This window comes from Rutidosis leptorrhynchoides, unplaced genomic scaffold (assembly GCF_046630445.1).
Source record: "Rutidosis leptorrhynchoides isolate AG116_Rl617_1_P2 unplaced genomic scaffold, CSIRO_AGI_Rlap_v1 contig61, whole genome shotgun sequence".
Lineage (NCBI taxonomy): Eukaryota > Viridiplantae > Streptophyta > Magnoliopsida > Asterales > Asteraceae > Rutidosis > Rutidosis leptorrhynchoides.
The window spans coordinates 36,409-108,497 of NW_027266830.1; the positions used below are offsets into that span (position 1 = coordinate 36,409).

At 34.2% G+C, this 72,089-nt stretch overlaps 5 protein-coding genes and 2 pseudogenes across 5 annotated transcripts in view; 5 read left to right on the forward strand and 2 right to left on the reverse strand.

Moving 5' to 3' along the window:
* The first annotated feature begins 16,531 nt into the window (after positions 1–16,531).
* LOC139884842 (potassium channel AKT2/3-like) lies at positions 16,532–21,229 on the forward strand. The gene is given in 10 exon segments (XM_071868816.1): positions 16,532–16,560; positions 17,702–17,918; positions 18,201–18,518; positions 18,921–19,160; positions 19,452–19,527; positions 19,530–19,768; positions 19,903–20,091; positions 20,407–20,482; positions 20,570–20,942; positions 20,944–21,229. Coding segments are annotated over 10 exon segments (2,043 nt in total).
* A 7,529-nt stretch (positions 21,230–28,758) lies between these two features.
* Positions 28,759–30,148, reverse strand: LOC139884843 (coumaroyl-CoA:anthocyanidin 3-O-glucoside-6''-O-coumaroyltransferase 1-like; annotated as a pseudogene).
* A 3,816-nt stretch (positions 30,149–33,964) lies between these two features.
* Positions 33,965–38,739, forward strand: LOC139884844 (TMV resistance protein N-like). The gene is made up of 5 exons (XM_071868817.1): positions 33,965–34,473; positions 34,769–35,867; positions 35,960–36,235; positions 36,348–37,719; positions 38,363–38,739. Exons 1-5 carry the CDS (start codon positions 33,965–33,967, stop codon positions 38,737–38,739), a joined length of 3,633 nt encoding a protein of 1,210 aa, XP_071724918.1.
* Positions 38,740–39,782: 1,043 nt separating this feature from the next.
* Positions 39,783–41,225, forward strand: LOC139884846 (disease resistance protein Roq1-like). Its single transcript, XM_071868818.1, has 2 exons — positions 39,783–39,937; positions 40,370–41,225. Exons 1-2 carry the CDS (start codon positions 39,783–39,785, stop codon positions 41,223–41,225), a joined length of 1,011 nt encoding a protein of 336 aa, XP_071724919.1.
* A 2,979-nt stretch (positions 41,226–44,204) lies between these two features.
* Positions 44,205–46,037, reverse strand: LOC139884847 (short chain aldehyde dehydrogenase 1-like; annotated as a pseudogene).
* A 7,729-nt stretch (positions 46,038–53,766) lies between these two features.
* On the forward strand, positions 53,767–54,500 carry LOC139884848 (toll/interleukin-1 receptor-like protein). Its single transcript, XM_071868819.1, has 2 exons — positions 53,767–54,299; positions 54,389–54,500. Exons 1-2 carry the CDS (start codon positions 53,767–53,769, stop codon positions 54,498–54,500), a joined length of 645 nt encoding a protein of 214 aa, XP_071724920.1.
* A 16,742-nt stretch (positions 54,501–71,242) lies between these two features.
* The window catches only part of LOC139884849 (disease resistance protein RUN1-like), a gene marked incomplete at its 3' end in the record, with an annotated part of 2,333 nt that continues 1,486 nt past the window's right edge, over positions 71,243–72,089 (forward strand). The window contains exons 1-2 of the mRNA XM_071868821.1: positions 71,243–71,724; positions 71,860–72,089. The exon at positions 71,860–72,089 is cut by the window's right edge and continues 875 nt beyond it. Of these exons, the coding sequence (XP_071724922.1) occupies positions 71,243–71,724; positions 71,860–72,089 (712 nt within the window). The remainder of the gene's footprint in view (positions 71,725–71,859) is intronic.

A 72,089-nucleotide genomic window follows, 5' to 3' on the forward strand; every position in this document is an offset into this window, starting at 1 on the left:
AAAATACCAATATTAGTAAAATTAAATAAACTACAAATTACTCAAAAACTTAAAGTTTTAAATGAAAGACTAGGCGTACCCACTAACTTACAAAAAGACGTAGAAAATTTATTAGAAGATGTATGTAGTGATAATCCTTTAGATCAGAATAAAAATAATAATCAAGAATTGATAGAAATAAAATTAAAAGATCCTAATCAAGAAGTCAATGTAGAAAATAAAATTCCATATCCTAAAATTGATGTAGAAGAGTTTACAAAAGAATGTGCTGAACTCCTAGAAAGAGGAATATTAGAAGAATCTACTAGTAGGCATGCTGCACCCGCATTCTATGTAGAAAATCATAATGAAATAAAACGAGGAAAAAGAAGAATGGTAATTAATTATACAAAAATGAATGAAGCAACAATAGGAGATGCTTACAAATTACCTAGGAAAGATTATATACTTCAAAAAATTAGAGGAAGTCATTGGTTTAGTACTTTAGACGCTAAATCAGGTTTTTGGCAGATAAGATTACATGATAATACTAAGCCATTAACAACATTTACTTGTCCTCCTCATAAACACTATCAATGGACAGTATTACCATTTGGTTTAAAACAAGCGCCAGGGATTTATCAACGATTTATGGACAAAAATTTAAAAGGGTTAGAAGATTTTTGTTTAGTATATATAGATGATATACTAATCTATACAAATAATACATTAGAAGATCATTATCAGAGATTAAAAATAGTCTTAGAAAGAGTCAAAGAAAGAGGATTAGTTCTAAGTAAAAAGAAAGCAATAATTGCCAAAAATGAAATAGACTATTTAGGATTAATTATATCAGGAAATGGAGAACTAAAACTACAAGATAACGTAATAGAAAAATTAAATAGTTTTCCTTCAAAAATGGAAGATAGAAAACATTTACAACGGTTCCTAGGTTCCCTGAACTATATTTCAGATCAAGGATTTTTCAAATCCCTAGCTAAAGAAAGAAGACTATTACAAAAGAAATTAAGTACAAAGGTCCAATGGACATGTAATATCAATGATTCAATACTTATAGACAAGCTGAAAAACGCTTGTAAAAATCTTCCGAAATTATACAATCCACAAAGTGATGACTATCTGATTGTGGAAACAGACGCCTCTCAAGAAACTTGGGCTGGCTGTATGAAAGCAAAAATCAATATACAGACTGAAAAGTCAAACAATAACAAAGAAGTCGAAAGACTGTGCAAATACATATCAGGAACTTTCTCAGAAACTGAGCAAAGATATCCAATACATGAAAAAGAGACACTTGCTTGTCTCAAAATATTAAGAAAATGGAGAATCGAACTTCTTAGCAAAGAATTCGAACTCCGTACTGACAGCAAATATCTTACAGGTTTTATCCATTACAAAATAAAGAGCAACTTTAATCAAGAAAAACTAATCAGGTGGCAGCTCGAATTGAGACAATTTCCAGCCATCACAAAATACATAAAATCAGAACAAAACGTCATTGCCGATACTCTAACAAGAGAATGGAAGCAATCATCAAAAGAATGATGAAAGTAATTTGGATTTATAATAAGGGGTTTCTGATTGAATTTGTTGGATTTGGTATACTTTATAGGCTTTTTGGGCTTCTTCTCTGGTTTTGAATGATTGATGTTGGATATTGGACTGACCAGTAACAAAAGGAGAAACTTTATACCAATGATCATATACTCCTTTCATTGGTCCATTGAATATAGCATAAAACTTTTTCTGGGATGATCTGGTAGTATCATAACGTACTGTTAATGGAGTAGTTGTAGTTGCTGATGATGATGGATCGGTAGTTTTCGTTTTTGATGATGATGGATCCACCACGCTTGTGCTGAGTGACTCTGATGTTTGAACATGGCCCCCTAACTGAGTAATTGCTGCTTCAAGTTGTTGTATTTCAGTTTGCTTGACCATTATCTCATTCTGCTTCTGGACTATTTCTTTTCTTTTGATTTCGATCTGGTCCATCATTATTTTGATGATTGCTTCCATTCTCTTGTTAGAGTATCGGCAATGACGTTTTGTTCTGATTTTATGTATTTTGTGATGGCTGGAAATTATCTAAGTTCGAGCTGCCACCTGATTAGTCTTCCTTGATTAAAGTTGCTCTTTATTTTGTAATGGATAAAACCTGTAAGATATTTGCTGTCAGTACGGAGTTCGAATTCTTTGCTAAGAAGTTCGATTCTCCATTTTCTTAATATTTTGAGACAAGCAAGTGCCTCTTTTTCATGTATTGGATATCTTTGCTCAGTTTCTGAGAAAGTTCCTAATATGTATTTACACAGTCTTTCGACTTCTTTGTTATTGTTTGACTTTTCAGTCTGTATATTGATTTTTGCTTTCATACAGCCAGCCCAAGTTTCTTGAGAGGCGTCTGTTTCCACAAACAGATAGTCATCACTTTGTGGATTGTATAATTTCGGAAGATTTTTACAAGCGTTTTTCAGCTTGTCTATAAGTATTGAATCATTGATATTCCATGTCCATGGGACCTTTGTACTTAATTTCTTTTGTAATAGTCTTCTTTCTTTAGCTAGGGATTTGAAAAATCCTTGATCTGAAATATAGTTCAGGGAACCTAGGAACCGCTGTAATTGTTTTCTATCTTCCATTTTTGAAGGAAAACCATTTAATTTTTCTATTACGTTATCTTGTAGTTTTAGTTCTCCATTTCCTGATATAATTAATCCTAAATAGTCTATTTCATTTTTGGCAATTATTGCTTTCTTTTTACTTAGAACTAATCCTCTTTCTTTGACTCTTTCTAAGACTATTTTTAATCTCTGATAATGATCTTCTAATGTATTATTTGTATAGATTAGTATATCATCTATATATACTAAACAAAAATCTTCTAACCCTTTTAAATTTTTGTCCATAAATCGTTGATAAATCCTTGGCGCTTGCTTTAAACCAAATGGTAATACTGTCCATTGATAGTGTTTATGAGGAGGACAAGTAAAGACTGTTAATGGCTTAGTATTATCATGTAAAGATGAAATAATGGCATCCACTAGCTAAAGCAAGATGTAGACACTCGTGTCTTCTTGCAATCAATATGTAAAATACGTCGGCCCTGATGTAAAACTTAAAGGGCATCAATAATGATAGAAATAGTGTAATATCTAAAGGCATTAAGTGGAATATAGTCCACATATTATGTGTATAAATATGTACCCTCTGGCTCACTTAGGACTTAGAGTTTATTGAGTGAAATAAAATTCTCCTTTGTTTGTTTGATAACAAACCAACGTTTTGATTTCCCGTTTATAGGAAGTCTGTTTTACTATCAAATACTCAAACATCATATAAAAATACTACAAGCAAACACTCAAGCATCAACGCAATCTATCATCAAGGAATCCAAATATCTTCAGCAAAAACATTAGCAAAGCAGAAGGATTTAGGTATGGATTCACCAACGAATAAACTTGATTTACATTTAATAGATTCACCAACTGATACACTTGATTTATCTTTAATTGAAAATTCTAGTACTACACAATTATTTGCTTTACAAAATGAAACTAATCAAAAAATAACTCAATTAGAAGAAATAATTTCCGATTGCAAATGGAAAATAGATATAAGGAAAGTTAAAGAGATAGAAATAATATTCAGAAGAATACTACCTTTTGATCTAGCAAAAGATATAGCAACTAGATATGAAACATATTTATTTTCATTATAGTTTAGTTCAGAAGATAAAATAAGAGAAGATCTAGATATATTAACTCACATAGATATACAATTAGAATATCTATACGAAACTAATATGTATTACGATACTGAAGCATTAGAAGCAGATTGGTCAGACCAATCTATTTAGATTATATCAAACATTTTGGACCTCTTCTCTAGTGGTAAATGACTTGTGCTGAATATTGGATTGTCCAGTGACAAAAGGAGAAACTTTGTGCCAATGGTCATAAACTCCTTTCATGGGTCCGTTAAATATTGCATAGTATTTTGTTTGTGATGACTTTGTAGTGTCGTACTGTAATGTCGGAGGAATGGCTGAGTCTGTTTTAGACAAAAATACTCTAAAGGCATGATAGAAGTTTATGAAGGCAATATACAACATTTACAAGAACAAATAAGAGCACATCATTAGATGAAAACAATACACTATGTCAATTGGCTTATAATTCAGTACGAACATAATAGAAAAATATTAAATAATAAATATAAATAATTACAAACTTTAAAAATTTTAAAAGTACAATTAGAAACTACATAATGGCCATAAAATCCGACATATTAAAAATAAAAAAAGATTTAAAAGAATTATATGAAAAACTAAATAACCTCGAAAATATGATTATCGAAAATAAAAAACTATTGAAGGATCGTTATCTATAATAAATGAATATATAAATCAACATAAATAAAAAAATAAATGATTCGAAATATTTTCTTAAAATTCTTCAAGATCTATTAGAAAATCAAAATGAAAAAATTTCTCAAGAGAGGGGAGATATTATAGAAAAATTAAATGAAGAATTAAGTAAATTTGAAAGATTAAATTCTAAAAAAAGAAAATCTATAATTCAATGTCCAAACATTCAACAAGAAATTATTATTACAAAACCTAAAAGAATAATCACTTTAGAGTCACCTCGTAGACTTATATAATAGAATCAGAAAATATATCAGACCAAATATCAGAAGTTAGACAACTTTTATCTCAATTAAAAATTATTGAAGAAGAAAAATTGTAACACCCGTATCTTATTCTAATTTAAATTTTATTTTTATTATCTCGAAATGACGAAATAATTTTTTCCCGCGTAGTATTGAGGAGGGAAATAGACGTTTAACATTTTATTTTATAATAATTGATTGTTGATATTTTTATCGGATATGATAACCGAAACGTGTGTTATAATTAAAGAGAGTCGACGGCGACATTTTCTTTTTCTTTACCTTTCTTTTTCTTACTTTACCTAACCTAATTAATCTAACCACCCTATTCTATTATTGCATTATTGTCTGCCAACATAAGTGTCCTACTCAATTGTCACTACATGATCATTTGTCAACAATATCACGTTATATATCTCCCTCCTTTCTCGCCATTGAATTCCAGAACAGAGACAACAACAACAAACATACAACCCATTCTCAATTCAAATTTTCTCTACAAACATAATAGTTCACAGTCCAAAATACAAGTCTAATCACAAAGTCCAGTTACAGCAAATTTTCCGAAAACATGCTAAACATTACAATCTGCCTAGATACTAACTTTTCCAGAAAATCACTAAATACATATATGCTATTCTATAGCCTATTCTAAACATTTTTCATCAAAGAGGATACCCGATCGGAAGCCGTTACCGAACTGAGTCACCACCGAGTTCGAAATGAGTCACGACCGAGTTATTCGTTTTCAGCCAAATTAAGCTTCAATTCGACATCCTCAATCTGTCTCAAAGCCAACCAAAACCAGAAACATTGGAATTCAGCCAAACTCGGTTGATAAGTTAAGCGGATCGAGGCAAGGACGATTTGACGAGTATACTGTGAGTGTTACTTTCTTTTTAATTACGAAGAATATGTTGATGCTTTATAAAATATATATATTATTATGCCATAATTTACGATTATCTTGATGTTCAAGTTTTATTTAAATATATGGCATAGATATGTATTAAAGATTTAAAAACTGGAGAGAACTTTTAAAGACCCTAAAAGCAAAGTTTTATTTGCTTCGTAACGAGGAATTCAAAAGCAAGTTTTGCTTTAGTTTATATATAACATATACAAATACGAACCCAATATAAATGTTTTCTTCGAGGGGGATTCGGTTGACTTTGTGGCGACCAATCCAAAGATAGTACTTGGTCCTTACGCGACCCCATGGTTACGGTCTGATTAGAGGGTACGACAGAATTATTTACACCCATGGTGACGGGTGTCGAGGTTTAGGATACTACAGTAGTTGAGCTAGCTCCTACTGTTAGTATTCTCGAGGGTTTTCACTGACAGGGTTCGACGAGGTTTAAAGATATTTTATGATGATTTCTGATGATAAATGATTTAGGATGTTTATGATATAAATATTTTTTCGTAATCAATGCTTCATTAAATATTTCAATATTAAACCTCACTAAACATTATAACTTACAGATTTCTACAAAATAAAATATTTTCTCCAGGCTAGACAGAATCAGGTTACGAGGCATGGCTAGGGCCCAGATTCCGTAGACGATAGAAGGTACCAACGGACCCCACATTAGATCCATGAGAGGGGTCGAAATGCGGGCGTCTCAAAAAGAAACTTATGAACATAAAAATTATAACATAGATGATGATAAAGAAGAAGTAGTATGTGGGTATGATTCATAAGATGATTTACGATTTAGAATGAAACTAAAAGAAATCCCAGAATCAACTTAAGGTCATGAAAGGATAAGAGAATTTTATCATAATGATTATATGAATAAAAAATGTTATAGTAGACAAAATGATAAATGGAAAAAAATTCCCTGATAAATATACACCATCAATTAAAACTAAAATAAGATATTTTATATCTAGATTGTGTTCAGAATAAAGAAGAAGGTTTAACACTTTGGATGAATAATACAAGATTATTAATTCAATTAGAAAAAATATTTAAAGATTTAAATTCTAATCTAGTTTGGACTTTTGTTACTTGCAAAGTAACAGGATCCGCAAAAAACTATTTACAAACTTTACCACAAGCACAAATAGATATTTTACTAAAAGATAAAATAACAAACTCATAAGTTTTCTTCACATTAGTAGATACTATAAATAGAGAATTTCAAGTAAAAGATGATGTAGACAAGAAAAAAGCAACTGAAACCGCTGAAGCAAAAAAAGCTTTATGGTATCTTAATAATATATAAATTTGCAATATGTGTGATATAAAATCCAATACATGTGAATTTAAAAAATACTATTATAAATTATTTGTAGAATCTAGAGAAGCACATAAACAAATATATTTAAATAAATTACCATGGCCACTAAATAAAACTATAAAAGATATATATGTGGCAGAAGTAGCAAATAATAGAATAGCTCATACATAAGGAGGAGCCATAGAAATAACTGAAAATTATATAGCTAAACAATGTTTGCAACGATCTATAAAAAACCAACTTAAACATCCTACTGGACAATTATGTTGTAAAAATAATCCTAAAATACCTGATAATTATGGATGTAACAAAGGAAAAAGAAAATTAATAAAGAAATACAGATGGAAGAAATTTCCGAGAAACAAATATAAAAAATACAACTATAGAAAAAATAACTTTAGAAAACGAAAGTTTTTTAAAAGAAAATTACCCTGTAAAAAAGAAAAGTGTTGTCCTGAAAATAAAAAGACATGTAGATATTGGTTATGTAACGAAGAAGGACATAATGCAAATAAATGCCCTAATTAAAAGAAAACTAAAAATAAAAAAAAAACTAAAAATATTAAATATAGCAATAGAAAAGAATCTACAACCAGTAGAAGATTCGGATTCTAAGATAGAAGAAATATATGAATTGTATCTAATAGTAGTCAGTCTTATCATTCGGGAGAAGATTATTCATCTTCAAATGAATAAAGCTAATCCAAATTGTACATTCATAGAAATAAAATACAAAGAAAAGTCCTATGATACATATATAGATACAAGCAAAACATCAGCTAGAATTCCATTTCAATGGAATAAACTACAAAAACCACTAGTGATATCAATTGCAGATGGAAGCAAATATCTTATATGGAAAGCATCATTTTTTAATAAAATAAAAATAAGAAATTATATATTTACAATACCATCAATGTATCTATAAGAATCAGGATTACCTATAATAATAGAAAATAATTTCCTAAAATTATATCAACCATTTTGTCAGTACTTGCATCATATAGAACTAACCGTACCATCTTATAAAAATCAGAAAAATACTGTTATAAAAATACCAATATTAGTAAGATTAAAAAAATTATAAATTACTCAAAAATTTAAGGGTATAAATGAAAGGATAGGTATACCTATAGAATTACAAAAAGAAGTAGAAAAATTATTAGAAGATGTATGTAGTGATAATCCATTAGATCAAATCAAAAATAAAAACGAAGAATTAATAGAAATAAGACTAAAAGATCCTAATCAAGAAGTAAATGTAGAAAATAAAATTTCATATTAAAAAATTGTTGTAGAAGAATTTACTTAAGAGTGTGATGAACTCTTAAAAAAAGGAATACTAGAAGAATCTACTTTTTATGTAGAGAATCATAATGAAATAAAACGGAAAAAGAGAAGAATTGTAATAAACTATACTAAAATGAATGAAGTAACAATAGGAGATGCTTACAAATTACCTAGGAAAGATTATATACTTCAAAAAATTAGAGAAAGTCGTTGGCTTAGTACTTTAGATGTAAAATCAGGATTTTGGCAGTTAAGATTACATAAAAATACTAAACCATTAACAACTTTTACATGTCCTCCTCATAAACATTACCAAAGGACAATACTATCATTTGGATTAAAACAAGCACCATGAATTTATCAAAGAAGTCGAAAGACTATGGAAATACATATCAGGAACTTTCTCAGAAACTGAACAAAGATATCCTATACATGAAAAAGAGACACTTGCTTGTCTAAAAATACTAAGAAAATGGAGAATCGAACTTCTCACCAAAAAATTCGAACTCCGTACTGACAGTAAATATCTTACATATTTTATCCACTATAAAATAAAAAGCAACTTCAATCAAGAAAGGCTAATCAGGTAGTAGGTAGAATTGAGACAATTCCCAACTATCGCAAAATACATAAAATCAGAACAAAACGTCATTGCAGATACTCTAACAAGAGAATGGAAGAAATTATCAAAGGAATGATAGAGCAAATAGCAGTCAAAAGGAAAGAAATCCAAGAGAGAAAGAATGAAATAATAGAGAAGGAAAAAGAAATAACTCAACTTGAAGCAACAATTATTCAATTAGGAGGAATTGTTCAAGCATCAGAATCACACATCAAAAATATCATGAAACCATCCTTAGTAAAATCAACAATTGGATATTTATCTAAGCCAAACTCGTCACCCATTTCACCAACACTACAGTATGACACTACTAAATCATGCCAAACAAAATTCTATGCAATATTTAATGGACCCATGAAAGGAATTTATGACCATTGGCACAAAGTTTCTGCTTTTGTCACTGGACAGTCCAATATTCAACATAAGTCATTTACAATCAGAGAAGAAGCACAAAAAATCTATGAAGAATAACAAATCCAACAAATCCAAACAGAAATTCCCTACTACAAATCCAAATTACTCTCTTCACCATCATCTTCAATTAGGCATTGAGGAAAAATGATCCGATAGGTAAAATTTTCAATTCTAGTATTCTTAATATCCCTACTAGAGAAGAAAAACACAAAGCCAAACAACCATCACTTTCATCATTCAATGAGTATTATTTAATGCTCAGCTATTGTTCAGAAATAGAAATGAGTCAACACTTTTACCTAACAATCAAATTAGATTCTAGTCCAAAAGCGTTATTTCTCCTTGATGCAAATCCTTTAACACTATATAAATTTCTTATTCATGGCTTAATAGATACTAACTATCTAAAAGGCACCAATCTACTCTCAGAATTTCTCTTAGGACCAACTCATGCTATAAGAAATGATATGTCCCGTACAGGAAAAGGTAGAGAAGGAAAAGATAGAAAAATATTCATAAAAATATATAGTTCTCTTCTAGTATTCACCAAAGATAAAATATTAGTTCCAAATTATGCACTCATGGTTCTCGGAATATCAAAAAGGAACTATCCACCAAGAGATGGACCATTTGGTTGAAAGCTATCAGAAAACGAGGTCGAAGAACTTAATGCCAAATATTTTGCTCGAATACTAAGAAACACCGAAAAAATTGATACCCATGAAAAATATTTTATTAACTACAGAAGTGAGAATATTTTTATATATTCAAAGTATAGTCAAGAAATAAATGCTGAAGGATTAAGAGCAGTTCAGATTTTCGTAGGACCATTCTCGGATTTCTCTGGACAACTAGAACACCTGTCTCATAGGACAAAAGAAATAATATACATTTTCTTACACAATAATAAAGACAACAACTCTATAGATGCCATCTCCATAATAATAGAAGACAAAAAAGAGAGAAGATAAAGAAGAAAAGAAGCCAAAGGAATCCAATAAAGAAGATGAAATAATGGCATCCACCAGCTAAAGTAAGATGTAGATATTTGTGTCTTCTTGCAATAAGTGTGTAGAAAACGTAAGCCCTGATGTAAATTTCTAAGGGCATCAATAATGTTACAAATAATGTAATTATACACATAATAAGTGGACTATATTCCACTTAATACCCCTAGATATTACATTATTTGTAACATTATTGATGCCCTTAGAAATTTACATCAGGGCTTACGTTTTCTACACACTTATTGCAAAAAGATACAAATGTCTACATCTTACTTTAGCTGGTGGATGCCATTATTTCATCTTCTTTATTGGATTTCTTTGGCTTCTTTTCTTCTTTGTCTTCTTTCTCTTTTTTGTCTTCCATTATTATAGAGATGGAATCTGTAGAGTTGTTGTCTTTATTACTATGTAAGAGAATGCATATTATTTCTTTTGTCCTATGAGGCAGGTGTTCTAGTTGTCCGAAAAAATTCGAGAATGGTCCTTCGAAAATCTGAACTGCTCATAATCCTTCGGCATTTATTTCTTGACTATACTTTGAATATATCAAAATATTCTCACTTCTATAGTTAATAAAATATTTTTCATGGGTATCAATTCTTCCGGTGTTTCTTAGTATTCCAGCAAAATATTTGGCATTAAGTTCTTCGACCTCATTTTCTAATAGCTTTTGACCAGTTGGTCCACTCTTGGTGGATAGTTCTTATTTCGAGAACTATGACTGCATAACTTGGAACTAATATTTTATCTTTGCTGAATACTGGAAGAGAACTATATATTTTTATGAATATTTCTCTGTCTTTTCCTTCTCTATCTTTTCCTATACGGGACATATAATTTCTTATAGCACGAGCTAGTCCTAAGAGAAATTCTGAGAGTAGATTGGTGCCTTTTAGATAGTTAGTATCTATTAAGTCATGAATAAGAAATTTATATAATGTTAAAGGGTTTGCATCAGGGAGAAATAACGCTTTTGGACTAGAATCTAATTTGATTGTTGGGTAAAAGTGTTAACTCATTTCTTTTTCTGAATAATGGCTGAGCATTGAATAATGCTCATTGAATGATGAAAGTGATGGTTGTTTGGCTTTGTATTTTTCTTCTCTAGTAGGGATATTAAGAATATTAGAATTGAGAATTTTACCTATTGAAATCATTTTTCCTTAATGCCTAATTAAAGATGATGGTGAAGAGAGTAATTTGGATTTGTAGTAGGGAGTTTCTATTTGGATTTGTTGGATTTGATATTCTTCATAGGCTTTTTGAGTCTCTTCTCTGGTTGTGAATGACTTTTGTTGAATATTGGACTGTCCGGTGATAAAAGCAGAAACTTTGTGCCAATGGTCATAAATTTCTTTCATGGGTCCATTAAATATTGCATAGAATTTTGTCTGGGAAGATTTAGTAGTGTTATACTGTAGTGTTGGTGGAATGGATGACGAGTTTGGATTAGACGAAGATCCAATTGTTGATGTTGCTGAGGATGGTTCCATGATATTTTTGTTGTGTGATTCTGATGCTTGAACATTTCCTTCTAATTGAATAATTGTTGTTTCAAGTTGAGTTATTTCTTTTTGCTTCCCTATTATTTCATTCTTTCTCTCTTGGATTTCTTTCCTTTTGACTGCTATTTGCTCTATCATTCCTTTGATAATTTCTTCCATTCTCTTGTTAGAGTATCTGCAATTATGTTTTGTTCTGATTTTATGTATTTTACGATAGCTGGGAATTGTCTCAATTCTACCTGCCACCTTATTAGCCTTCCTTGATTGAAATTGTTTTTTATTTTATAGTGGATAAAACCTATAAGATATTTACTGTCAGTACGGAGTTCGAATTCTTTGGTGAGAAGTTTGATTCTCCATTTTCTTATTATTTTGAGACAAGCAAGTGTCTCTTTTTCATGTATAGGATATCTTGGCTCAGTTTTTGAGAAAGTTCTTGATATGTATTTGCATAGTATTGATTTTTTGACTTTTCAGTCTGTATATTGATTTTTTCTTTCATGCATCCAGCCCAAGTTTTTTGGGAGGCGTCTGTTTTCACAATCAAATAGTCATCACTTTGTGGATTGTATAGTTTTGGAAGACGTTTACAAGCATTTTTTAGCTTGTCTATAAGTATTAAATCATCATTACTCCAAGTCCATAAGATCTTTATACTTAATTTCTTTTGTAATAATCTTCTTTCTTTCGCTAAGAACTTAAAAAATCCTCGATCTGAAATGTAATTTAAGGATCCTGAGAACCTTCATAATTGTTTCCTATCTTCTAGTTTTGAAGGAAAACTATTTAGTTTTTCTATTACATTATCTTGTAATTTTAATCTCCATTTTCTAATATATAGTCAGTCCTAAATAGTCTATTCATTTCTAGCAATTATTGCTTTCTTTTTACTTAGAACTAATTCTTTTTCTTTGACTCTTTCTAAAACTAGTTTCAATTTTTTATAATGATCTTCTAACGAATTATTTATTTAGATTCATATATCATCTATATATACTAAGCAAAATTCTTCTAATCCTTTTAAATTTTTATCCATAAATCTTTGATAAATTCCTGGTGATTGTTTTAATCCATATGGTAATACTTTCCATTGGTAATACTTATGAGGAGGACATGTAAAAGCTGTTAATGGTTTAATATTTTTATATAACCTTAACTGCCAAAATCCTACTAAACCACCGACTTCCTCTAATTTTTTGAAGTATATAATATTTCCTAGGTAATTTGTAAGCATCTTTAATTATTGCTTCATTCATTTTAGTACAGTTTATTACCATTCTTCTTTTTTCTCATTTTATTTCATTATGATTCTCTACATAAAAAATAGGTACACATGTCTACTAGTAGATTCTTCTAGTATTCATTTTTCTATATCATCAAAAAAAAAAAAGTATTCCTTTTTCTAAGAGTTCAAAACACTCTTTAGTAAATTCTTCTACATCAGTTTTTGAATATGGAATTTTATTTTCTACATTTACTTCTTGATTAGAATCTTTTAGTCTTATTTCTATTAATTCTTCATTATTATTTTTGATTTGATCTAATGGATTATCACTACATACATCTTCTAATAATTTTTCTACTTCTTTTTATAATTCTATAGGTATACCTATCCTTTCATTTATAACCTTAAGTTTTTTAGTAATATATAATTTATTTAATCTTACTAATATTGGTATTTTTATAACAGTATTTTTCTGATTTTCATAAGATGGTGCGGTTAGTTCTATATGATGCAAGTACTGACAAAATGGTTGATATAATTTTAAAAAATTATTTTCTATTATTATAGGTAATCCTGATTCTTGTTGATACATTGATGGTACTGTAAATATATAATTTCTTATTTTTATTTTATTAAAAAATGATGCTTTCCATATAAGATATTTGCTTCCATCAGCAATTGATATCACTAGTGGTTTTTGTAGTTTATTCCCTTGAAATGGAATTCTAGCTGAAGCAAAACATAAAGTTTCTCCTGTATCTATATATGCATCATAGGACTTTTCTTTGTATTTTATTTCTATGAATGTACAATTTGGATTCGGTTTATTCATTTGAAGATGAATAATCTTCTTCCGAATGATAAGACTGACTACTATTAGATACAATTCATATATTTCTTCTATCTTAGAATCCGAATCTTCTACTGGTTGTAGATTCTTTTCTATTGCTATATTTAATATTTTTAGTTTTTTTTTTTTCAGTTTTCTTTTAATTAGGGCATTTATTTGCATAATGTCCTTCTTCGTTACATAACCAACATCTACATGTCTTTTTATTTTCAGGACAATACTTTTCTTTTTTACAGGGTAATTTTCTTTTAAAAAACTTTCGTTTTCTAAAGTTATTTTTTCTATAGTTGTATTTTTTATATTTGTTTCTCAGAAATTTCTTCCATCTGTATTTTTTTATTAATTTTCTTTTTCCTTTGTTACATCCATAATTATCAGGTATTCTAGGATTATTTTTACAACATAATTGTCCAGTAGGATGTTTAAGTTGGTTTTTTATAGATCGTTGCAAACATTGTTGAGCTATATAATTTTGAGTTATGTCTATGGCTCCTCCTTAAGTATGAGCTATTCTATTATTTGCTACTTCTGCCATATATATATATTTTATAGTTTTATTTAGTGGCTATGCTAATTTATTTAAATATGTTTGTTTATGTGCTTCTCTAGATTCTACAGGTAATTTATAATAGTATTTTTTAAATTCACATGTATTGGATTCTATATCACACATATTGCAAATTTGTATATTATTAAGATGTCATAAAGCTTTTTCAGCTTCAGCGGTTTCAATTGCTTTTTTCTTGTCTACGTCATCTTTTTGCTAGAAATTCTCTAGTATCTACTAATGTGAAGAAAACTTATGAGTTTGTTGTTTTATCTTTTAGTAAAATATCTATTTGTGCTTTTGGTAAATTTTGTAAATAGTATTTTACGGATCCTGTTACTTTGCAAATTACAAAAGTCCAAACTAGATTAAGATTAAAATCTTGAAATATTTTTTCTAATTGAAATAATAATCCTGTATTATTCATCTAAAGAGTTAAGACTTCTTCTTTATTCTGAACACAGTCTAGATTTAAAATATCTATATTAGTTTTAATTAATGGTGTATATTCATCGAAGAAATTTTTCATTTATCATTTTGTCTAGTATAACCTTTTTCATTTATATAATCATTATGATAAAATTCTCTTATCCTTTTATGACCTGAAGTTGGTTCTGGGATTTCTTCTAGTTTCATTCGAAATCGTAAATCATCTTCTGAATCATACCCATATACTACTTCCTCTTTATCATCATCTATGTTATAATTTCCATGTTCATAAGTTTATTTTTCTTCTTCAATAATTTTTAATTGAGATTAAAGTTGTCTAACTTCTGATATTTGGTCAGATATATTTTCTAATTCCATTATATAAGTCTACAAGGTGACTCTAAAGTGATTATTCTTTTGGTTTTGTAATAATAATTTCTTGATGAATGTTTGGGTATGGGATTATAGATTTTTCTTTTTCAGAATTTAATTTTTCAAATTTATATAATTCTTCATTTAATTTTTCTATAATATCTCCCCTCTCCTGATTAATTGTTTCATATTGATTTTCTAATAGATCTTGAAGATTTTTAAGACAATTTTTCGAATCATTTATTTCTTGATGTATGTCTTTTGATTTATGTTGATTTATATATTCATTTATTATAGAATAATAGGAATAATAAATTGAAACTTAGCATATACAAAATTAAAATTTAATGTATCGCTACATTTCGGAATACCCTTATGTACAAAAAATTTAGATAGATCATTAATAATAGTATATAAATTTGGGATAATTACATTTTTCCTACCTCAAGTCCCAAATTTTTAACAAGTTATTACCTCGAAAAAGTCAACCGTCAAAATTCATACCTCTCCGTTAAGTTTCCTAACAAAATCATACTTCCGTCAAAAAATTACATACGTGGCAGCAAATATTCTGTTAAGTGTGCACAGTCAGCGCCACGTAATCGACATGTCACCTGCTTACTTACCAAAAATGACACGTCATCATCTTCAACCTTTGTCCAAAAAACCGGCCACCACTTTGGGCGGAGCCGCCGGTCGGTAGTCGCCAGATTTCAAAAAATTTCATATGGCAGGACTCGTTTTGACGAGGTGAACGTCTTCGTGGTGTTAGATTTTTCAAATTTCGACACCACCACGAAGTTCACCTCGTCGAAACGAGTCTTTCCATCCAAAAATTTTTAAAATCCGGAGACTATCGACCGGCGGCTCCGCCAAAAGTGGCGGTGTTGGTGGCCATGGGTGGGTAATCGCCGGATTTTAGAAATTTTTAGATGGACGAACTCGTTTCAACGAGCAGAACGTCTAAGTGGTGTCGGATTTTTCAAATTTTGAACCGTTTGGTGTAGATCTAAGCTTAAAGGTGCGGTGGCCGAACCTTTAAGCTTAGATCTACAACAAAGGTTTAGAAATTTGAAAAATCCGACACCACCAAGACGTTCACCTCGTCAATGCGAGTCCGACCATATGAAATTTTTTTGAATCCGGCGACTACCGACCAGCGGCTCCGCCCAAAGTGGTGGCCGGACCACCCTGGTGGTCCCCGGAATCTGCAAATTTTTTGGATAAAGGTTGAAGATGATGACGTGTCATTTTTGCTGAGTAAGCAGATGACATGTCGTTTATGTGGCGCTGACTGTGTACACTTAACAGAATATTTGCTGACACAGGTAATTTTTTGACGGAAGTATGATTTTGTTAGGAAACTTAACGGAGAGGTATGAATTTTGACGTTGACTTTTTTGAAGTATGAACTTGTTAAAAATTTGGGACTTATCGGTTTGGGGATGAAAACGACTTTTTAAAGATAATTTAATGGCAAAAGAAGACTATCCATTCACAATAACTTATGAAATAGGATATGCCTTATCAATCAATCACCATAATATACAATTTAAAGATAAAGATAACATTTATTTAGAAGATCTATTCGGCGTCATAGCAAAAGTAGAAACAATAAAAACAACACCAATAAGTTCGGTATCTAGAATAGATAATACAATGATAAAAGAACAAATATTTCGTAGGCCAATCATGAAATTAATTAGAGATAATATTAATTATATAACAGAAGAGGAATCATCACCTTCTAAAAACAATGATATACAAAAAGAATTATCAAAATTAAATAATCATCTACTTACATATGAATCTAAATTAGAAAAAACATTATAAGGACTAAACTTTAAATTTATAAAATTTATAAGGATTAAGATATATTATTAAGTAAAAACAAAACAAAAAAGATAAATGTGGGTCCCATTTGTAAAAATTAATTAAGAAAAAAGATACTCCGAGAGTTTTTGGAAACGGTATTACGTGTTCACCTTTTAAGGTTAACATGTATAAAAATAGTACACCCATGAATAAGATTTTTCTCAAATCATCGCCACATCTCGATAATACACCTATAATAACTAATGCCACTTGTCCGAGTGGTTATCCGCATGAGTTTTTATCCAGGAGTGTCGACCGAGACTGTATGAGTTTGGAGAGGACCGTCTCTATAAATGTAATTCAAAAGATAAATGCTTTAAACATAATAACATGGGATTGATCTATATTCAATTCAAAATCATCTCATCAGTTTCGAATCGTGTAGCATAATTATGATTAAATGTTATTCTCTCAGTCTGTCAATATATATTTTTTAAGCTATTGACATAAAGAATTAGATGAAAGGTAAAATTTAACAGATTTTAATCTAAATTAAACATAAAAATCATCTATTTTGATATAAAATGAAAAGTTTAAATAAACATGTATTTCTAGATGGTGGGAGTCAAAATCAGAGATCAATCGATTGATAGCATTGCCAAAATGCATGTATTTGATGAGTTTTATTTCTTTATTTTATAGGTACCTATCGACATGGTTTTTGATGGATGTGGCATCAACAATCCCATTTGAGACATTAGCATGGATGTTCACTGGCAAAATGAACGGAGGGCTTTCCTACTCCGCTTTAGGAATTCTCCGGTTTTGGCGTCTCCGTCGTGTTAAACAACTCTTCACCAGGCTTGAGAAGGACATCAGATTTAGCTACTTCTGGGTTAGATGTGCCAGATTATTATCTGTAAGTATATATCATATTGTTATTAGGAATGATAAAAAGTCATTGGGGCCAACTGAGAATGATCAAATCTATATTCAAATCGAACTGATTCGGTCGGCTTAATTCGTAAATGGTCGATTTCGATTTCGATTAATTCTCGGTTATCGGTCAGTTCGAGAGAAAAAACCGGGTCAGACAGCCAATCAATTGGAATATTCAATTTGTCGAACCGATTCGTGCCCAACCATTTGCTAAAACAATTCCAGCCGATTTTTTCACTGATTACATTGAAATATTTTGTAGGTGATATTATTTCTAGTCCATTGTGCTGGATGTTTCTACTACATGCTAGCTGATCGGTACCCTCATCAAGGAAAGACATGGATTGGATTGGCAATCCCAAATTTCAGAGAAACGAGCCTTTGGATTCGATATATTTCCGCAATGTATTGGTCGATAACCACCATGACAACCGTAGGCTACGGCGATCTCCATGCCGTTAACACTGCGGAGATGATCTTCTTAATATTTTACATGCTCTTCAACCTTGGTCTAACTGCCTACTTGATTGGTAACATGACCAATTTAGTCGTCGAAGGGACGAGACGTACCATGGAATTCGTAAGTTAAATTGTTTCTTTCTTCTAACTTCACTTGAACAATTGTCGTGTTAAGTTAAACTCATGAAAAATTTCTCTTCTAGCGATAAGTATTTCACGAAGAAAATTGAATCAAACCGAGCTGAATGGTTTGATTTGGTAATCAGTTGAGTTTTTATTATGAAAATTTTAAAAACTGCAGTTGATTTATCGGTTTGGGGATGAAAACGACTTTTTGTCAGTCCTGTCAAACAATTCTAGCAATGTGCATTTTAGTTTTTCGTAAATCGATCAAAATCGACAAAATTGAGTCGAATCAAAGCGGTTTGGCCGGTTTGTTGGGAATAATCGGACCTCATTTCATTAACCTAGCTTTAGAAATACATTTCATCTTACAGAATACTGATTTCTAATTGATGAACAGAGGAATAGCATTGAAGCTGCATCGAATTTCGTGTGTCGAAACAGGCTGCCTCCAAGGTTGAAGCAACAGATTCTAGCTTATATGTGTCTGAGGTTTAAGGCTGAGAGCTTAAACCAGCAAGGCCTAATCGAACAACTTCCCAAGTCGATCGGAAAAAGTATCTGTCAGCATCTATTCCTCCCAACTGTCGAAAAAGTTTACCTCTTCAAAGACGTTACCAGGGAAACACTTTTGCAATTGGTAAGCTTATTGTTATCTGATCAATGATCATTATTGACAATTAGTCCCCATATTTATACACGAAATCTATATTGGTCCTCATTCTTTGAAATTTCAAAATAAGTCTTTGTTGTAACTTGTAGTATAGAGACTAGAGTTATACAATGTATTGTATAGAAGAAAAATACCAAAAAGGGCCATTGAACTTATTAAATTATACGGATTAATACTGGGTTTATTGAAAATTTCAAGGACTAATTTTTTGTCCTAATTTGATTCATTGCCTAATTACACAATGTTATGGATGATTAGGTGGCAAATATGAAGGCGGAGTACTTACCACCTAAAGAGGATGTTATAATGCAGAATGAAGCGCCAGACGACGTTTATTTGTTGTATCGGGACAAGTAGAGATAATTGATTGCGAGATAGATAATGAGCATGTTGTGGGAACTCTACAATGTGGAGACATGTTTGGAGAAGTTGGCGCGCTTTGTTTCAGGCCTCAAAGCTATACGTTTCGGACAAAGATACTTTCTCAGCTTTTGAGGGTCAAAACTAGCAGTTTGATAGATGCGATGCAGACTAAACAAGAAGACAATATTGCCATCCTAAGAAATTTCCTAAAGGTAGAAGAATGGTCCTGTTTAGTTAGAAGAAATTTCTCTAGAATGGTGAAAAAAATGCTCTTAGAAGCAGTTTAAATTTTAGAAAATTTTTTTTCTTTCTTTCTAGCATTTGATGATTATACCTAAATCTGCAGCATCATAAAAAGATTAAGGATCTGAATATCGGGGAATTACTGGTAGAGGGTGGAGATGAAGAGGGGGATTCGAACTTGGCTTTCAATTTGCTGACTGTTGCGAGCACCGGAAATGCAGATTTTCTTGGAGAACTTCTAAGAGCTAGATTGGATCCTGATATTGGAGACTCTAAAGGAAGAACTCCATTGGTAAGTATTGCATCTGAAATCTAAACTTCATAATCAGCAAATGCTAATGTACGAATTGCTATAAAAACTTCCCTGGCTTCAACTATCTTCTGTATCTATAAATAAAGTTTTCTAGTTTGTCATATCTTGCTATTATGGTTGAGATCTTATCTTGAGCTGTAAATTTATTACTGAGGCCTATTATACAACATAATAATATAATCCTAGGACATTAATTTGAAGAACCGAACAATATTCCTAGGATTTTAATTTGAAGAACATAACAAAATCGTAGGACTTGAATAAATTGTTGTTTTCTATTGTGATCTGGATCAGCACGTAGCAGCATCGAAAGGGCACGAAGAGTGTGTGTTAGTACTCCTAAATCATGGCTGTAACATACATTTAAAAGGTAACTAATTTCAAATTAGTACGGTTTGCCCTATTTGAAATGTAATGAATACCCATGTTGATAATTATATATGGATTATATTTGCAGATATGAACGGAAACACGGCCTTGTGGGATGCTATATCGGCAAAGCACCATTCAATTTTCCGAATCCTATATCATTGTGCAGCAATTTCCGACCCTCACATTGCTGGTGACCTTCTATGCAATGCTGCAAAGAAAGGTGATTTAGATGTAATGAAAGAACTCCTTAAACATGGATTAAATATCGACACGAAAGATCGACATGGAAAGACTGCCATACAAGTAGCCATGGCAGAGAACCACGTCGTCATGGTGAACTTACTTGTCTTGAATGGTGCTGATGTGATTGATGAAAATACGTACAAATTCTCTTCGACAACTTTGAATGAAATGTTGCAAAATAGAGAGGTTGGACATCGGATTACGGTGCCTGACAATGAAGAGCTTTCGAGGGATATTGGAGGAGAGTGTGAACGAGTTAACAGTGGAAAAAAAATTCATTCGAACAAATTATGCACGAGTTAGCATTTACAGAGGACATCCTAATGGGTGCACAGAAGCTGGGAGGCTAATAAGGTTGCCAGATTCATTAGATGTGCTTAAGCGCGTCGCAGGTGAGAAGTTTGGGTTTGATGCGAGGAACACCATGGTGACAAATGAAGAAGGATCAGAAATTGACTCTATTGAAGTAATTAGAGATAATGACAAACTTTTCATATTTTAATTCCCCTTATTTTTTTTTTTGTACATTTCAATTACAGATACATCATTAAAAATGAAAAAGTAACTATATGTACCAAAAACAATATCTACTTTAATCAAGATAAATATTTGTCTACCTTGATAAGATGGATAATATAAAAGTGAAATGAATGTTTCAAGTGTATTGTTGGTGCAAACTGCCTGTGTGAAGAAAACCGTGTTACCCGATCCTGTTAGCACAGGTTTGCAGCAATTTGTGTAAGTTGGCTATTTTCGTCAAAATCATTATGCAGAATATTTGATTCCTTCCTACAGCACAAACCACGTGTGGAAACCAGTAAATTACAGAATCCTTATGGTGATATGATTTGGTTTGATTTAAATATGGATTTGATCTTCCTAATCCATGAAGAAGACTTGTTTAATTCCTAATCTAAAAAGGAATTAAATTAAAAGGAGGATTCTTATGCAGGACAATTCCTAATCTAAAAAGGAATAGATTTCAGAAAAAGAGAGTTATATTCCTATTCAGTAAAGAAGTCAATACAGTTTCTATTCTAAAGGGATTGACTTCCGATTTAATGAAGGAGAAGAAAACCTATTCCGATTAGGAATGTGATTGCCGTTTTGGTTAAGGAGTCTTATTCATAATGGGGCTGCATCAAGTATAAAAGGCAAAAGACATAATTGGCTAGATGATCCTTTCACGCTTCTTAAAGAGAGTTAAGAAGATCACTTAGTAGCTAGGCGAGTTACGAGAATAGTGGAGTGTTAGGCCCGCGTGCATCTGAAAAAGGGTCGCTTGAAGTCCATACCCGGTTGGTGTGGCGGTGTACATCTGAAAAAGGGTTGCGTCAAGTCCTTGTCAGGCGGATAAGGCGTGAAGTCCATACCCGGTTGGTGTGGCAGCGTATATCTGAAAAAGGGTTGCGTTAAGTCCTCTCCAGGCGGGAGCAGGCAACATTGTAAGTCCTAATAGGCGATTAGGCAGTTTAGGTAAGCAAAGAGTACACTTAGGAAAATAGGAGATAGGTTATAGATTTGCGAATTGTAACCACGATTATTGTCCTATTGTTTCAAGTATAGTGGAATGCTGTTTACTTCTGGGCGTGGCCTCGCAGAGTAGGGAAACCGAACTGCGTTAACAATTCCCTGTGTTATTTACTTTATCGTACTGTTTGTTATTCTGTGCTAACGTGAACCTGTTAGCACACCCGTTTATTCTGTGCTAAATTTCCGCTGCGAGCACAGTTGCGATTATCTGTCGAAACAGGTCGGACTACGTACTTTCAAGTGGTATCAGAGCGGGCTCAAGAAAAGCTTCTTGGGAAAAGATCTTGTGATATCCGACAATGGATGACAGAATTGAAGAGGGAGGTTCAACTATTCGCCCTCCTTTACTTACCGATTCCAATTATGACTATTGGAAACATCGGATGAAGTGGCATCTGAAAAGCCACGGTGAAGATATCTGGCGTGCCACACAGAACCTGTGGACACAGCCTACTGTCACTGTTAATGGTGTTGTAACACTGAAGAGCGAAGACCAGTGGAGCACAGCAGAATCAGCCAACTGTACAGCGAACAGCAAAGCTGTTAGCATAATCCAATGTGCTGTCCGTCCAAGTGTGTTCAAGATCATACAGAATCTTGAGACTGCAAAGGAATCATGGGATGCACTTCAACTCACCTATGAAGGGACGAAATCAGTTCGTCAATCAAAGCTGCACCTCATAGCAACCAGGTTTGAAACTCTAACTATGTCTGATAATGAATCAATTGCTGATTTTGAAAAGAGTCTGCGTTGCATTGCTAATGAATCTCTTGCTCTTGGCGAGGAAATTCCGGATTCTAAACTCGTGAGAAAGGTGATGATTTCTCTACCGGAAAAGTTCAGTTCAAAGATGGATGCAATAAGTGAATCTACTGACTTCGAGAATCTACGGTTTGATGATCTAATGGGAAAGCTCAGAACCCATGAGATGACTTTGGCTATGAGGAATAAAGATAAGTCTACATCGAAAACTAAATCTGTTGCGTTTAAAACTGAAGTGGAAGATGTATCTGCATGCTCAAGTGAGCAACTATCATTCCTCGAGCAGCTGGCATATTTAATGAAGAATATGGGGAACATAAATAAGGAGTCCAGCAAGGCAGAATTCAAGGATTTTTCTGCATCAAATTCCCAGAAGGATAACCGAAACTTCCGAGCAAAGAATGAGTCAAGAAGTGATCAAAGGTTTAAAAAGGGAGAATCCAGTAAAGGAAGAACCATGTTTGAGAAAGAAAAGACACAGTGCCATGCATGTCAAGGTTTTGGTCACATTGCTGCCGAGTGTGCTAACACTCTGAAAAAACAGAATAAAGCCTTCGTGTCAACATGGAGTGATGGAGAGTCATCTGAAGACAAGTCTGAATCCAGTGGTAGTGAAAGTGAGTTTCCAGCCTGTAAAGCTTTTACAGCTCTTGCATCTGTGAGCACAGCCCGTGAACCTGTGAACACAGAATCTGTGAGCACAGTAGAGAACTCAAGTTCAGAAGAAGATTCAGATAGTGACTACGATGGAGACATACATACTGCATACAAAGACCTTCTTGGAAAAATGACTGAATCTCTTAGAATCAGTGTCGGACTTGCTGACGAAGTAAAGAAACTGACAGCTGAAAAGAAGGAGTTCATTGAAGAGATTGGTAAGTTGAAAACTGAATTGTCAAAGTCTAAGAAGAAACTTGATGAAGCCAACTGTGTCCTAGGAAAGAAGCTTAATGATGTTGGGATTGGCGACAAATCATCAAAAATTGAAAAAGGAAGCTGCAGTTCTGGGCGTGCTAACAGGGTGACTAAACACAGAATTATATGTCACTATTGCAACAAACCCGGGCACATTCGTCCTAAGTGCTATGTCTTACAGAATGATATTCGAAACCTCGTTGCCTCAAAACAAAGAAGACATCCAAGGAAAAAGGTTGATATCATCAATCACTCTCAACATCGTATTTGGGTAAAGAAGGAATATTTGAGAAGCCTTATGTGCAAAGTCTCACCAAAAAGGGCAGCTGATCGGAATGATGAATCTGGAATTGGTCAACTTCTGTCTAATGATAACACACCTAGTGTGGGAGCATTAGGGTCGGAAGGTGTTAATAGTAACGAAAACACACCTAGTGTGGGGGCGTTGCCTGTTAGCACAGACACCGGGAACACTCGGGAATTCATACCTGCTGTCTCAAACCAGAATATGTATCCATCAACAAGAGCTCAAAAGAATCATTCGTCTAAAGAGATCCAAATTGGTGGCCTTAAGAAAGGTGTGTTGACTGTCTACCGTGACAACACCAGTGCTGTAAACTTATTGAAAAATCCAGTACAGCACTCCAACTTGAAACACTTCCAAGTTCGTCACAACTTTATTAAAGAACCTGTAGAAGAGAAGAAAGTGGCATTGGATTATATCTCAACCGAAAAGCAAATAAAGAAGCTAGATGCAAGTCGCTTTGAGTTCTTGAGAGGAGCTCTCGGACCTTGCTCCACGACATGAGAGTTGAGATAAGTGTTTCTCCACTGTATATACCATTTTAATTATTGTTTTGGTTATTCCTTTTTGAAAAAAAAGAAAAAAAGAAGAAAAAAAAAAAAGAAAAAAAAAAATTTAGTGTGCGTTCCTACTGTTAGGGAACAATGTTTGGACTGTGACAATGTTGAACATCCAAGGAGAAAGCCTACTGAGTTTATGAGAAGTCTCTGGTTTGCCTGTCGTTGTGGATCCTGTTAACACAGCGGATCCAGTTATTGCTGAAACCTAATGGCAACCCTCAAGCTGAGGGGGAGGCTCGTGCTAAGGGGGAGTTCCTTCATTCTCGTATTGAGGGGGAGCTCCATGATCAGAATGCTGCAGCTAAGGGGGGGCTTTCTGACTTTTATTTGAGACTCTCGTTCTATTCGCTCTTTGTGTAGTACCTTTGGCCAAGGTACAATTATTTTGATCATTCTACTAAATTGTTCTCTTCTTGAGGTGTTTTGGCGATTTATTGACAAAAAGGGGGAGATATTGGAAGGCGTTAATCTGATGGCCGATCGATACTGTGTTACCTGGAGTCTGTGAACACAGTTCTGCCATTGCACTTTACTAGTTTCCGTTTGATCACATGAAGTGAAGATTTGTTGTGCTGCTTACCACGGAAGGTTTTGTCAAAAATGCCAAAGGGGGAGATTGTTGGTGCAAACTGCCTGTGTGAAGAAAACCGTGTTACCCGATCCTGTTAGCACAGGTCTGCAGCAGTTTGTGTAAGTTGGCTATTTTCGTCAAAACCATTATGCAAAATATTTGATTCCTTCCTACAGCACAAACCACGTGTGGAAACCAGTAAATTACAGAATCCTTATGGTGATATGATTTGGTTTGATTTAAATATGGATTTGATCTTCCTAATCCATGAAGAAGACTTGTTTAATTCCTAATCTAAAAAGGAATTAAATTAAAAGGAGGATTCTTATGCAGGACAATTCCTAATCGAAAAAGGAATAGATTTCAGAAAAAGAGAGTTGTATTCCTATTCAGTAAAGAAGTCAATACAGTTTCTATTCTAAAGGGATTGACTTCCGATTTTAATGAAGGAGAAGAAGACCTATTCCGATTAGGAATGTGATTGCCGTTTTGGTTAAGGAGTCTTATTCATAATGGGGCTGCATCAAGTATAAAAGGCAGAAGACATAATTGGCTAGATGATCCTTTCACGCTTCTTATAGAGAGTTAAGAAGATCACTTAGTAGCTAGGCGAGTTACGAGAATAGTGGAGTGTTAGGCCCGCGTGCATCTGAAAAAGGGTCGCGTGAAGTCCATACCCGGTTGGTGTGGCGGTGTACATCTGAAAAAGGGTTGCGTCAAGTCCTTGTCAGGCGGATAAGGCGTGAAGTCCATACCCGGTTGGTGTGGCAGCGTATATCTGAAAAAGGGTTGCGTTAAGTCCTCTCCAGGCGGGAGCAGGCAACATTGTAAGTCCTAATAGGCGATTAGGCAGTTTAGGTAAGCAAAGAGTACACTTAGGAAAATAGGAGATAGGTTATAGATTTGCGAATTGTAACCACGATTATTGTCCTATTGTTTCAAGTATAGTGGAATGCTGTTTACTTCTGGGCGTGGCCTCGCAGAGTAGGGAAACCGAACTGCGTTAACAATTCCCTGTGTTATTTACTTTATCGTACTGTTTGTTATTCTGTGCTAACGTGAACCTGTTAGCACACCCGTTTATTCTGTGCTAAATTTCCGCTGCGAGCACAGTTGCGATTATCTGTCGAAACAGGTCGGACTACGTACTTTCATGTATAATCTTCTCTCATAATCTAACTTGTCAGTATGTAAGAAACACAAGCAACCAGCACCTACATTAATTGAACCAGAAACTGTGGCCATGTCTAATTCAAACAGAAGTATGGTATAGACTATGAAGAGACACATGCCCCTGTTGCTCGCCTCAATATCGTAAGGATATTGATTTCTGTAAGGAAATTGATTTCTCTTGCAGAAAGTAAAGACCGGATGCAATATCCATATATTTCCATACGAGTTTTAATCCAAGGAAAATTCTAGTACTTAACCTTCACCAAGGTCGGTCAAGAAAAAAGGTTATACATAATGAAGGTGAATATCCGACCTTTCTATATATGTTCTGCCCTATTTTAATCTTTTTTATTTTGCTAACATCTTCTCTTTTTCTATATATATTCTTATTGTTTCTCATAGCCCTTCAACACAGCTTAGAAATCATTGATATGAGTCATTCTTGAAACTTAGTCGAGACTCCGGATTTTACATGAGTCCAAAACCTCGAAACTCTGACTAGAAGGTTGTACAAGACTATCTAAAGTTCATCCTTCCATTGGAGATATAAGGAAGGAGGCTTATTGAGTTCAACTTGAGATATTGTGTATCTCTTGTCAGTTGACCAGACTTCAATAATTTGGAGTGTCTTGAAGTTTTTATACTCGCAGGATGCTCGATAATAAAGAAGTTTCCAAAGACAATTGTCGAAGAAGAATTTTAAAAGAAGCTCGATAGATATAAGTGGAACTGCAATTGGAAACTTTCCCTTTTCCGATTTTCTTATGATGGAAAAACCTTGTTACACTAATTGTTAAAGAGTGCAAAAGGAAGCTCGCCCACATCCTGGAAATTGCTCGGTCTCTCCGCTCGAGATAGCATATGCATTTGTTGTTAAGTTTGTCTTTGTTGGTGGAATTGAATCTGACGGAGTGATTTTTGTAAAGGGAAAATTGAGATTTCGGCTTCAAATTCTCCCACCGGTCCACTTCAAGTGTCACGTAATGAAATTTATTTTAGCCGAGTTCAAGTATTGTCTTATGAAATTCCTGCATATTTGATTTTTTTCTCCCGTTTTACCCTTACACTTATTTCAATAAATATTTCATTTTAAATAAATATTTATAATTTTTAAATAATAAATAACTAATAAATATGTAATTTTTTTTATTATTAATTATTTTTTTAAAATTTTTAACTTTTATTACGCGACACTTCAAGAACAACAAGAGTAAATAGTAAATTGATATTGAACCAATATCTGAACTGATTGATGTGATTTGGCCTAGTCAAGAAAGAGAAATATAGAATCCTAATGGTAGGATTCACAGCCAAAGTGTTAGTAATTATTGTGACACTGACACCAAAGATGACACACACTGCTCACTGGTTGATTTTAGTTGTACAGTCTGATTGCAACATCCCACACAAATAATGCTTCTATTATAAATTTTTAGATTTAAGTAGTAATTTTTTTAATATATATTTCACGTGTAAATGTAGTATTTTGAAAGGCTTTCAATTAATTTTCATATTTTTTTTTCAAAAAAAATCATATTAATAATAAAAAATTAATTCAACGAATAATAAAAAGTTAAAGAAAAATAAGTTGCATAAATTTCAGAATGTTCAATGTATAAATAACTTGATAAATTATATTAACGGCAATCTTCATGCATATTATTCATTTATAAAATATCACATTTCTTATGTTATTTTTTCAAATTAAATTTTTTTCCCGTATATTTTAAAACTATAAATATGTTACATAGAAAATATGGTGAGAAAATTATTCTTTAATAAATAAAACTAAAATTAAATAACATTAAAGAAACTCTTTTTTTTTTTAAGATAGATCAAAAAAACATTGAACTTCACAAAAAAAAAATATTAATAACAGCACTTTAAAGATAACTAATAGTTTATTAAAAAGGATAATTAAGTCTATTCTATTAAATCCCTTAGCAATAGCACAGAGACTCTAGGAATCGGAAAACACCTGCACAACTCCGATATCAACTTCAAGAGCACGGCAAGATCTAAGCGTAAAAATAAATGTAAACGGCCAGCATTCAAAAAGATTAAATGCATCTTTATATCAAAATTAGTAAAAAGTTGCACTAAAATCTCCATTAATAGTAATATCTCTATGTTATCAAATAAATCAAGAATAAGGTAGTTAATAAAAAGACTAAACTAAACATTATTGAAGCTCCTTGAGTGGTATGGGGGGCTACTCTGAGCAAAAGTCCAAACATCCTTGTTCAAACAGTCGACTGAATGCATCCATCTGCGCCCTCTTTAGTACCAATCCGATCTCAACCCCGCCTTCCTCATCTCTACTTTCAGCCCAGTGATATCGTACTCGATTTATCGATATGAACCCATTCCGTCTTCTTCAGGCACCCAATACCGAAATCCGTCTTATAGACGTCAAATTTAGGAGAACCTGCAACTTTGAGAAAAATTCTAGATGGTCCAGACGATGGTCGTACACCGGTTATAAGATTAACAAGCTTCTCAATCTCCTTCAATGCACCAGTATTTTCTATTTCCCTAGCACAGTTCCTTACATTTCTTGCTGCCACGGCAAGTCCATTAGGTCCCGATAGCTCACTTCTATCAACATTGGTAAGAAGTGCAGCTAAGCAGTTTCCAAAATATCCATGGGATAATGAGATTCCAAAACGGTTCCTACAATCCGCCCAAAAGCCAAGAGAGCAGTTTTTTTCAGTAGCTCCTATTGATTTAATAAAACATACCCACACAAAAGAACATGCTACCACATAGGAAGAAAAATGGACCATGCCATTATCAGTACTATTGTTTGAGATATATTGTTTTAACTTCCCAATATGGGTTTTGTTCAGCACGAAAGTAGAGCGAACTTTGTCGTGGTCCGGTGTTGGGCTGATTTCACCTACCAAATTACTAGAATCATGATCCTTCCAGTACTTGTGCAGCAGTTTGGACTCAAACTCGTAAGGATCTTCAATTTCGCCCCTGTTAAATGACGGCATTAGAAACTTATCAATTTCAGTAACACCATTGGATTTGCATATCGAAGCCCAGGCTTTCATAAAGTTTTGAAAGGCCCTCCCATCAGCTACAACATGAAGAAAGTTGATCCCAATACAAAATCCCTGATTTGGAAACAGGGTAACCTGAACCGCAAGAAGAGGATCAACTCGTGTGCCATCAGCTGACACACGTGTGGAGCGCATCCTCGGAACAAAAGGGTGCAAAACCCTAGCATCTTTTGCCTGGTCAGTTATGACATGGTCGAAATTGCCTCCTGAATATTGAGCAACACTGAAAGAAACTGAATCCCCTTCAGTAAAGAGAATATGCGGCTTTTGTTGCGGCGGAGGGAGGATTAAGTTAGAAACGAGAGGGTAAAAGTACTGCAATGTCAAAGAGAGGGAGGATTTGAGCAATGGGATTGTTGTTTCAGTGAAGTGCTCAAGTGAGTGATGAGGGTATGCATAGAAAAACAGGCGTTGCACGCTTTTAAATAGCCATGGAAGGTCAAGGAATGTGAGAGGCAGAGTGACGGGAGACGGAACGGAACCTGGTGGAGGAGATACCTGGAATTCATCAATAATTTTTATCTTATGCTCCATAGCTATGCCTTCCTGATTAAGGAGGAGAAACCTGGAAATATGCAAATGCCTTGTTTTGAAGAAAATGATTCTCAATTTTATCTTACCTATAAACTTGTAAATAATACATACACCGTTGTCAGGGATAAAAAACGTTCCAAAATAGATATTTCTAATATATGGTTCTGCTAGCTTCCACATGTTTATCATGATTGTATTTGAAATCTATTGCTGACAGTACGTACTAGCAATTGACAGAAGGCCCCCCATACATAGTTCTCTCTTCTTTTCAATAATTAGGACACAGAAGCAATTGAAGGCATCTAAGGAAGCTTGGAGATTTTTCAGAAGAAAAAGGATGAGTCTGAAGCAGTTGGAGAGTTGGGGGGATCAAATTGGAAAACTGAAAGGACCTCAACAGAGCTCGTACTTTATGTTGAGGACCATTTAGTTACTAATTAAAAGTTGGAAGAGCTTAAAACTCAAAACCAACAAGTATTTGACGGAAATATCATAGAATTCAATGGAAACGTTTGAACCCAATGATAAAGAGACAAAAGTTGAGGGAAACGTCAAAATGAATCATCAGAAACGATGATTTCATCGTTAGAACTCATCCTAGTTTGACACTCAATGCATTTGACGGAAACCACTTGATGGTTACTCGAACCGATGGTTCAAACAATGATTTTGACGGACTGGTTCATTGACGGAAGTCATGAAACGACCAAACGCCCTATGGGTTCATTAAATGTAATTGACGGAAATATCGGTTTGCTTTCGATCTTTGCAGGAAACTCGGTCCAACTTGACGGAGTTGAGTCTAACGTTTGTTCAGAGAAGTCCACTGTTCAAACTAATCAAATTAGGGTTCAGGAAAAGTGAAGAACTTGGCGAAACTTTGCAGACCTATAAATCAGTGTTGACAAATTGGCAGAGAATAATGATAGAGGCGTTTTGATCTAAAACCTTAGGATATTCAACATCGGCTATCAATTTGGTAATAATTTCACTTTTTCTCTCCTAGGGTTCATCTTACTCTGTTAAATTGGGCATTTTTCTATATCGTTTAATTTCTTTAAATTTATTTTATTTTGAGTCTTAGTTAGGATATTATTACTGTTTGGTAGCAAATGTCGAGTGGAATATGCTGACTCGTGGTATGACCACTCGAATAAGTAACTGAGTTCATCACAACATCCACAAAATACTGTGAGAACTTGCATAGATGATTCCTAGTTTGTGAGAATATTCAGAAGACAAATAATGAGGAGCTAATTTGGGCAGAAATTGTGGACTTCAGGATAACTTGAAGAGCAAGTCATGTGTCGCACACAAAGTGTTCGATGAAAAATGAACATGAAAACTGTTCCTGTTTGTTCAAGACTTGGTTCGAGTATTTGTAATGTACACTCTAAGAATTTGGCACAGGATGCAAGATGGAGTAAATGCAGTAACAAGATCATTTTCTTTTTGCAGTTTTTTCACTCTTAGTTAACTAGGACTAGTTGTTATCCATGTCGGCTTGTTGCAGGATAAAGTTGTTATTTTTACTTGATGCTTTTTCGTTTTCGAGCCAATGGATGCTCTTGTGTAATCAAATGGCACCACCTGGATGGCATGTTAGGACAAAAACTACTAGGGTTTCGTGTAGGAAGTAGATATAAAAGCTCTTGTAAGGCCACAATTTCAATTATTTTCATTCAGAACTCTTTATTTTCTTGTTTACTGTGTTTTTTGCTTTCTCTCTCGCATCTTCTCCCTCAGTTTAATGCTTGATAAAAGCTCTAAAAATTGCTCCTAGTAGTGATTATTGAGGATTAAATCTTCTCTCTTCAAATATAGAATAGTTGTAGATAGGTTACTCTTTGTTATTTTCTGGAAAAACAAGCACAACTCTGTTCTAGGCTGCTGCCGGAAAAGATCACTGTTTGTGTGACTTTCCTACAACGGTGACCGTGATTGATATTCCAGCAAAGAGGGTGTCCTACAATCATATTCGTCCATATTATTCAATATGATGCTGCAAGAATTTCTTCGTTTCAACTAGAGCATCTGAGTAAGAGAATGATGGTTTCAAAAAAAACTTGTTCCGGAAACCAAAGCTGAGGAGTTGATAAAAGGAGGCTACTTTTTTTCACAATTTGTTGGTTGCTCAATCTTTCAACAAATTGAAAGTCACTAGCAACAGGTACAAGCTCGCATTTATTTTCAGAATTGTGCACTAAATTTTTTCCAAAATCATTCACAAAAATTTAAATTCTTCCAGACGTGTTATATAGTTATCATTTAACTATTGATTTTGTTCAACAATAAATAATATACTTATTATGATACTTTTTTTCAATCACAATGCGTTAGTACGGGGTTGAACACTAGTTTATTTATACTACTGGATTCGGGCACTAGCTAGCAACTACTATTTTGGAGTCAAAGAAAGTCAAACTGGCTGAGTAGAAGGAGAGAAAGAAACGACTTAAAGCCCAAATCAAAATTGCATCATTATGCTAGTAACAAAACCTAATTCGATCCTTTTCTCAAGAATACGACATGCTTCTATTAAGTTTCCTGTCTAATTCTCTCTAGAGTGATTCCTCAAAAATACAGAGAGCAGTTTCGTTGAATAAGAAATCGATATATTAATCGCAAAGGATTGAGAATGCTGGCAACTAATCCTCATGATTCTACTTGTCTTTTTCACGTTAAAATGTTTAAATATCATACTGCTGATGAATGATGAATTGGAATCCACGAATGAAAATGCTAATCCCAGTAAGATAGAATTAGAGCGTCAGCTGTAACTTTTGTTGTTGAAGTTTAGTGGCTAATCAATCAGTTGGCTCGTTTCATGATTCGGATCATCTCGGTAAACGGGTCGGAGCATAAGATGTGGATTTGAAGCTACGGTTCGTATTTCTTAATTAAACCCACTTAAAGCATATGTTGGGCACACTACATAAAGTAGTGTTATTTTGAACTAATGCTCTGCTATTACAAACAAGCTTACATCTTGACAACTATCGGATATAAGGTAACTTCTTAACAAGGTTACAACTCGCTACGTTCTGAACAATCCTGCATTTCAGAAAGCTCTCAACAAGCCTACAACTTTATCAAACTTTATGGGCAATTGACACAAAAGTTTGAAACCTGAGCTAGTAGCCTACATTTTAATCTGGGGATTATGTGTAATTGACATGGTTCAACTTGGCCACATTATAATTAATTAATAATATTCCTTCTTTGTCAAAAGAAGTTAGATGCACGAAAGCGGAATCGAAACAAAAATCGATACTTAACACACGAATCGAATCACACTGGTTGTTGGTATACAATTTTGTGTTTTCTGGGCCAGAGTTATGTGTGGTAGTAGATTAGTTGTATGGTTACTGACTTTTGCATGTCGTCAATTTTGTGTTCAAGTGGCCAACTTGATCAATAATAATGTATAATGCCGTCCAAAATGGGACCACAGTTTGGTGATTTCGATATTTATATATTGACTTTGAGTTATAAAACCTTTTAACTGGCTACCCAGATCATATATATCATATTTCTCTTCTTGAACCAATTCGCATAAATATTGAAAGATCTAAAATATCTTAGTCGAAAAAAAACCCTAATTCCCCGAGTCAGATTGTCGAGAAATTGTCATGTTTGGACGTTTGTTACAGAGTCAACAAAAATGACTGCCGATTTTTAGGCTGGAAAATTTCACAGAATATTAGGCTGGAAAATTATGGGAAAGTCAATGATAAAAAAAAGGAAAACATATGCATATATATATACACACATGTATATATTGAATTAAAAGAAGCAACCACTGTAAAGGCTTCCATGAGCACCATCATATCCTCTTCTTCTTCATTTCATTCGAAAGAAAACAAACGATTGCAATGGAAATACGATGTTTTCGTTAGTTTTAGAGGAGAAGACACTCGAAAGAGTTTTGCGGATCATCTATTTGCAGCATTTAAACGGAAAGGAATTAATGCATTCAGAGATGATCAAAAACTTGAAAGAGGAAAATCGATCGGACCTGATCTCTTCAAAGCTATTGAAGAATCTAGGAACGCCATTATCCTTTTCTCAACCAATTACGCCAGCTCTACTTGGTGCTTGGATGAACTTGTCAAAATTATGGATTGCAGAAAGAATATGAAACAAACAGTTTATCCAGTTTTCTACCATGTAGATCCCTGGGAAGTCAGAAAACAGGCAGGAAGCTTTAAGGAACCCTTTTCAAAACATGAAAATGCTTTTAAGGATGATCCTGAGAAAGTATGGAGATGGAGAGCTGCTATCACTGAAGCAGCAAACCTAAGCGGGTTTCATTTACAAGATAGGTATGTAAATTTGTAACTACTAGCTCTTAAGCTCCTGAAATATGTCTGTAAACTTTTAGTTAATTTTGTTTAACGTTTAAGATTGTGAATGTCTATAAGCTTGTGATTTTCTATTGTTTTGGTAGAATTCTAAGAATTTTTTTCTTTTCAGATTTGTTTTCCAGTATTTTACTAACCAAGTTTTGATAATGAACCATGTTTGAATTTTGATATTTGTTGGTTTCTTAGAAAATTAACTAGTTGTCTAGTTCTTCGTCAATTGACTAGTTGTCTTATTTCGTTTGTTGCTTTTTAGGCATGAATCAATGATCATTGACGAAATTCTCAAAGATATATTAAGTCAACCAAGACTCGGATTTCAAAGCTCCACTTCAGACTATGTCGGATTAGATTGGCAATTGAAGGAACTAATAACTTCGCATATTTGTCTGGGTACCGATGATATTCAATTTGTAGGGATTTATGGAATGGGTGGAATAGGGAAGACAACTTTAGCAAAACTTGTTTTCGATCAATTGTCTGACTATTTTGATGGAAGCTGTTTTCTAGCAAATGTTAGAGATATTTCTTCAAAAGGGGATTTAGTTTCCTTACAAAAACAACTTGTATCTCAAATCTTGAAGGAGAATTATTTTCAAATCTGGAATACTGTTGATGGTATTCGCATAATAAAAAGCCGATTATGCAATCAGAAGATTCTTGTTATTATTGATGATGTTGATCACATTGAGCAATTAAGGAATCTTGCCGGTGATCATAGTTGGTTTGGTCTGGGCAGCAAGATTTTGATAACCACGAGAGACAAGCACGTGCTTGATGCACATGGAGTTCATAACATCTATAAAGTTGAATGCCTAAATAGTGATGATGCTCTCGAGCTTTTCAGTTTGAAAGCCTTTAACATTGGCAATCCTCCTCAAGAATATTCAGAGCTATGCCAAGATGTAGTGTACTATGCAAATGGCCTTCCATTGGCTCTAGAAATTCTAGGATCCTTTTTACGCTCTCGAAAGAAAGATGAGTGGATTGGTGCATTGGAACGCTTTCAAGAGGATTCACAGAAAGAAATTATCGATAGGCTTCAAATATCTTTCGACGGATTGGATGAAAAAGAGAAAAGTATATTTTTAGATATTGCATTTTTCTTCAACGGGGAAAACGAAGATGAGGTGACAAAAGTACTTGAAGCTTGTGGTTTCCAGCCTAGTATTGGAATAAAAGTTCTCATTGACCGGTGCCTAATATATCTGTCACACGAGGGGAATGTATTAATGCATGACTTGTTGCGTGAAATGGCTCAACAAATTGTTAAAAAGGAATCACCTAAGGATTTCGCAAAGAGAAGTAGGTTACGGAGTAGAGCTGAGACTAGTTTTGTGCTGATGAAGAATACGGTAATTAAGTTTTTTTTGTTTGTTTAGTCAAGTAATGTATTCTATATATTCTCCTTTTCTTGTGTAATTTATGTCTTCATTTCAATTCTTAGGAAATGGAAGCAATTGAAGGCATCCACCATTGGTTTCCAGGAACAGAAGAGATGAAATTGAATGCAGAAGCTTTCAAATACATGAACAGTTTAAGAGTGCTGATAATCTCAGGTGTTCAACTTCCGCGTGGCCTCAGTCATCTTTCTAATGAGTTAATATATCTTGACTGGATGGAATATCCATTGGTATATTTGCCTTCAAAATTTGAACCAAAGAAAATTGTAGTACTCTGCCTGCAACATAGTAAGATTCGATATCTATGGGATGGAATCAAGGTGAATACAATCTTTCATGTCCAGCTCTGTTTCATTCTTTTTGTTTATGGTAACCAAGAAAATGATGCTAACATTTCACTTTTGATTTCTATTTTTTTATTGTTGCTCACAGCCTTTCAACAAATTAAAAATCATTGATATGAGTCATTCTCGAAGCTTAGTGAAGACTCCCGATTTTACCGGGGTCCCAAATCTTGAAATCCTAGTTCTAGAAGGATGTAAAGCACTATCTAAAGTTCATCAGTCCCTAGGAGATCTAAGGAGGCTTATTGTGTTGAACTTGAGAGATTGCATAGCCCTTGTCACATTACCAGACTTCAACAATCTGGCGTCTCTGGAAGTTTTCACAGTTGCTGGATGCTCAAAACTATTGAGGTTTCCAAATATTATTCGTGAAATGGAATCTTTACAGGAGCTTAATCTAAGTGGAACTACATTTGTTGGGGATTTCCCTTCATCCAATTATCGTTTGATGAAAAATCTTAAAACATTTATTCTTAGCGAGTTGAAAGGGACCACGCCCAATACTTGGCAATTCATATCCCCATGTTTCAGGATAGCACAACATGTGCCTTCCAAGATACATTCGTTGTTAGGTTTACATTCACTGGTGGAATTGGAGCTATCTAATTGCAATCTTGGGGAAGAGGACTTCCCGGATCATATTGATGGCTTACACTCACTGATTATATTATGCCTCCATGGCAACAATTTTGTTAACCTTCCCAGAAGCATCAGTAGGATACCAAAATTGCTCGAATTGTACCTCGATGGATGCAAGAAGATAAAATCATTACCAATACTGCCATCAAGCATCACCGCTTTGGGGGTAAGCAATTGCCCCTCGTTGGAATCGGTGCCAAATATTGTCACGATGATATTTATCGGGGGAAATTGCTTTGAATTGGCGGATAAAGAAGGCGGTGGCAATGTGGCATTTGCATTGATGAAAACATTCCTTCAGAGTTATTCTTCGCTCCCAAAATTTTCCTTTCCTTTACGGCAACCAAATGGTTCCTTGCTGATTGAGGAAATGCCAGACTTTTTTAGTGCAATTGTTCCGGGAAGGGAAATTCCACAGTGGTTTAGCAATCAGATCAGCGAAGGAAATTCCATTACTATGGAAATGCCTCCAGATAATGAGGATAATGAATTGCTTGAACTTTCTATTTGTTGCATCTTCACTAATCGACATAATCCAAATATCCCCGACTATGAATCCTGGCTTCACTTCGCTATGGAGGGTTTTTACTTATATAACCTGGAATTTCTTTCTCCTCAAGTGAAGGGCGAACACGTTTCCATGCATTTTATTGATCGGCCATCCCTCACGCTTGTAGGAAATCATGACAGAGACTTCAGCCGAGAAATTAAGCTTGTGATTTTAACTAGCTGTCTGGAGCTGCAAGTGAAAAGGTGCGCGATTCGTGCAGTGTATATGAAGGACATCGAAGATCTTCAGCCAAGAAAAGAAAAACGAAGCAGTATTGATCAAAACTCATCTACTTGCGTACTATAGTCACTCCCTTTTATATTTTTCCTAATAATTGTATTCATCTTAGTTGAGTTAGATTCTGAGAATTGATATAAACTTTGTCAGTACCTTTTATAATAATTAGTAATCATTTTCAAAGACTTTCATTCTATATGTACTATAACTTCGCATTAGTAGTCATAGACTGAGTTAGCTTATTCTAAAATTAGTAATCAATTTTAAAGAATTCCAAATTTGAGTAATCGGACAATTGACATGTTTAGATGCTTGTTACAGAGTCAACAAAAATGACTGGCGGGTCGATTTACTGTTAATTAATGGAAATGACAGGTCCCAAATCTCAAAAATAAAAAGTCTTCCCTTGAGGAAATATCTAAACATTTTATACGAAACTGCGTTTGTTTTGCGTATTCTTAATAAGTTTCACAGAATCAGGCTGAAAAATAATGTAAGAGTTGCTAATTAAAAAGAAGGAAAAAAAATGCACACATATATATATATATATATATTAAATAAAAAGAAGCAACCACTGTAAAGGCTTCCATGAGCACCATCATATCCTCTTCTTCTTCTTCTACATTTCATCTGAAACAAATAGTTTAATGCATTTAGAGATGATCATCTCTTTGTAGCATTGAAACGGAATGGAATTAATGCATTTAGAGATGATCAAAAACTTAAAAGAGGGAAATCCATCGAACCTGAACTCCTCAAAGCAATTGAACAATCTAAGATCGCCATTATCCTTTTCTCAAGCAGTTACGCCAGCCCTACTTTGTGCTTGGATGAACTTGTCAAAATTATGAACTGCAGGAAGGAAATGAAACAAATAGTTTATCCAGTTTTTTACCGTGTAGATTCCTGCGTAGTCAGAACACAGGCTGGAAGCTTTAATGAACCCTTTTCGAAACATGAAAATGCTTTTAAGGATGATCCTGAGAAAGTACAGAGATGGAGAATTGCTACCACTGACGCTGCAAACTTGTTGGAGAGTTCGGTTCGCGATTGAAGCGACTGTTTTAGAAGACGGAGGGGCTATTTTGAAGATTTCAGAAAATATAAGGACCAAACTGAAAAACTGCAGTTTCGCAGGGACTAAACAGTCAAAAATGCAGAAAAGCTGTTGCAGATTGAGATTGACGGCTATGGTTGAATGAGTGGAGCTCAAGGAAGAGATTTTACAGCTGTTAAATGAAATACAATGAAAAATTATGTGATTGGTTAGTGAAAAAGTGGGTGTTAGGATTCTAAGTGCGGTAGAAGGAGCTTCAAGTTGACTTGATTTTCAAGTTTATCTTCTATGTATACAACATGTTCGATGAAATGTCCGACTAAGCCTAATGCTGATCCTAGATATATTTCGATTAAAGGCTGATAGTTGAAGCATGAGGAAGCAGTTTTATTAGTTTACAATGGCTTAGCATATAATGTTTCTCATCTTTACTTGCTTTCAAAGCCAAGTCTCTTATTACTCTTTTCTTGTACCAATCTCGGCGACAAACCTCATCTCCTCAAGCCTTGAATCTTGTTTATTTTTAAAAATCCAGAATGTATTATAAATTCCTGGGGTCTCTGTTTCAAGCAGCTGAAGAATGGAAGCAATAAAATCAAATATCTTCAAAGGCAAGCAACAATAGGAAATGCACGCCAACTGTTCGACAAAATGCAAGCTCATCCTGGAATCACTTTCTGAGTTGAAAAATCAAGTGCATCAGCCCTGAAATCGACTCAAAATCAATCCAAAGGCCATTCAGCTATTAGGTTCAAGTATTACTAGCAAAGGTATGTTAGAAAATTGTGTTGATAGGAAATTGCTAGTTACTTGGGATGAATGATTCTGGTTTGTGTGACCTGAATAGTAGAACAGTATTTATCTTGTTTGGGCTGTTATTTGTCATTAGAAGTATTGTCTATGGATGCATTATGAAGAAAATGTGATAGCTTGGCGATGAAGAAAGCAATGCATACAAACTGTTCGATAAAACGCTTGTGAGAAGCTGCAGAAAGTTTTGGCTCGAAAATGGCAACCTGGTGCATTAGAATCGAAAACAGATGCTAGAAAGACCATTTTTACAGTATAGAGCATTTCCAGGATTGAAAAACAGAACTACAACTAAATCTTGGGAAGCAAGCAACCTCATGCCTACAACATGTTTGATGAAATGCATCCAAGAAGCTTTCTTTTCGCAAACTGTGAGTGCCGCACAGTACTGAATAAAACAGGGAATCGACTCGTCGGTTTCCTACAAAACTTAAGTGGGTTTCATTTACAAGATGGGTATGTATATTTTTAACTACTACTAATAGCCAAAGGGGCATGTATTTCCAGACGGAGGGAGTAGTAGTTAAGCTTTTGAAATGTCTGTAAATTTTTACTTGGTTAAACGTTTAAGATTGTGAATGTCTATAAGCTTGTGATTTTCCCTTGATAAGGTAGAATTCTCAATTCTCAGAATATGATTATTCTCAGATTTGTTTTCCAGCATTCTACTAAGCATAGGATTGAATTTTGAAGAATTTGGTTTTGAAGTCATGGTTTTAGTGAATTGACTATTATTTGTTTGGTTTCTGGAAAAATAAACTTTAGTCTAGTTCTTCATCAATTGACTACTTATCATGTTTTGTTTGTTCCTTTTTAGGCATGAATCAATGCTTATTCTTGAAATTGTCAAAGAGATATTAAGTCAACCAAGACTAATATTTCCAAGCTCCACCGTAGACTATGTAGGATTAGATTGGCGATTGAAGGAACTAATAACTTCGCATCTTTGTCTGGATACCGATGATGTTAAATTTGTAGGGATCCATGGAATGGGTGGAATAGGGAAGGCAACTTTAGCGAAAGTCGTTTTCCATCAATTATCTGCCCATTTTGAAGGAAGCTGTTTTCTAACAAATGTTAGAGATATTTTTTCAAAAGGTGATTTAGTTTCCTTACAAAAACAACTTGTATCTGACATCTTGAAGGATAGTGATTTTCCAATCTCAAATATTCATATTGGTGTTGACATAATACGAAGTTTCTTATGCTATCAGAAGATTCTTGTTATTTTTGATGATGTTGATCACATTGAGCAATTAAGTAAACTTGCGGGAGATCGTAGTTGGTTTGGTTTGGGCAGCAAGATTCTCATAACTACGAGGGACAAGCACGTCCTTGTTGCACACGGAGTTCATAAAATCTATAATGTTGAATGCCTAAATAATGATGACGCTCTCGAGCTTTTCAGCTTGAAAGCCTTTAAAACTGGCAATCCTCCTCATGAATATCTAGAGTTATGCCAAGATGTAGTACGTTATGCAGACGGCCTTCCACTGACTCTTGAAATTCTAATATTCTTTTTATGTGGTCGAAGTGAAGATGAGTGGATTGGTGCATTAGAAAGTTTTCAAGATGAGTGCATTTGCATTGATGAAAACATTCCTTCAGAGTTATTCTTCGCTCCCAAAATTTTCCTTTCCCGTTCGGCAACCAAATGGTTCTTTGCTGATTGAGGAAATGCTAGGCTTTTTTAGTGCAATTGTTCCGGGAAGGGAAATTGCACAGTGGTTTAGCAATCAGAGCGAAGGAAATTCCATTACTATGGAAATGCCTGCAGGTAATGAGGATAATGAATTGCTTGGACTTTCTATTTGTTGCATCTATACCGTTCCTCATAATCCAAACATCCCCAACTCTGAATCATGGCTTCACTTCGCTATGGAGGGTTTTTACTTCTATAACCTGGAAATTTCTTCTCCTCATGTGAAGTATGAACACCTTTTCATGCATTTTATTCATCGCCCATCCTTCACGCTTGCAGGAAATCATGGCAGAGACTTCAGCCGAGAATTAAGCTTGTGATTTTAACTTTCTGTCTGGAGCTGCAAGTGAAAAGGTGTGCGATTCGTGCACTGTATATGAAAGACATCGAAGACCTTCAGCCAAGAAAAGAAAAACGAAGCAGTATTGATCAAAACTCATCTACTTGCGCTCTATAGTCACTCCCTTTTATATTTTTCCTAATAATTTTATTCATCTTACTCAAGTTAGATTCTGAGAATTGATATAAACTTTGTCAGCACCTTTTATAGTTAGTAATATTTTCAAAGACTTTCATTCTATGTACTATAATTTTTAAACTCTCTCACAACTTGCATTGAGAAATTCAAGAAATTTTCCCTATAATTAGTAGCTATGAAATAGGAATGCTTAGCATTATCTCTATAATTTATAAGCTACAAAATACCATAACCTTGCATTCCAAAAGAGCATCCACAAAACTAATGTATTTTACTCGATTTCAAAAACACCGATAAATTAATACTTTATTGTTCCTTTCTTTTACTAAACTAGTCGTTGGCGCATCCGTTTGACGGATTTATTATGCGTAATAAATATCTGATTATATATTATAAAATTTATGATGCTCGGCTAGACATTGAGACACCAAACTTTCTTCCGATGTTTGGGGGAATTAAATTTTTCTGCTGATGGAAAAAATATTAATAAGGTGGCATATAGTTTTTAATTTATTGTTGCTAGTTTTGCATCTCTGTTTAGATATATCAGGCTTTATCTGTACAGAGTATGGTACGAACATTTCATGTTCACTCAAAAACGCCTTTCCAAATATGAAAGCTTACACAATGTAAACTCTGATACATTAAACTTGTTTGTAACTTTTCCTTTCCTTCGGGGAAAAACTTACGTGCGGTTGGTTAGCATGTTGGTGCTCTAAACAATAAGCCAACAATTCGAGAATATCGATACAAGCCTACAACTCGAAAGATCTAAAGAAGCCTACAACATGGGATTCTCTAAACAAACTTTCAGCTCTGGACAAAAGCTCAGTACAAGCCTATAACTGGAGAAGATTTAATTATTTAAACAAGCCTATATAACTTGGAATGCTTTGAACAAGGCTACAGCTAGGGAAGATCTAAACATGCATACTACTAGAATATTCTTTAAACAAGGCTACAAGTGCATCTTATCTTTCTGCTTTAGGAATAGCTCGGGATGTGCCGAACAAACCAACAACTCTGTTTTAAGAATCTAAACAAGCCTAAAACTCAAGAAGATCTAAACGATCCTACAACTTGGATGCTCTGAACAAGCCTTCAACTTGAAATATCTAAACAAGCGTGCAACTCGGGATTCTTAAACAGGCTTACAACTCAGTTAAGATGCTCTAAACTAAACTAAAACTTGGATACAAGCTATTCAAGCTGCCACTCGAGTTGTCTTCATTCATTCATAACACAAGATTTCATGTTATCCATGATAACAGCTGTTCTATCTAAGCTTGGATTGGAATAGCGAAACCTAATTAAGGATAGACAGCCAATTTGGAATCAAATTCGGAGCATAATTAAGGATAAACGATCTTTCTCCATTGACTGATATCACTGAAATGTTTGGTTTCTTTAAAAAATTAATTAAGCTGATTAGTTTGCTGACAATCAATGCTGTTTGACAGATACCATTTCCCAAAAAAATATGAACAACTGAGTATGCAACTAAACTGTCTTACTCGCCTTTAATTGAAAATAAAATAAAATAAATTTATACAATTGTCATAATGCTATGTTATGTTATGTTATGGTTGAATCAATATCAGGGAAGAAAGAGAAGAGCATGATTTCTGAACATGAGAAAACATCACCTAAACAAGCCTACAACACGGTAAGAACCTAAACAAGCCCACAACTCGAGATCGCATAAAAAGCCTACAACTAGGGAAATACCTAAACAAGCCTACAACTCGGGAAGAATCTAAACACACCTACAACTCGGGAATAACCTAAACAAGCCTACTACTCGGGATCACATAAATAAGCCTGCAACTCAATAACACCTAAACAACTCTGCAACTCTGGAAGAAGCTAAACGAGCCTACAACTCGGGATCACCTTAACAAGCCTACAACTCTGGAAGAAGTTAATTTCTAGAAACATAAATTAAAGTTAAAATTGAATGCCGAAGCTTTCATTAACTTGAACAATTTAAGAGTGCTTATAATCTCGGGGGTTCAACTTCCGCATGGCCTTAGTTATCTTTCTAAAAAGTAAAGTAATAATAATAAAACAAAACAAAATATGGGAGTCCATTGTGATCAGTGATTTTAAGAGCTCTATGCTTGGGTCCAAAAACACGAGTCAACTAACTCTTCTTTTTCCAAAGCGAAGTGGTCACTATCGGATTCAAAGGAAACATTTTATAGTCTAGTTAAGGTAGAGTTTATGAATCTCTTTGAACTTCTCGTCATTGACTTACTGTGGCCATGAAAAATATATATATTAACAAGCATAAAGGTTCTATAAAGCTTGGACTATGCAAAAGATGAGTTTTTTTCTTTTTTTTTTACACGTTTAACAATGTATATAGATTGATTTCATGTATATTGATTTAAAAAAGAAGAGTTATTTGGTCGATTTAAAAAAACAGAGTTTTATTAATATGGAAACATACATAATTAATGATAGGAGGCATCAAACTTGATCTGTGAAGTGTGATTTAAGTGACATCAAGAAAGACGGATTTGTAGTACTAAAACCTCCATCAACAACCAAATTAAGCCCACTAACGTACTTAGATTCGTCGCTAGCCAGATAAAGAGCAGCATGTGCTATATCTTTTGCTTCCAAAACCGTCCCCTTTAAGTTAGCCCCCGTCGCCATTAGTTCTTCCGCTCGCTTCTTGTCCATTTTTTGATCCCTGAAGGCCCTCATAAACATAGGAGTCGCCACTCCATGAGGAGAGATACAATTCACTCTAATCCCATGTTGACCCAACTCCACACATAGGTTCTTCGTCAACCCAACTACGGCATGCTTCGATGCATTGTAAGCATGCGCGTTGCCGAGTGCTGACACGACTGCGGAGCTGGCAGTAAACATAATGCATCCTTTTCCGGATGGGATCATCACTTTTGCAGCATACTTGGCTCCCAAAAATGCGCCATATGTGTTCGTGTCGATCACCTTCTTGAAGTCTTCGTTATCGTATTCGATTATTGACTTTCCGGCGCACTTGCCGCCTATTCCTGCGTTGTTGAACATGATATCGAGCTTGCCGTATACGGTAACGGCGAAGTTAACGGCGTGTTCCACCTGGGAGTCCACGGTTACATCGCAGTGGACATAAGAGATTGTCTCTTTTGGGCCGAGTTGTTTGCATAGATCGTGACCGAGGTCGTCTTGAATATCTGCAATTACTACTTTAGCCCCGTGCTCTACGAATAATCTGGCCGTGGCCTCTCCGATTCCACTAGCTCCGCCGGTAATCACTGCAACTTTACCTTTCAGCCTGTCATTAATTAGATCTTCAAATTAATTAAGCAAATACTAGCAGTACTAAATGAAATTAATTAGTAACACTCATTAATAATTTTTCTCATTAATTAATCAGTACCTTCCGGAAGGACCTGAAGCTATCGTAAAATGAGACTCCATCCTTTTCAACAAAGATTTTGTGTTATGATAAGTCCTTCGTCCACTTCATATATATTAGTACTATTATGTCATTAATAATTCAGGACCGACAATTTTGACAGAAATTATTGTATATTTTTTTGGACCGACAATTAAATTGCCGTCCAAAAAATGGGACCCTTCAGTAATTAAGTTCATTTATCTTCTTTAATAGAAAGTCAGAGATTGGTGATTTCGATATTTATATTAGGAAAAACTAAATGCTAACCACTAAACTAGTAGTACTAGCAAAATCCATTGCAATTATTTTTATAAAGGAGATAACAATTTTATTAATTTAAAATGGTTGAATAAAGTAATGTCAATTTATTGATAATTTTCGGTTGAAATTCTCTCTCTCCAAATTAGGACAAAACAGCCGGTGATATCGATTCATGTCCTTCGCGACTCGAGTATTGGGGCGAATTATACCGGAAGTCAAATACAAAGTTAATTTTATGCCCAAGGAAATACAGAAAATAAGTCAATCAAAAGATGCCAAGATCGAAAACAGTTAAAAGAAACCATAAAACTCGAAAAATGCTATCTTCTTTTCATCATCCATATTGAATTTCAACACGCTATGCAATAAGCTAAGTAGCTGAATAACGCAAACTCTTATATACGGTTTTATACGTGACAGCACACACCCTGTTGCTGCAAACTGTCTGTGCTACTACATGTGGCTCGTTGTTCTGTTAACACAGGTCTGCAGCAGTTTGTGTAAGTTGGCTATTTTCGTCAAAACCATTATACAGAAGATTTGTTTCCTTCTTACAGCACTAGTCTCGTGTGGAAACTAGTATAAATGAAGAATCCTTCTATGATTCCGTCTTGATCCAATTTGACCATGATTCCGTCTTGATATGATCATGGATTCGATTTGCTTTCCTATTATTACTATGATCCGATTTGATCATGATTCCACTTTGATCCAATTCTGTTCTGATATGATTGAAGATCATATTTGTTTCAATTTAAATGTGGATTTTCTATTGAGAGAAGGAATCTTAATTAAATCCTGAACAAAAGGAAAGTATATCAGGAAAAGGGTTCTAAAGGGAAACAATCTCTATTTTGATAGGGATTTGATTTCCGATTTGATTTTGCATTGATGAAGAAGATTCCGTTGGTTAAGGAGACTTATTCTTCACGGTTTTATCTTCAGTATAAAAGGCAGAATACTCGACTAGCTGAAGCATCTTTTACACGCTTCTTAATCAGAATTAAGAAGATCACTTAGCAGCTAGGGAGAGCTGTGAGCACAGTGGAGTGTTAGGTCCTCGTATATCTGCAAGAGGGTTGCGAGCAAGCCCTTGTCCGGATTGACAAGGCAACGGAGCGCGTGTATCTGAAAGAGGGTCGCGTGAAGTCCTCACCCGTTTGGTGTAGGCAACATTGTAAGTCCTAATAGTTGAGATTAGGCTGTGTAGGTAAGCAAAGAGTACACTTAGGAAAATAGGAAGTAGGTTATAGATGAGCGAGTTGTAACCCAAGTACTGTCCTATTGTTTCAAGTATAGTGGAATGTTGTTTACCTCTGGGCTTGGCCCCGCAGAGTAGGGAAACCGAACTGCGTTAACAATTTCCTGTGTTATTTAATTACTGTACTGTGTTTTACTTACCCGTGCTAACAAGCACCTGTTAGCACAGTCGCGATTATCTGTCAAAACAGGTCGGAATACGCCTTCAAGTGGTATCAGAGGGGGCTCAAGAAAAGCTTCTTGAGAAAAGATCTTGCGATATCCGACCAATGGATGACAGAATTGAAGAGGGCGGTTCAACTATTCGTCCTCCTTTACTTACCGATTCCAATTATGACTATTGGAAACATCGGATGAAGTGGCACCTGAAAAGCCATGGTGAAGATATCTGGCGTGCCACACAGAACCTGTGGACACCTCCTACTGCCACTGTTAATGGTGTTGTAACAGTGAAGAGCGAAGACCAGTGGAGCACAGCTAAATCAACCACCTGTAGAGCAAATAGCATAGCTGTGAGCATTATTCAGTGTGTTGTCCGTCCCAGTGTGTTCAAGATCATTCAGAATCTTGAAACTGCCAAAGAATCATGGGATGCCCTCTAGCTCACATATGAAGGAACAAAATCAGTCAGACAATCAAAGTTACACCTCATCGCTACCAGGTTTGAATCTCTAACCATGATAGATGATGAAACTATTTCTGATTTTGAAAAGAATCTTCGCTGCATCGCTAATGAATCTGCTGCTCTTGGCGAGGTAATTCCGAAATCTAAACTCGTGAGAAAGGTGTTGATTTCTCTACCGGAAAAGTTTAGTTCGAAGATGGACGCAATCAGTGAATCCACAAACTTCGAAAACTTACGCTTCGACGATCTCATGGGGAAACTCAGAACCCATGAAATGACCTTAGCCATGCGGAACAGGGGTAAGACAAAATCCAAATCTGTTGCTTTCAGAACTGATGTGGAAGATAGACCTGTTAGCACAGGCGAGCAACAAATCTGTGAGCAGTTAGCACTCTTAACGAAAAATATGGGGAAGATGTACAGGAGTGTCAAAAGGACCAAACGCAATGATTACACTTCGACTAATAAGAAGAACGAATCAGAGGGAGGTAATCAAAGGTTTGCCAAGGGAGAGACATGGAAGGGAAGATACGGATTTGAGAAAGAGCAAATACAATGTCATGAGTGTCAAGGCTTCGGTCACATCGCTGCAAAATGCGCCAACACGCTTGAAAGACAGAAGAGATCATTGTTCTCCACATGGATTGATGAAGATACATCTGAAGATAATTCTGAGACCAGTGATGATAGTGATAACGAAAATTCTGCCTGCAAAGCTCTTACTGCACATACTGTGAGCACACCCTAAAATTCTACACATACAGAATCTGCTAAAGAGTCTGAGTCCAGAGAAAGTGAGATTGAATTTCCAGCTTACGGTGCACCCACAGCTCGAGCATCAATGAGCATAGGCAGTAAAATTGTGCGCACAGGGGCTGTTTGCACAGAGAAAAAGAAAAGGTCAAAATCATCAATAGACAAGTTTGAATCAAGCGACGATGAAGGTAAGAATAACATTCTTGCTCTTACAGCCCACGCAACTGAAAAATTCACCCAGAACACCGTGCACACAGAATCTAGAAGCACGGTTAAGTCAGTAGAAGATTCGAGTTCAGATGAATGTTCAGATAGTGATGAGGACAGAGACATATACTCTAAATTCGAAGAGTTACTCGAACAAATGGGAGAATCTCTTAGAATAAATCACCTGCTCTCTAATGAAGTTCAACAGCTGAAAGAAGAAAGAAAGGATTTCGACAAGACACTCGGAAAGTATGAATCCGAGATTGAACAACTAAAGTCTGAACTGTCAAAAACAGAGAAGAAGCTAGAAGAAGCCAACTGTGCAATTGAAAAATTATGTAACGACCCATTTTTTTTTCGATTTCTACGATAAATTTAAATTCGATTGTTTACGTTAGATGAACATTACTTCTACGTTAAGTTACAATTTTAGTGTGTCGATTATTTTGATTTAGACGACGGCTTTGAAATAACTAATACTATAATATAGTTCTATATTAGAATTTCTAAGAAAAGGCTTTTAAAGTCCAAATTACAATCTTGATCATTTAGTATTACAATAGTCAAATACAAATCTCTTCAAGTGATTTTAATACAAATACTTACAAGTATTACACCTATTATACAACTAATAGTACCTACAAAATTCAACAAGTAAACCTACACTAAATTCTCCAAACCGGCAGCCACAAACAAGTCAAGGCAGCCTCTTATGTTTTTTTTTTCCATGACAGCTGCAAGAACAAATACAAACAGCTCTCATTCTTTGACAATATCTACACAGCAACAAACCACAAGTCAATAACAAACCTTTCTACTCATACACATCTTACCACATTTGAAATACCAATAGCCATTTTCAACAAGAGCTGGCAGAAAATCCATTGATTCTACCGAATGCCTAATCTTCCACCAATCCAACTTTTGACAAACCCATTACTAGCCAAAGTTAACAAGAGATTTTCAAAACACCTACTGAAATTTTTCCAAGTATCTACTGGCTGTTTTTCAACATTATTGATAGCCAATTCACTAAATAAACCGACAGTATGTTTCAATAACCTAACTCTTTTGACAAAGAACAGAAACAAGACAAAGCAATTGTCAAATTTTTCCACAAACCTACTGCCTAAATTTCTACATCTAGAGCAGCCCTATCTAAGTAAAATTCAGCTTTCAATCATATTATATACAGCACCACGGACACACTCACATAGCTAACACAGAATAACAACAAGCATCATCACCAGAATCATCACAGCAATCATCGACAAAATCATTCGGCAAAACACAGAGCAGTCCAAAAAACAAAGTCTTACAGAAAAATTAAAAAGTTACCTCAGTTGTGTTCGCCGTCCATCACTGATCACCACTATCGCCGTGGTTAACCCAGCAGCCGCCGGGAAGTCACCGAGTCAACGCCGAGTCAGTGCTGAGTCAAGGACCGAGTCGCTGATTTCAACCCAATTGAGCCACAATTTCGACGCCTACAACTTATAACAAAGCCAACCATCACCAGAACATATCGATTTCAGGCCAAACAATAAGTAAACCGAAAACCTTCAATTTCAATTCAAGTTAAATTAAAATGTTATTTAATTCGATTTTTATATAGAAATGATTAGTAGACGGAGTAGATTAACTTATATGACAATTAAGTAAAATTCCCAATTATACTCGAAGAACCCTAATTCTTAAAATTCAAATTAAAACTTACCCGTTCGGAATTAGAGGAAATCAATGGTAGATTCTTGATCCTTGTGTTGCGACGAGCATTTCTATATGTGTATTGGGCTCTGACGTCGCCGAAAATGGCACGGACGACGTCGAGCAGTGACGAGCGCGACGGGGAGAGACGGAGGAAGAAGAAAAAGAGAAATGATCTTTTATAATGAATCAAGAAAAATCGATTTTATTGTCAAAAGATAAAACTAACCTCTTAAGTTTAAGCGTATTCTCAAAAATATTAACGTCATTTTTCCGGTCAATTAAAAGGTCAATGGCTTTATTGTCTTGTTACAGATTAAAAAATCGGTCCTTTCGGTTTAACTCGATTCGATTTGATTTTATCTGATCAATTCGGTTTTATTTTAAATCATCCGAACCTGTAAGAAATGTCCAATGTAGCCTTATGTTTTATAAATATCTACAAAACAACCAACGAGTCAGTTTTTAGTCAAAGGTTATGCTAGTAATTTTAAACAAAACCGAACCTATTTATTTTCCGAACCACATAGAATAATGTATACTAGTCCAAAAATTATGAAATTTTTTATAGTAAGCTAAAAATATTATTTTCTACATAATATCAAAAATTTAGAATTTTCCGAAATTATATTTAAATTATTTTAATTTCTGAGTTAAATAAAGTTTTAAGAAATGATTTTAATATAACAAGTGTTTCCAAAATTATTTTAAAATAATATTTCAATTTGGAAAATTATTTTAAAATGTCAGAATATTATTTTCAATCATTTGAAATATTATGTAACTTTTATAATATTTTTCTATTATATAAATATTTAATTAAATAATTAAATTAGGTAAATGATTTTAAGATAATTATCAAAATAGAATAAATTGAAATAATATTTAAATTTAAAAATTAGAACTAATACGACGAGAGTGACGAGTAAGATTAAATTCGAATAATTTCTATTAAGCGGTATTACTTACGAAATTAATAATCGATATTCGATAGGTCGCTAAATTTCACGCTAAACGGACGGAACGAATTGAGGAGCACAATAAGGTGAGTGTTACTTTCTTTTTAATTAAGAAGAATATATTGATGCTTTATGAAATATATATATTACTATGCCATAGTTTCTGATTATTTTGTTGCTTAAGTTTTATGGCATAGATATGTATTATAGATTTAAAAACCGGAGAAAACTTTTAAAGATCCCTAAAAGCAAAGTTTTCTTTGCTTCTTAATGACGAAATTAAAAGAAAGATGGTGTGCTTATTTATACATATTATATAGATACGAACCCAATTAAAATATTTTATTGATGATGGGATTCGGTCGACTTTGTGGCGACCCAATCCATAACGAGTACTTGGTCCTTGTGACCCCTTGCTTTGGACTGATCAGTGGGTACAACTTCCCTAGTGTGTCTAGCGGAATTTTAATTGATCCCTTTGCTTACGGGCTGACGGTAAATTAGGATGCTATAGTAGGTCGCCCCTACTGTCAGTGTCCCGACGTTTCAAAAATAATGGGGTTCGACGATTTATAAAAATATTTGAAAAATGATTTAAGATGTTTACGATCCAAATGATTTTTAGTAATGTTTAATTTAATGTTTCAATATAAAACCTCACTAAGCATTATAGCTTACAGATTTCTACAAAATAAAATGTTTTCTCTAGGTTCAGATTACGAGGCATGGCTAGGGCCCAGATTCCGCAAACGATAGAAGGTACCAACGGACCCCACATTAGATCCATGAGAGGGGTCGAAATGCGGGCGTCTCAAATTCTACAAAGGGAAAGGAAACCTGGATGAAACTCTAAAACAATGTGACTCCCAAAAATAATATTTTTGAAGTTAGCCATAGTTCCTCTAAAACAGGGAAAGAAAACAAATCATGACACAAGAACAGAGGAAGAAGAATTATCTGTCACTACTAAAACAAATCCGGACACATTCGTCCTAAGTGTTATGTCTTACAAAATGATATTCGAAACCTCATTGTTTCAAAAACAAAGAAGACATCCAAGGAAGAAAGTAGATATCATACATCATTCTCAACGACGTATCTGGGTACAGAAGGAAGATGTAAGAAATCTGATGCGCAGAATTTCATCAAGAGAAAAGGATGAATGGTATTTCGACAGCGGCTGTGTAACGACCCGGCCCCGCCCCGGCCCGCTGGCCGTTCTCTTCTCGGTCTCACCGGCACCGCAGCACGACGAGCACGGCGTCGCCAAAGAATCGACAAGACTGTCTCCACAGACCAACACACGTCTTTCCAGCATGCTTTGTCCTCACTCGCACGCTATCCGGGAAATTTCGAGAAACTTCCCAGATGGTCACCCATCCTCGACTACTCCGGGTTGAGCACGCTTAACCGTGGAGTTTCTATCGATGAGCTACCGAAAAGAAGTTGCAACTTGTTCCACGTAACTTCCTTTCCAATGCGGGTCTGTCACATTCTTAATGCGGGTGTTCACATTCACCCCTCCTTAAGACTCAGCGTGCTCGCTGAGTAGTCCCCATCATCTCCCGACATTGTCTCGAAAGTGTACATGGTCGGCTCTGATACCAAATTGTAACGACCCGGCCCCGCCCCCGGCCCGCTGGCCGTTCTCTTCTCGGTCTCACCGACACCGGCGGCACGACGAGCACGGCATCGCCAAAGAATCGACAAGACTGTCTCCACAGACCAACACACGTCTTTCCAGCATGCTTTGTCCTCACTCGCACGCTATCCGGGAAATTTCGAGAAACTTCCCAGATAGTCACCCATCCTCGACTACTCCGGGTTGAGCACGCTTAACCGTGGTGTTTCAATCGATGAGCTACTGAAAAGAAGTTGCAACTTGTTGGTATGGATAGTACAAATCAATTCTTTTAGCCCATCGTCTTCCACGTAACTTCCTTTCCAATGCGGGTCTGTCACATTTTTAATGCGGGTGTTCACAGGCTGCTCTAAACACATGACTGGTGAGAAAAAGATGCTGAAGGACATAGTGTACAAACGACGAGGAAATGTCGTGTGTGGTAATGGAGAATCTAGTGCTATAGTTGGAAAAGGGAGAGTGCCAGGTTCATCGGAGTCTAAAATCAAGAATGTCCTCTTGGTAGAAGGGCTGAAACAGAATCTAATCAGCATAGCTCAAGTATGTGATGAAGACTGTGAGGTCAACTTCACTAAACACGGATGCAAAGTGGTGAATAGAGAAGGAGAAATTGTCATGACAGGTTCAAAGGAAATACAGAAAATAAGTCAATCAAAAGATGCCAAGATCGAAAACAGTTAAAAGAAACCATAAAAACTCGAAAAAATGCTATCTTCTTTTCATCATCCATATTGAATTTCAACACGCTATGCAATAAGCTAAGCTAAGTAGCTGAATAACGCAAACTCTTATATACGGTTTTATACGTGCCAGCACACACCCGATGCATAGTAACAAAGAGGTGAAATTGTCAGAGATAATCATATACCCTTTCTAGAAAGTCCAAGAAGCCACAACAAACATAATCAACAAAAGAGACCGGTTGGTCTGGTTTCACTGGAAGTTAATAACTGGAAAGGACAGGTCTCATCTCTTAAAAGGAAAAAAGTCTTCGATTAGGGAAATATCTCAACATTTTCAAAGATATTGCCTAGAAATTGTCAAGTTTTCTTGAAATTGGTAACCAATTCAACGGATCTTCCTGAAAAATTAAATTATTGGAAAGTTATACAGAATCAAAAAAGAAACAAGAAATGATATGTACATATATTGAATCGTAATCAAAAAAAAAAAATATATTGAATAAAAAATGAACAACTGTAATGGCTTCCATGAGCACCATCACATCCTCTGCATCATTTTCATCTCTTCCTTCATATCACCCCAAAAACAATCAACGAGTGCAATGGAAATATGATGTGTTTTTGAGCTTTAGAGGAGAAGACACTCGAACCAGTTTTGCGGATCATCTCTTTGCACCTTTCAAACGGAATGGAATTAATGCATTCAGAGATGATCGGAAACTTGAAAGAGGGAAATCCATCGGGACTGATTTCTTCAAAGCGATTGAAGAATCTAGCATCGCTATCATCCTTTTCTCAATCAATTATGCCAGCTCTACTTGGTGTTTGGATGAACTTGCCAAAATTATGGAATGCATGGAGGACATGAAACAAATAGTTCTCCCAATTTTCTACCATGTAAATCTGTCGCATGTTAGAAAACAAGCTGGAAGCTTTAAGGAAGCCTTTTCGAAACACGAAAAAGATTTTAAAGATAATCCTGAGAAAGTACAGAGATGGCGAGCTGCTATGAGTAAAGCGGCAAACCTAAGTGGGTTTGATTTAAAAGAGAGGTATGGAACCACTAACTGTTAAGCTTGTGAATGTCTATTCTGAAGAAATACATAAATATATAACACACAGTACTCTAATACCCTGACAGGATATTTACTTTTCCAGCTAAATTATTAACTGAACAAACCAGATTGCAGCATGCTAAAACAGAATATAACTATAACTATACTAGTCCTAATTTTGCAGTGAGAAAGGCTTAAGACTAAATAACTTCTACTAGGAGCAATTCCTAGTTCAGTTATCGAGTATTAAACCTGTAGAAGGGAGAGATTTTGAAATTTGAAAGCATAAAAAGACATAAGAAACAGAGTAACTTGTAGAAGCACAGTTAAGGAAAACATGCCTCAGCTTTCATTAATTAATTGCAGCTGTTTACAAACGTACATATAGTCTTACTTTTTCAACACTATTTATTTCTTGACCTAACAAGCCACATATGGCGATTACACTATCCAACAAGAGCATCCAATGGCTCAATAAAATAAACATAAAGAGAAAATAATGGCTTCTAATTGTCTGCCACATTTGACAAAAGAAAGCCTACATAATTGAAAAGACATAACCACTAAGATTGGATAGGGTCCCAACAAAGACTTTGCAATGTCTTCATCTTGTATTCTTCTCCTTCAAGCAATATTCGACTTGACTTTGATATACATATGCAATACAGAAAGTTTCTCTGCATTCAAACTTTCTGTCGAGCTTCTTCTGCAATTCAACTTGCTTGTGCAGCAAGGTTCTTCACACAGCTGCAATACAAGCTCTTTTCTCTTCTTTGCAGAAACAACACACACACCATTCATAACATTCTGTATATTCTCACAAAATAAGACACTTCTACTTGAAATTTCATCATATGACAGTGATGAATTCTCGACACAACCAACTGAACAAGCCACAAGTAGACTGTTTCAATCGGCATTGACCTCTAAAAGTTTATTTTAACTGAATCGAAAAACTTGATACAACAGCAATTTGCTAAAGGACTCTTACCAGAAAGTTTTCCAGATCAATTACAAACTGAAGAATCTTAATTTCCTGGACTCTAACAGAACACAAATTAAACAGTCGTTTTTAACTAACAACTGGATCATTTCCAGGTAATTAAACTAACAACTGGATCATTTCCAGGTAATTAAACTAACAACTGGATCAATTCCAGGTAATTAAAAACTAACAGCTGGATCAATTCCAGGTAATTAAAACTCATTGACCAGTAAAAAAACAACTCAAATGAGGTAGAAATTGAAGTAACTTGGATTGCCTTACTATTGCAAATTGTAGATGCTGCTTTAAGACTTCCGAGGAGTAAATTGAGCATAACTTTCACCATTCTAGACCACTATGGATTTAATTTAAACTTTATGCAATGACATTCTTTGCTCAGCCATGATCTTCCAAAATCGATTCTTCATAAATATTCTCCTCCTTAGTATGATCACTTTCGTATGCTGATCTCTTCGATTCAACCATCACAACAGGTTTTTCATTTTTACTCATCTGGTCCATGCTTTCATTCTTCATCAATTCAGCTCCTCGCATAAGATTTTCTACTGCTTCCGACTTCACAGTTTCAAGGGCAATGTAGCTCGATTTAGGCTCTTCAAACAGCTCCGTGTTGCTTCCTAGACTGTCAACAAGCTTCTGAAACACCATTACAGCTACCTTCTTCAATAATGGCACTCGTCTCTTATTTTTCTTGGTCTTCAAGTAAGCTATAATCACCATGTTTAAAATTATAGACCTGCTCACTTCCACAATTTCAGAATTCTTGAAACAATCGACTCTAACAGCTCCTCCTTTGTTTCTAGAATTCTGCACTTCAATCATTCTCTTCAAGTCATCTACCTTCAAATTCTTCGTTGGCATTTCAGTCAAGTTTTTCAGTATTTCATCAACAAAGGACTTGCAGTTCATCTTATACTTGTTTAGGAAAATCTTGTACTTCTCAATTGCTTCAAGCATTTCTAGCATAACTGAATTCTGGAAACAATCACCGACAACAGCTCCTCCTTTGTTTTCAGAATTTTGCATCATGATCACCTGTTTCAACTCTCCAAGCTTCCAATCATTGTCAAACCAGATTTTGTAAGACAATATTCCATTGACATACACTTTGCTTTTATCAAGCCAGGTTGCATGACACCAGGGGGCTTTCTCAAACTTAAATAACATTTTCGCACACAAATCATCAAACTGAACACGATGTTTTTTCATAAAGAAACCAAGTATCTTCACATTTCTCACAATATATGAACAAAAATCATTCACTAACTACAATGTTCCTGCCATGTTTCTACAATCCGTGAGATCAGGTTTCTTACTTGGCTTTGCTGATTCAAGTTTCGGAAATTTCACTTCTCTGGAGCTAAACTTTCTCTGCTTTATATCGAGTTCCTCCATCATCTCAGGCTTTAACCGCATATAGGCTTCAACACCTTCCCAACATTCTGGTTTGATGTCGTTCAAGAGTTGCTGCTCCATTTTATATCCATTTTCAGCTAAGACAAACTGCTTTGGACTTTGAAGACTACACACAATCTCTTTATCTATCAACCCATTCGAACCTATATGTAGAGAGCAAAGGAACTCCTTACTGATTACAAATATGCAAGCCTCATCAACATACCTTTTGTTTTCAATCTTTGCCATCATATCTTCTTTTTCAAAATCAACGAGACACGTATACATTTGATAATGACCGTCTCTGCCTATCATCGTTTCACTTCCTTCCTTTAGCTCAGAATCATCACATTCATAAAATGCTTTCTCCTTCCATTTAGTAAAACAGAACCATTCAACTTTCTCCTTCAATTCATTGTTTCTACAAACATGTTTCACATTCAAGCAACAATCTTTCTCAACATTGTTCTTCTTGCCACTACTTTTATATTCAGAAAACATACCTTTATTTGACATCAAAGGCAATGTTCTATCATCAAGGCACTTTCCATGGCATTGAACTCCTCCTAAGTTCGATGATTTCTGCATTTGTGACTCCCCGATTTCTATCATATCATGTTGTGGCTGCTTAGGAGCTTCAACTTTTGCCGAAACTTTTCAACTACCATGGGACTTCTTTTTTATTGATGTTATACCATGGGACTTCTTATAAAACTTTTAATTATCCTTTTAATGATTAATCATGTCTTGCTAAAATTGGATAGAGATTCTTTCAGTCTTGTTTACATAGTTTTTACACCCTAAAGGTTTTGATTTATTTATGGCAATCAGTTTTGAGGAAAAATACTTCCATTTCAAGACTTGATGGAATTATTACTACTCCCTCTGGTCCACTTCAAGGTATATCTAATCTTTGGTGTTCATGCTCTGTTTTATCCTTTCGTTGATGGTGATCGAAAAAATGATGCTAAAGTTTCCTTTTTCTCTATTTTTTTGTCGTTTCTCGCAGCCATTCAACAAGTTAAAAACCATTGATATGAGTCATTCTCGAAAATTACTGAAGACTCCAGATTTTACGGGGGTCCCAAATCTCGAACGTCTAGTTCTTGAAGGTTGTACAAGTCTGTCTAAACTTCATCCGTCTGTTGGAAATCTTAGGATGCTTATTGTGTTGAACTTGAGAGATTGTATAGCCTTAGTCAGTTTACCAGACTTCAATAATTTGGAGTCTCTGGAAGTTTTAATAGGTGCTGGCTGCTCAAATCTCAAGAAGTTTCCGAAGGTTTTTTGTGAACTGGAATCTCTGGAGGAGCTCGATATAAGTGGCACTACAATGGGAGAATTCCCTTCGTCCAATTTCTGTTTATGAAAAATCTTAAGAAATTATACGATACCGGGTGCAAAGGAAGCTCGCCAAAGACTAATTTGCAATTGATATCTCCATGTCTTACAATAGTACAACCTGTACCTTTGAAGGTACATTCATTGTCACCTTTGTGGTCATTGATGGATTTGAATCTAAGTTATCGTAATTTTGAGGAAGGAGACATCCCCAATCATCTTGATTGCTTATCCTCACTGGTGTGGTTAAGACTCTGTGGCAACAATTTTGTGAACCTGCCCATAAGCATCTATCGATTACCAAAAATGTTGAACTTGAACTTGGATGACTGCAAGAGGATAAAATCATTGCCAGACCTGCCACCAAACATCATCAGTTTGGGGATACGCAATTGCATCTCCTTGGAAAGAGTGAAAATTAACTGTACTGTAGTATTATCGGGAGACAATAATAGCTTTAAATTGGTGGAGAAAGAAGGAAGTGGCAATGTTGCATTTGCAATGATGAAAACATTCCTTCTGAATTATTCATATCTCATGCTGTCTCCCTTTATGTATTGGCGACCAAATGGTTTCGGGGTTATTCAGGAAAGGTCGCGACATTTTTGTGTAATTATTCCAGGAAGTGAAATCCCAAAGTGGTTTAGCAATCAGAGAGAAGAGAATTTCATCAGTATGGAAATGCCTACAGTTAGTGCGAATAGTGAATTGCTTGGAATTGCTGTTTGTTTCATCTTTGCTCGTCATGATGAGGGTAAGCGAATCCCCAATTTTGAAACATCATGTGATCTCGCTTTGGATGGTGTTTTCTTCTTAAATTGGCACCTTCACATGGATCAAGAACTCAAGTCTGATCACATTTTTGTGTGTTTTGCTCCCTGGATGTTACTTAGAGAAAATAAAGACGGAGGCCTCAACCAAGTAATTGAGCTTGTGGTTAAACCTCGTTGTCCTAACGTTGGAGTGAAAAAGGTGTGCGATTCGTCCTGTGTTTAATGAAGACATCCAAGACCTTCAACCAAGAAGAAATTGCCTGAAAAATTGTTATGCGCCAGCTGGTCATGTCAAGGCAGCTTATGGCTTATGCACAATTGTGACATGACATATAAAATGGTGGTCTGGTTAGATTCATGTGACTAATTCCATCTCAGGAAACTGTTGATGAGATAGTGGGTCGTTAAACCGGAACGTCGAATTTTGTAACAGAGTGAGCTAAACTTTCAGTTTAAAGTCATGTAGTTGCGATCTATTAACGCTCCCTTATTTGTAATGGTGGTAGTCTTTATGTAATCCTTATGTCTTTATTGGCTTTCCAAAGTGCTCTATTGCAATTGGTATATTGATTTACACAAAATGAAGCAAAACCTGAAATTTCTGGAGGATAAGCTGATACAGCCTCAATATTATTACCAGAACTAGTGATAAGAGGGGTAAATGAAAACTGAAATTTCGGGAGGATAAGCTGATAGAATCAAGGAAATGAACAAAGTAAGAAAATGATGAAAATGAAAATCCTAGAAGAAAAATACTGACGATGTCTAAAAAGTCTCAAGGAATAAACTGAAGGACCCAATTGAAGAAAATGGAAAACATTATGGTGAAGGAGGATCGATGAATTGACAGAGGACACTATTGTTAGTCATGCTCGAATCGAAATGACGGATAAGCAGTGCGGTTTAGGTTTATTATTTGTTTCAAATTGAAGTCACATCGAATAAAGAATCACAAAAACATCCTTAAATTATATACATCCTTAAACTATTCAGTCATTACTGCACGATTAGTTGCTACAAATGACATTCTGGATTTTCACGAATATCATATCAAAAACAAATAAAAAGCAAATAGTATCTTGTAGGTATTGTTTTTCATCTTATCGGAATGATTTTTAAGCTAAGAAAGACAAATTAATTGGACAAGAAGATAAAGATTTTCTTACATCAGCTTGTAGTTAGCCAAAAATATTTTTCATTTTAGATAGCTAGGCAAAAATGTGCTCTAGGTCCCTTATATTAAATATATTAGTCAATTAAGTCCTCAAACAATTTTGTTGCTTATATTTAAATTGGACCCTAACGTCACAGTGAAAATTGTCCAACCTTTGTTTCTTTTAAATGGACATTGACCTCTGTTTCTTAAAACAAGCGTACGTTGACCTCTGTTTCTAAGAAAAAGCTTCTCAAAACAAGCGTACAGATGGAGGCTTCTGTTGGTTCTGCGAGTGTCAGATGGTCTAGGCCGAAATCGGTAAGATGCGCTTCGAAATCAGCGTCGAAAAGAACGTTCTGCGGCTTAATATCGCCGTGAACCATGTTTGACGTGTGTAAGAAGGAAAGGCCTCAGGCGATACCTAGAGCGAGAAGGAGGCGCATCGGCCAGTTTAGGACGTGACCGTCTTGGTGAGACGCTTCTTGAAGGAGAGTCGTTAGATTCCCGTTAGGCATGTAGTCGAAGACGAGGAGCCATATATTCGGCGACCCTCCTGCATAGTAGCCACGAAGAACGGTTAAGTTTCGAAGATTACTGCTTCTCGATTTCAGTTATTGATGAATTATCAGGATTGATTGAAAGAGATTCTGTCTATTCTTGATATTCATTGTTTTGGAGTTGAAGAACATAAATAAGGTTCCTGTCCAGGTTTTTAGCTTAGAATCTGGTAGATGCCAGACGATTCCTTGCACAAAATATTTGAAATAAATGTTGACCGAGATTTTCGTCTCTTTTCAAATTTATATTGTTGTTCTTATTTAATTTCTGAGTTTTTGTTTAAAATTTCTCCCAAAATTTATTTTCTTTGGCAAAGTGTAGGTTTCTCTGCTTTCATTGCTTTAATATTTGCAATTTGTGTTTTACCCCGAACAGTGTTGATTATATATATTTTAAGTATGATCACGACAAGAAATTAGTTTACTTTAGACTTATACAAGTTAATGGACCCGTCCGTTGGATTTAACGCCCGTAACCTATCGTATTTGTTATATATTAAATATTTCGATTAACCGCGTTGAATTTTATTTTCGAGTAGTATTGATCGAGAGGATTAACCGTCTAAATTTTATTTTTCCGACAATTGATTTTAAGTATTTGCATATCGGGTATGACACTCGAAACGTTTGGTATTTATACATGTGTTTCGTGACGGACCGAAAGTAAATTAATTAACTTTCGGCTACCCACGTTTTTCTTTCTTTTTCTTTCTTTCTTTTTCCTTCACTCACGACACTCACCTAATTCTACACTCATCTGTCACTGCACTAATGATCATTATTCAGCTCATCAATCACTCACGTTATATACTTCCTCCCGTTTCGCCATTGATTACACAGCAAACAAGCAACTACAAGCAAGCCATATTCCTTTCAAACCAAACCAATTCAATACAGCAAAATACAGTCCAGTTCAATACAAAACATCATTCAAATTGTTTCCGTAACAAACCTACGGAAAAACTAAACTGTCTATTACACGAAAATCGTCTAAATTCTTCACTGCCAAAAATCGAATTTCCAGAATTGTTCCAAATTCATATATGTTATAGAATAGGCAGAAAGAAACACTTTTCTAAAGGGAAGCATACCGATCGGACCTCGTTTGGTCGCTGAGTCAAGACCGAGTTATTTATGAGTCGTCACCGAGCCGACCGAGTTTGGTCGAATGGAAAAATTGAAATTTAAGACAAACGGGACTAAATTGGGAGAAACTAAACTTTTATTCTTGATCCTTGTGATGAGACGAGTCGATTGGTATATGGCACGGAGCCTGCCGTCGCCGGAATCGGGCTGACGACGTTGAACAGTGACGAACGGCGAGAGAGAATCGCTCGTCTTCTGGAGGATGAAGATGAAATTATGATCGAACCGATTTGGTTCGATCATTTTTATAACACAGAGTGGAAAATCGATTTTATCGTTAAATGACTAATTTGCCCTTACATTTTTAAAATATCTACAACATTACCAACGTGTTTTATCCGGTCAATTAGAATGTCAAAGGTTAAAATTATCTTTTCATAGAATTAAAATCGGTTCTTTCGGTTTTTGCCGGTTCAATTCGGTTTGATTCAATCTGATTGAAACGGTTTGATTTTAAATCACCGCACCCTGTGTTAATAGACGTAATAATCCTCACTGTTTTACAAAATTATAAAATTATCAACGTGTCAGATTTATGTCAAAGGCTATTCTACTCATTTCACTAATCCGAACCTAATTAATACTTATTTTAAATTCTAAAGTAATATATTTATCTTCCGAACCTAATATAACCTAAATTATACTTCTCGAACCTATGAAATTTTTACAGTAAGTTATATATATTAATTTCAACGTAATAACAAAAATGTGGATTTTTGGAAAATTATTTATTTATTTAGATTTTTGAGTTAATTAAAGTTATAAGAAATAATTCAAATGTAATTAAGTGTTCTCAAAATTATCTAAAGTGATATCTCAGTTTATAAAATTATGTAAAAACGACAGAATATTATTTTAAAATATTTGAAATATTATGTGAAATTTTAAATTATTTTTCTATTATATAAGTACTTAACTAAATTAAGGAAATGATTTTGAGATAAATATTAATAAACTAAATAAATGTTTCCACGAGAGAAACAAACTAATTCCTTATAAAATTAATTCTGAAAATTTTTATTAATCAATAGAATGTGAGTTGTTAAGTTGTCAATTTTAAATAAAATATTTATTCGTCAAAATAAACTAATTTTAACTTTAAATCAACTATAATTATTTTGATTTTATTTCAAAATCTACGATCCTATTAGAATTAAATATTATTTTGTTTGAAAAATAAGATATGTCCGTTTTGATAAATAATAGGAAAATTTTATTTTATTAACCTTTTTTACAAGACCACTTTGAAAGACAATTGGTTAAAGACTTGTCAAATATAGTATATGTTAAATCCCAAAGTCTCTTTCCAAAAGACTTGTTAAATTCCAAAGTCTTTATACGGTACCATTTTTGAAGCCCAATTGGTTAAGGACTTATCAACGCTTGTTAAATGCCAAAGTCTCTTTCCAAACAATTAATGTGAAATTAAATATAAAATCAAGAAAATGATAGTACAAAATAAAACGATAAACCAATCAAATCATAATAGTAAATATTTGTGTAGGCCCGTCCGTTGGACGAAAGTTCGTACCTTTAAAAATAAATAATTTAAATATATATTACAAAAAAATATATAATAATTATTTGCATTAAACATTATTAAATCTATGTCAAATATTACATCAAAAGGAAATTATTTTAATTTTAAATCAACTATAATTATTTTGATTTTATTTCAAAATCTACGATCCTATTAGAATTAAAAAATTATTTTGTTTGAAAAATAAGATACGTCCGTTTTAATTAAAAATAGAAAATTTTATTTTTTATGCTTTTCTACAGGACCACTTTGAAAGACAATTGGTTAAAGACTTGTCAAATATAGTATATGTTAAATCCCAAAATCTCTTTTCAAAGACTGTTTAAATTCCAAAGTCTTTCTAACAGTACCATTTTTTAAGCCAATTGGTTAAAGACTCGTCAAACACTTGTTAAATGCCAAAGTCTCTTTCCAAAATAATTAATGTGAAATTAAATATAAAATCCAAGAAAATGATGGTACAAAATAAAACGATAAACCAATCAAATCATAATAGTAAAATATTTGTGTAGGGCCCGTCCGTTGTTCGGAAAGTTCGTACCTTTAAAAATAAATAATTTAAATATATATTACAAAAAATTATATAATAATTATTTGCATTAAACATTATTAAATCTGTGTCAAATATTACATCAAAAGGAAATTATTTTAACTTTAAATCAAGTATAATTATTTGATTTTATTTCAAAATCTGCAATCCTATTAGAATTAAAAATTTATTTTGTTTGAAAAATAAGATATGTCTATTTTAATTAATAATAGGAAAAATTTATTTTGTTAAGATTTTCTACAGGACCACTTTGAAAGACATTTGGTTAAAGACTTGTCAAATATAGTATATGCTAAATCCAAAGTCTCTTTCCAAAGACTTGTTAAATTTCAAAGTCTTTTGACAGTACCATTTTTTAAGCCAATTGGTTAAAGACTTGTCAAACACTTCTTAAATGCCAAAGTCTCTTTCCCAAAACAATTAATGTGAAATTAAATATAAAATCAAGAAAATGATTGTACAAAATAAAACGATAAACCAATCAAATCATAATAGTAAATATTTGTGTAGGCCCGTCCGTTGGATGGAAAGTTTGTATCTTTAAAAATAAATAATTTAAATATATATTACAAAAAGTTATATAATAATTATTTGCTTTAAACATTATTAAATTTATGTCAAATATTACATCAAAAGGAAATTATTTTAACTTTAAATCAATTATAATTATTTTGATTTTATTTCAAAATCTACAATTCTATTAGAATTAAAAATTTATTTTGTTTAAAAGATAAGATATGTCCGTTTTAATTAATAATAGGTAAAAGATATAGCGAATTTTTATTAGAAATAATAGTTTAATAAAAAAATTGAAAAAAATAATATATATTTTAATTTGATTATAATTTTTTTTATCAATATTCTCATTTGAATATGAAAACAAGAAGATGTGCCCGTTTTAATTTGGAATAGAAAAAAAGAATATAATGCATTTTAGTTAGGAAAAATTGTTCAATAAAAAAATTAGAAAAAAATATTTTATTAGGAATATATTTTTATTGTGTTTTGATTTTCTAATTAGAATAGGAAAAATAATATCATAAACTTAAAATTATAATTTAAAACCTCATTTAACTTAAATTTATAAATTAGGAATATAATTTAATAAAAAATAGAAAAAAATAGTATATATTATTATTTTATTAGGAATAATTTTTTTAATAATATGCCCCTTTGAATAGAAAAAAAGAAGAAGATGTGCCTATTTTAATTAGGAATAGAAAAAAAATATAATGAATTTTTATTAGGAAAAACCTTTTAATAAAAAAATAAAAATATAGTGTATTATAATTTTATTATGATTTTTTTTTTAAAAAAAAAATAGATAGAAAATTGATTAGGAATAAAAATATTATATTAAGAAAAAGTGATTGGTAGAATTTTATTAGGAATCATTATGTTTTTATTGTATTTTGATTTCCTAATTAGAAAAGGAAAAAAAATAATATTATTGACTTAAAATTGTAACTTGAAACTTAATTAAACTCAAATGTCTTATATACATGTGTCAAATTAATATTCGTTAATAAAACTTCCATGTGTCGAATGTTGATTTGACAATAAAATTTACAATTGAATTGCAATATTAGAAAAATTTAAAAAAATTTCTCTGTCTATAAAATTACCTGTCCAGCCCTTATATATTCACAAAAATAATGATTTCAGAGCATTCCTTTATTTAAGCTTCTAAATTATTTTTATTTATATGAGATGCTTTATTTGGATCTTGAAAATGTTAATTAGTTGAGAGTTATGATCAAATTTATTGTCTTTTTCTTGGAAGGTTTTGAGCATATGAGGTTAATAATGTAATAATATAAATTTAGGACCAAGAACGATTTTGACGTCCGCATTTTGTAAGCAACGGATGTTGATGTCCGCATTTTTTATAAGAGGTGGAAGTTGACGTTCACATTTAAGAGCTTCCTCCCAAGTTGAAAAAATAATTATTAACGGGCTTCATAATCTTATCTCTCAAATTACCGTTTATGTGTAGACTGTCTAGTAATTGCAATATAAACCCTTTTCAAACACAAATCAAACATCGATTTGGATCAACTAATTTTACTTACTTTGATATTTGAACTAGAATGTGATCCAATTGGTTAGACATGTCTTATTCCTCACGAATCTCTGAAAATGAAGATTTTGAAGACTAAGGGCTCCATTTTTTTGTCTCGTCTTGGCTCGAATTACTTTGACTCACTTTGATTCATCTTCATTCACTTTTACTCAAAACATAATTTAACTCATATCAATTAACCATAGTTAAATATATCATATATTATATCATTAACTATCACTATACATTTTAAATATATTATATATATATTCAACCACACGCATCAATTATCCACTTCCTACCTACACTATATTTTTCATATTATTTAATATATATTTAACCATACCTCAATCATCCACTAACTCATCCAATCAATCAAAATAACACAAAATCATCCAAAATCACAATCAAACAGAATTGAGTCGAGACGAGTTGAAACGAAACGAAAAAAACACATCCTGCATACCTGAGGGAAGTAAGAAAACTTTGGATGCAAGTAACTGAACCCAATGAAAATGGAGTCACCGATTATGCAGTTTTTTCTCGTTTAAGATATCTTTTACAATTGTAGTGAGATGCCCGTTCCCGATCCCACCATGATGAGACCGAGTTCGGTGTCCCGTAATCAATTCTCATTACTCCATTTTCATTTAGTCAACCTTTAGACTTATAATCAACACTTTTCCCAATTTAACTAATAATTTATATTACCCAATAACAATGTTTTAGAAAAATCAAGTTAATTATACAATAAGGATTAAAAATAATTATACAGATAGATTTTCTAATGGCGCCATACGAATGCCACGGAGCTCACCTTATTCCTTATTTTATGCGAGTAGTCAACTGCTACAAACAATAATTCACATCTCGAGATCTAATGAGACGCCCGCTCCCGACCCTACTTGCGAGGATCGAGGTCAGTGCCTCGTTGGTACCTGTGCATGACGTGGATTGGACTTGATGTGCGGAAGTGGAACCCTACTTATGCCTCGTAGTCCGTGCCTATCCTGTTTTTCTAACCTGGGAAAAATATAAACATGTTTTGGAGAACGTAAGCTTTCGCTTAGTGAGAATTATTATAAAGACACTAAGAATCGTATACAAAACCTGGAAGGGATTACTGAACTGATATCTGAAGAACTGAGCTGAAATCATGGAATTTATAATGGAATATATATTTCATGAATATATGTATATTTTACGTGTTGAATGGACATGCTGATATATATATATATATTTTATGAAAATATATTTTACGTGCCGTGTAATCATGCTGAATAAACTACGTGCTGTATAATCATGCTTGTATATATGTATATTTATTTATGAACCAATATCTGTGAAAAACAAGTGGAGATACTACTCTAGTGGCCAGACTATCCTAGTATCTCCTGCCTACCTTGTGGTACTCAAACGCATACCGAAACCAACCTAGACATGAGGCCAACATCTAAGATGGCGTACCATCTGCGCAGACCTATAAACGAGGGGTCACCTGAGTGGACCTGGTACTCCTGATAATAAAAACGTGTGTAGCTGGGGGTTCTTATATAATATATATATATTCTGTATTTATATATATATAATGCATGAAAAACTGAACATGAATGATAAATGTAAACGTGATTGAAATTCGAGATTGTATTTAGAAAGTCTTATAATAAAACTCACAGTCGTTGAAGTCGTGTATTCGTGTACATCCTCCATGGAGTAGCTCGTGCGGTTCTGTCTGAAATCGATACTAACGTTAATATCTATCGAATCTACATGATAAATTAACTTTGAAAACTTGAAAGTTCGATGTTAACTCGCTGTTAGATACTACGTGTCGTCTCGATCTGCGTGATTTGCCAATTTGATGACATCGATAATTTATTAATTCTAATTGATGGCGTGGAAATAAAATAATATATAGATATATACTATCTTACGTCATGCATTAATTTTTCTACATACTGGAATTATCTGATTATTAATTTAATAACATGAATTTAATTTAATTTAATTAATTTAATCTTTTATTAAATTAATTTCTTATAGATTAAATTATTTAAATTACTTAGAAATGTCAATTTTTAACCAAAAATTATTTTTAACCTTCTGGAACATAAATTTATTTATCTTAAATATTATACTTTAATTTGGATTTAAAGCATTTGAGAAAATAATCTAAAATAATTAAATATACATATATTCCTACTAATTATACATATGTTTCGTGATTTAAATTCCAGATGCCGAGAAAAATATAATTTTTATACGAAAATGTTCAAAATAATTTATAATAATTTCTGGTAAAATTTTATAGGTTCGGGTTGAGTAAAAATAATTTTTTTTTGCTTCGGAAGATATAAAAATACGTTTTTAGGTTCGGGAGACTGATTTCTAGATTGAACCGAATTGATTCTAACTGAACCGAATTGAACCGATCTGGAAGTTATGAAAGGACGATTTAACCTTCGACTTAATATTGACTGAAAGAATACGCGTTGGTAATTTTGTAATTATTTTAAAAGACTGAGCGTAGTATTGTCATTTAATGTAAAACCGGATTATATAATAGATTGGACCGGTTCGGTCCAATCATTTTCTCTTTTCTTCTTCCTCCGCTCGCGATCGGCTCTTCTCTGCCCGTCGCCATCCATGATGATTCCGGTCACGTCTAGCTCCGCCACCGGTACCGTTCGTCTCCTTTCGACCCGGGGAACACTATTCTAAGGTTAGTTATCTCTAATTGGACTTAATTTTTGTTTAATTAGGGAAAATCGAATTAGGGTTCTTCGAACATAATTAGGGTTTTTGTTCGATTCTTATATATGTTGTTCTACTGAGGATTCTAAGCTTTCTATTGTAGTTTTTATTTTAATTAAACAGCTAATTAGGCTTGAAGGTTTACCTCGAATTTACTGTTGCTTGTCGAGGTCCGAATTGACTGGAAGAAGATTGGAGACGACGAAAGGAGCCTTTTTGGTCACTGGAACAAGCTGGAATTCGACCGGTTGTGGTTGATCAGAACAGGTGAGTTTCTTACTTTAGCTCTTCCTCACTGTTTAGTTTAATCTCTGTTAGGATTTTTGCATGATTTATTCTTGATCAGTAAATGAAAATCTTGCTCAGTTAGTTTCGATTATTTACCTGCTTAGTTTGTGGCTTCGAGGTTGATTATTGTTCGCTTGGTTTGAGTTGCCCGAATGCTGCTAAATTCCTGATAGAATTGTAGCTTCAAATTGAGTTCTGGTAGCTTAAGTTGAGTGATTGATTGGCTGTCTTAATTTCCTGTCCGAATGCCCTGTTTTGATGTTATTCTGTGATGATTCTGGGCTGATTTTATTTTTGGCAATTCTGAGTGTTGTTTAATCTGTGATGATGTATTATAATTCTGTGTAATGTTTATAATATATCAGAAGGCTGGATTTGTTTGGATTTAGCAGAGATTAGGTTTGAATTTTCAGTATGTGGTTTGAAAAAAATAGTTGCATTGTCTTGGCTGGTTGTGTTTTGTCAATGGGTAATCTGAATTGTGATCTGCCGGTTTGATTGTTGAATATATGGCTGTCAGCTTGTTGTTGACATTTACATTGTAGAATTTCTAAGTTAGTAGACTAGCATGTGAAGCATTAAATTGTTCATTGACTTGGCTTTGTTGGCTGCAGGATTTGTCAAGGAAAGGTGCTTGAATTTCAAGATTTGGCAGCTGTAAAAGATGCAAAGTGAGGCTGCCTTGACTAGCAAGGGCTGCCGGTTGGGAAATGTGTAGTGTAGGTAGTATTAGTGAATTGTAGGTGTTGTGTATAGGTATACTGTAGTAGTATTTGTATGTAGGTATTTGTATAATAGATTCTTGTAATACTTGTTGTAATTGGAGTGTATATGGACTTGTATATTTTTCATTAGAAAAGTTTCTAAAGTAAACATCTTATAGTATATATGTGATTTCAAAACAATTTCTTTTTAAATTTCAATTCCTCACTTGAAAACCGAAACTTGCCGCTTAAGTAACGTGCGTCTAGCGTAGAAAATCGAAAGTCAAATGAACGTGGAACTCTATTTGAAACGTGCGCAAAACAATCGAGGATTATTTATTAAAAAGTCATTACATGTCGACATCATTAGCGCGATTATCAAAGGCGGAATTTTTGGGTCGTTACATCTAAATTGAAGAAATTATTTATTTTTGTAGAAATCTGTAAGCTATATGTTTAGTGAGGTTTTCAATAATCATTTGACAAATCTTAAAACATTTTCAATTTTTTTATAATATTTTCAATATTCAAAGAACATTTTAAATCAATCAGACAATCATTTTAATTTGATATATGCCATATCAAATTTTTAACACAATATGAACCCGTCAGTGAAAATCAATAACGGATCAATCACGTGGTTACGAGCCAATCGTAATCGTGTAGTCAAAAGTGACATGTTAATATTTTATTAATAAATCGAATCGAGTGATATAGACGCGCGCGGTAATTTTCATTGAATCGAGTAAATTGTTTTTGCGTGGCAAATTGAATTTTGATTTTTTCGAAATGCCGAATAGATTGTTGTACGCGTATAAATCGACGCGTAATGTTTTGACCTAGATACTACGTTATCACGATTAATGATCGAATTGCGGAACCAACGATTGAATTATTGCGCGGACCCGACGGCCAACTAAAATAATAATTTTTTTTTAAAATGGTGGGACCCACAATGAGTGTCCCCCACCCATTGAATTCTCTATATCTCTTCTTCCTCTCCCGAGAGTCACTCACTCATCCCCTCAAATTTCCTCTCTGCAATTCTCAACAAAACTTCCTCCGTTTCCAAATTTCTAAAAAATTTCTCAAGCAATTTATTCCAAGCAAGCAAGCATCCAAATTCATATTCAAATTCAAGGTAATATTTACAGTCCATTTACAAATTTTTCAGTTCAAAATTTGTTCGTAGCAAGTCTACGAAAAATCCTAACTGTCTAAAAATCCTAAATCGTCTAATTATACTGTCAAAATTCGAACCTCACCGGAATTGTATGAAATCGGACTATGTTGTAGAGGAGACGACGTGGAGCTCGGAACTACAATCCGTTTTCTGATCCGGTGACGTTTAGTCGGTGAGTCAAGACCGAGTAGAAACTGAGTTGAGACCGAGTCAAGCAATTTCCATCGAATTAGACTCCAATTCGACTTCCCCAAGCTACCTTTGACGTCTACAAACACAGAAAAATCGGATTCAGAGAGATTCGGAAATCTCCGAAACTTTCGAGGTAAAATTCACCTCGATTTCTTTCGATTTAAGCTTAATTTTCACATAGAAATGATAGAAACTGTTAAGTGATAATTAGCTATTTACTTATTCAACTAGATCTTCCAAATGAACCAACATATGAAATTTCACATGATGTAGTGTCTCTTTTGCAGTGATAAATGGCAAGGGACGATAAGACATGTGTATCATCGTCTCGATGTGCTTACCATGTTTTCTTGAGTTTTCGAGGAGCAGATACACGTAAGAACTTCACCGACCATCTTTACCATGCTTTGGAACGTGAAGGAGTTCATACTTACAGAGATGATGAAGAAATTGTTAGAGGGGAAGCTATTAAGGTTGAACTAGAAAAAGCAATTAAACAATCCAAAGTCTCCGTCATAGTTATATCGGAAAATTATGCATCGTCAAGTTGGTGTCTTGACGAGCTTGCCATGATAATGGAAAAGAGGAGAACCGCAAAGCACATTGTCTTACCAGTTTTCTACCAAGTCGATCCCTCTCATGTTAGGTGGCAGATGGGGAGTTTTGCCAAAGCATTTGCTAAGCTTGAATTGGAGAATGACAAGTATAAGATTGAAAAGTGGAGGGCTGCTCTTATGGAAGTTGCAAATCTTGCAGGGATGGATTCGACTAACAGGTAATATCTTAAGCTACAAATTCATTAAATAAACTCTATATATGATTGTGAGAGAATAATACATTTTAAGTTTGATTAGCTAAAACTTAACTATCACGTTCTACTTTGCATTTTAAGTTTAACTTTGATTTGTAGGAATGAGGCAGACTTTATTAAGGATATAGTGAGACATGTACAAAAGAAGTTAGAAAGACCGATACTGAATGTTCCAACCCTCATTGTCGGAAGAGATTCTATTACACAACGCATTAACAATTGGTTAAATGATGGGTCAAAAAAAGCTGGAATTGCAATAATATATGGGATTGGTGGAATCGGGAAGACGACTATTGCCAAGACTGCTTACAACCAGAACGTGGAGAGAT

What these genes read in the sequence shown, in the direction of transcription:
- LOC139884848 (XM_071868819.1), top strand. Translation starts at nt 53,767, where the DNA reads ATGGCTTCCATGAGCACCATCACATCCTCTGCATCATTTTCATCTCTT. An exon ending in GGGTTTGATTTAAAAGAGAG is followed by an intron (nt 54,300 to 54,388) that starts GTATGGAACCAC and finishes ATACCCTGACAG; the next exon opens with GATATTTACTTTTCCAGCTA.
- LOC139884844 (XM_071868817.1), top strand. Translation starts at nt 33,965, where the DNA reads ATGAGCACCATCATATCCTCTTCTTCTTCATTTCATTCGAAAGAAAAC. An exon ending in ATCTATGGGATGGAATCAAG is followed by an intron (nt 36,236 to 36,347) that starts GTGAATACAATC and finishes TGTTGCTCACAG; the next exon opens with CCTTTCAACAAATTAAAAAT. An exon ending in AAGAAAAGAAAAACGAAGCA is followed by an intron (nt 37,720 to 38,362) that starts GTATTGATCAAA and finishes ATCTCTTTGTAG; the next exon opens with CATTGAAACGGAATGGAATT.
- LOC139884846 (XM_071868818.1), top strand. Translation starts at nt 39,783, where the DNA reads ATGCTAGAAAGACCATTTTTACAGTATAGAGCATTTCCAGGATTGAAA. An exon ending in CAAACTGTGAGTGCCGCACA is followed by an intron (nt 39,938 to 40,369) that starts GTACTGAATAAA and finishes GTTCCTTTTTAG; the next exon opens with GCATGAATCAATGCTTATTC.